The sequence below is a fragment of the Coturnix japonica genome, chromosome 1, assembly GCF_054131305.1.
Source record: "Coturnix japonica strain WE chromosome 1, WE-NBRP24, whole genome shotgun sequence".
NCBI classification, from domain to species: domain Eukaryota; kingdom Metazoa; phylum Chordata; class Aves; order Galliformes; family Phasianidae; genus Coturnix; species Coturnix japonica.
Window position 1 is genome coordinate 97,332,204 of NC_140663.1, and position 72,089 is coordinate 97,404,292.

Genomic DNA, 72,089 nt, shown 5'->3' on the forward strand with positions numbered 1-72,089 from the left:
TGAACACCACAAGACCAACCACACCTAGTAATTATTTTAATCATGCCTTCATTTTTACCTCCTGCCTGTAGTGCTCGGCTGACTTGGAACAGCTCTGGTAATTAGTGTAAAATTAAATGAGAAACAGAGCTGGAGCATGCATCATGTGGAGGCTGCAAGAAGGGCCAAGCCACCACGCTTCGGTTCATGCCACTCTCCTATCAAGCTTATACCACAAGACATGTTGACATCCCCCAAAGCCTCCACCAAAACACACCATCAGCCCAGCAACCACAAAACATAACCTGAGCAAAGCATGTTTGGACAAAGAGGTAACACTGTTTTTCCTGTTCAGTAAGGACATATTCCAAACAACATCATCATATCCTCATTTACAGCACCGGCTGCGTACTCATTGTGCTTGTTGATGAGCGAACAAGTCAAAGAGATGAAGAGAGGAGGGGACAGGGGAATGTCTAATGAACACTAAAACCATACTTTATTTATGGTAAGCCCCCACAGGTCCCCTTTAGCATCTTGGAGACTTGAGAGGAGTATAGAGTAAGCCCCAAAAGAGACACTTAAGTGCTTTCCTCCCCCTTGAGCATCAGCCGAGATTGAGAAAGGAAAAAACGGGGAGAGTAGCAATAGCCTCAGAGGAACAATGCATAAAGTGCTGGTTTCCCTCACGCAGCTGATGGGCTGTGAGGAAGGAAGAAGAGGTGAGAAGCATCATCTCAGCCTCAGAAGAAGGCAAAAGTACAATTTTCTAGTACTTAGTTCTCGAACAAAAGATGCAAGATCACCTTTTCTGTGAACTTAATGTTTGTTATATAAAGACCTGGTCCTATGAATCTTTACCCACGTATTTATCCTGAATACTGAGAGGGAGACGTCAGTTAAAAAGAGATATTCTAAAGATGGAGGGGAGAAAAAAAGTGGAATTTAGGTTTAAAATGGTACCTTGAAATTGCTTTAACTTTTTTGCCAACTTCAATTATGACCAAGGTAGTCATGAAAACAAAGAAATCATATCTGAAGGTACACAGGCCATTACAAAGATTTTCAGCCTGCAGACATGAAGTGATTGAACAACATAAGCAGAGCCAGGGATGTTAGGTTAGCACACACATCTCCCTTAGTAGGGCTGAGTGCAAATATTTGAAAAGTTCATACAAAAATACAACAGCTTTCCTTGCACAGCATGTGAAATAGAAAGAGCTGCCATGGAGTCACAAAAGTGATTCCCATCATTTGATCCCTTCTGTTGACAGAGAGAAGGAAAGGTCTTAAAAACAAAAGCACAATTAAAAGCATTACAAGGAAAATGAAAATTCTTCAACAAATGCTGTTGCTGGAACAGCTCCTGCTCCAAAAATAACTATTAACAAATTCTGGCCAACTCCTGTTTCCTTTAATCACACCTGACCATCATCTAGAGAAAGACAAGGGGTTTCTTGCAAGCTCAGGGAGGGACCTTCATTTTAAAGTAGCAGAAGGTAAAGTAGAAATCCACTTGCATTCTTTTGTTTTGTACTGTCAGAAATTTCATACACATTACTATGCACCTAGCTGCCTCTTCACACATACCAGTTTACAATATGCATAGCTCATTCAAAACCATTCCCAAGACCTCAGTATTATTTGGATGTTATACTGATTTATTCCATTTGTGTAGTTTACTAAGAAATCTGAAAATTGATCTTTTATAGAATCTCTAACAGCTAAAAATGCAGTTCTCCCTAGTATGCTACTGCTCCTTTGAATCTAAAATTTTCACTGCTATTTGGGATCTTGTCAATCACTTCCATTAGAAGAAAAGGCATTTCCTCTGCACACTTCTGCTGAGGAGATCAAGTGAACACCAGATGGATCAGACACCATTATACACACTCCCAAAGCACTCTTTCAACACCCGTGACCAGTCAGGAGCTCTGCCCTCTCTCAGCTTTCTCCTTGGGCTGCAGAACAAAGGTTTCTCTAGTGGGTCTGCTGTTTTCTGTTTGTTTCAGAGATGCTTTTAGGTGGTGTACCTCTCACAGTTGATCTGAGGCATTCAGAAGCACCAGCCTACACCCCAGTGCAGGAACCCTTAGCCAAACCTTATTTTTCCTTCTTGCTTCTCCCCTGTTTGACTCCTGCTATTAATGTCATGCATATCACCAAGGCATGGGGCAGAGCTGCAGATCCACTGAAGTTCTGGGAGTGGGGCAAGTCCTGAGCTGGGGAGCAGGATGTGTGCGCTAAAGGGGTGTGGACCTCTTCACCCTCACCAGTCAGCCCAAGCCTGCTGTAAATGGGTTTGCTGCTCTTTGATTGGCATCATTACCTCATGTAATGTTGTCTAATTATATTATTGATTTCCTCACCCCCCCCACCCTCGCCCCCCCTCCCCCTTCCCCATTCTATTTAATGGATTCCCTTTCCAGTTCACCCTCAGTAAAGACACTGGCAAGTACAGCAGATGGATCTCTGGGGAGTCTCTTCCTAACATGTGCTCTGCATGCAGCATACAGGTGTTGCACTCTGCATTTGCTTCTCAGCTAGCCAGAAGCAATATTGTTTGGGAAACAGTGGAGAGAATATGAGAAACCGTGGTCCACTAACACATTCAGGCATGATAATTACAGCATAATCATAATAACAGTCAGAATTATTACTGGGACCAGACTTTTTTTTGCTGTTTCATAATTTAGAGGAGCTGTCTGTAGAGCTAGGCAGGAAAAAGATCTCATATCCTGCAAAATTTTTAGTAATTTAAAAAATATTCTTATTGCACATTAGAAAACACTCAAGAATTTGGAACAAAAATCAGCATGACCATACCACCACACGGCGAAGCAGCAGACGGCAGTGAAGGCACTACCCTTTGTAGTGCTGATGTGTTCAGTCACATAAGTGTCAGGGAACTCTGTCAGTCCTCTAAGCTGTAGTACATGGCCTTCTATTACAAAAAGCCCTGTAGAGTCCTGTGCTACACCTAAGCTGTCAGCTCTTTCTAAGCACAGATCTGGAGACAGGAGGATCAAAGGGACAAAGCTGGGCAAGCCAGTCCCACTTACCCAGACTCACTGCCCCTGGCATGCAGCTCCTTTCCACTGAATCTGAAGGCAAATCTACTGAGCAGGAAGGCTGATCCAAGCTAAAGGCATGGCTCTGACTCAGTTGCATGCCAGGCAATTGCTGCTAACACAGTTCTACTGCCCTAGGGAAGATCATGCCTCAGGAGTGAAAGCTTGACCTTCATCTGCTGCCATTACAATGGCACAACGTCCCCAAGTAGACACAAATTCTTTTCTCTGACATGTGAGATTCCACTTTGGAATCAGCAGCATGTAAAACTCTTTTTTTTTTTTTTTTTCCTTTCTTTCTTTTTTTTTTTTTAATTTTATTTTATTTTTTCTCCCGGTGTCCAACATGGTGCACCTGCTGTGGGATAGCATGGACTTGGCTTTGACCTGATTTTTCTCAGCAAGACAAGGGCTGTATGTTCCATTCTTCTAGCAATGCTGTTGTTTTGTCCATAGACAATAAAAATTTGGGTGTGATCTTCTTGCATTCCCAGAACCTTTATTACTCCTCAGCAAAGCAATTCCACTTGTATGTTGGGTCTTATATGGGGCCAAAGCCAAGCGCTCCTCCTGATGAACTTATAAAGATGTACTTTATTGCTTTTGAGAGCAGGTGGCAGAAGAGACAGGAGAGCTGATTTCTGGTCTCAGATATTCTCAGAAGAAAAGTTTGCCTATGACTTCTGTGAAAAGAGGATGGCACCCACAAACAATGCCTAAGAGTCCTGTTCAGAGCTTTAAAATGGCCTCTACAATCACTCAGGAAAGGTAAGAAGGAGAACTTGATCTTTTTTTTCCTCCCCTCCCTATCAGTATTTGGAATGCTGTCACCTTTGTTGGGAATTCATAAAAACCCTTGTGACTTCCAGCTGTGAAGGTAATTTTATAATAACTTTAACTTCTCCAGGCTAACTCATCTGACAAGCTGATCCTCATTACAGAGTTCCTCATGGGTAATGAGCCAAGTTGCTCACTCTTAAATGGGTGAAGTGTCACATATCTCAACAAACTTGCAATTACACCTGCTCAGACCTGGAGATGACCCATCCTCATACCCACTCAGAATCACACTGGCACCTCATGACTCATTCAGGACCAGTGCTTCTGTCTACAAATAACACTGAGTTAGGAGAGGTTCTTGCCCTTAGGGATTTGAAGCCAGACATTCAGGGAGGGCAGAAATGCTAACAGAGGATTAAAAGGAAGTTATCTGAGGACATATGATGTTCAGTGGGCTCTGTTAAACTCTTGCTAAATAATTTCTCAGAAAGTGTGAGGGGTAAGTTATCCCAATTCTGCCCCATCACCCTTATGAGCTGAATTCTCTCTGCCACCCTGAAGAAAAACTCTGAGAAATAAGGGCTACATGAAAGCCTAATCAGGCTTGAAATCAGGTCATTTTACTTTACTTGGTATTAAAAATTCCTTTTGGGCCAGGAGTTTGTTGTTTAAGCATTTCCACTTGTCTAACTAGTCTCCCACTGGTCACTTGTGGTGCCTTGGAGTATCTGAGCCATCCCCATCAGTAGTTCAGATGTGAGCTAGAGAAGTCCTGCGCCTCTCGAACCAGCTGCTTGGCTCCAGGAAAACATGATGGGGCACCTGAAACAGTACCAGTCACTCGTGTATGAGTAAAGTATTCCTCCTTCACTCTCTCTGAGCTTACCAGCCTGGCATGTTTATTACCAGGCAAAAAGCTGGCCCCTGCACAGCAACATACATATTACCTTATAATATGATAATAATTCCTGCTCTTTCCAAACTAAATATTTGTGGGAACTCCTAAAAAAACAATCTTGGAAGGAATCCTTTAAAATTATTGCCAAGCTGCTTGATGCACAAGACAGTAGAAACTTATATGCAATGTCTAGCCAGATGTTCTCTACAACATTTGTGAAGCTGTAAGAAAGTCAAACCCGATTTTGCCATTGTACAACAACACAGAAAGAAGTACCTCTGCTGTTAGCTGATGCTATTTCCACATCAGACAGTTCTGACTATTGCACGTTAGGCAACAAGAGCCTTCCATCTGGGAAAAGAGTGCTTTTTAGTCAGGGATATTGTAACACTGCTTTGCCAGTATTCTGCTTCAACTCCGCTTTCTTCTGTGTCTCATGTGTCCCGAGCCAGACAGAGGTGTTGCAGTCATTAGGAGTGTTCTGGACTCTGTTACAAAGAAATTACAAATGACACATCATTGATTTATGCTTTTATTTAGTCTCAATCAGTGGAAAATAAAAATGGTGCTGATGTGTCGAACAGCACTTTTGGCACAAGTTGCTAGGAAGTCAGGATTGAGGAAAGTTTGGGTAACATCCTGTTGGGTTTCTTAATCTACAAACTGTCTCACAATTGGTACTGTAAACATTTACTGGATATTTTCAAGAAGTAAACTGGCATCTTTTCTATGAAGATGTGTGAAGTCTTCACACTAGGGTGTGGAAGAAGACTGCTGAGGAAATATTCATCTTCTTAACAGTACATCAGGGTTTTTAAAGACGTACACATTTAATATAATTTGGCGCATATTACTTAGTACCTTAGTGTATCAGTTGGCTTTGCTAACTGGAGCATGATATTAATTCTACCAAGCATTTGAGTTCGCATGATGACAATGAAGTAAATAAAATAAAAGTTTTCAGGCACATCCTTTTGACACATGCATGTCTATTTATCCACTTTTTGACCACACCATAAGATAAAAGCATTACATGAGACAGATGAGAGGCAATTAGCAAGTGCTGGAAGTTGCTCTGGCACAGGTGAGAAGCTGGTGGAGGTGAAGACTTGGTTGGACTGTTGGGTGGATCCAGTGAAAGCAGACAGAAGACTGTGTGCACCTCCAGGAAAGCAGCCCATTTACCTCTCTGAACTGAAAATAATAATAACATGAAGTCCTAGCCTGTATTTTTTCTTTACACTCACACTGAGTAAGACAAGCCCTGGAATGATCATTTGCCGGATGGAAGATGTTTGTTTACAGTCTGTTTGGTTTAAGTGGTGTTTCTTCAAATTGTTTTCACCACAGAACATCACTGCCGGTTTGACATAGACAAAATACAGGGCACAGATCTGAACATCTATTTTCTTTTTACAGCCTTGGCAATACAAGTGTAATTGATTAAACGTCTGAACTCCAAACCAACATAGACTTAGCATCATGCTGCCTCCTGAGGATGCTGGATTTACCCCAGGTTTTAAGAAGCAAGTGGGCACTGTTTTCATTTCAAAGGGTGCTGGGAAATCCCTGGAGTTGCCAACAACTCCCTGCCTCCACCTTTCCTCTCCCCTTGTCCCCCCACCCCACACTGGCAGCCCCTCACTCTCACAACATCGTTCAGTGCAGAACTGTGTGTGAGCTCAAGTCCTCGCTGTGATGTCTGCAGTCAGTGTTCATTCACTTTACTCTGTTACAGAAAAATAATTGATTTGGTCTTTGCAGAGGCAAGAGTTTCCTTCTCATTTCACAAGGGTTTGTTGCCTATATGTTTATTGCTTTTCTTAGTGCTCTGAGAGACCGTACAGCCTGACCTAGCTGTAACCCTTGTTTCCAGTTTTTGAAAAAACACTGTTAAATGACTAATAACAACAAAAAATAATATCTGATCCTTTTGATCCTTTTTGTTTGTGTAAGACAGTGAACAGCCAGCTTAGCTATGACTCTGAGACTTCAGAAAGTGCCCTCACTCCATGACATCAAGTCCCTGCTGGGTCCAAAGACAACTGTCATGATACAAGTTCCATGCACAGTCATTTTTTAGGACAGGAAAGTCCGTGCTTCCTAAACAGCTGTGCTGAGACAAACACAGGGTCTAGCAACTACTTCCAGGGCCCAGCCATTTCCACACTGCAGCACAGATGCATCAGGGGCCTGGCAATGGCATGGGTGTCCCCTGAGCAGGGGCTGAGTGCCAGCTGAGCACAGGAATGTGCCCCAAGAGCAACCCATGAATTTCATTAGTGTAGTCATGTCTCATGTTGTGGCCTGTTGAAGCACCTACACGATTCTTCCTGGTCTAAGATCCTGTTCTCTAGGATCCTCGTCCCATTATCAGCCACACTTTCCATCTAAATATTTATATATGTATGCATCTATAAATGTATATACACAACCATCTGAGCCTTGCCATGGAAGAAATGAGGGGAATCTTTCCTGCTTCTGTATATTAAAAATAATGTTGTGTTTTATATTGTTTTCTTGAAAAGCTCTAATTGTTTTAATACAGCTACACCAACACAGCTCTTATGAAAATGTAGAGAGAGTGACCACAATATTTAGACTTAAATCTCAAGCTTCCCTCAAGGGAAAGCACAAAAAAACAAACAAAACAAAACAAAAAGACCTTCCTCGTTGGCTAATTAGGTAGACAAACCTCAAGCATGAAACTTGGAGGTCGAACTCAGCACTGAGTTTTGGTACAGGAGCCTGTGTTTAGTTTAATTGCTGTTAATGCAGAGTTTCCTCCTCTTCTACCTTGCTTTTGAGTGCTGTGGGGATGCACATCAGAGCTGGACTGGGGCTGGGGGCTATTGCTGCTGCTCATCCTTGCTCACTGTCTGTGTGGGTTGCAGTTCCCTAGACTGCAGTTACCATGCAGAGATCCCAGCCCCCAGGTGTAAAACACCAACTAGGAAGAACTGTATTATTCTGAGCCAGTAACCATGTCTTCCTGTTCTGGGGAGGTTTAACTCGAGTGATTCAAGCACTATGTATGGAGTTTCAACTTTATTTTCAATATGTGTGCTTGCTTACTTTCTCAAAGACAGGTAATTTTTATTTGAAGCTGTTGAGAAACAGATAAAGAGGTACTTTACATTAAATGGTACTTCTTTTTGTCAAGTGGAAGCAATAATATGGCTTGAAATGTAAGCATCTGGATTCTTAATTTCTTAAGTTATGAAAGATTTAATTATATCCTTCAGTATCACTGCATAATTAATTATTTTCTTTGCGATAATTTGTTGCACAATCCATTCAGATGGAAATTGGGATCAAACTAAAATGCATATGGCAGCTTTTTATCTATTAGTTAATAATGTGTACTGGATGTAAATTGTGAACTTTCTTAAATATTGTGTGTTTGAATCTGCTTAAGAAGACATTTATTACTTGCAGTTGGTGCACCAAATTGTTAATGTTTACATCATTAAGTCCAGCATGTCTCACCTTGTCATGCAGTTTTTGTGTTTTATGTAGTTTGGAAGAAGAAAATGGAATTTCTGCTTTTCCAGCTGACTGTTTCCTACAGCCCTCGCCGAAGCCCAGGCAGTGCCACGAAGCAGAACTGCTTTCACTTTGAGGCGTCAGCAGCTCCCACCTCCGAGTGCTCAGCCAATGGCTCAGCTTTTCTCGTGCACACACTGCAAGCACAATCTGCTGTCTCTGTATGTGTAGTTGCTAAAGTTTACTAGATAACTCACTGTATTCAATCAATAAATGTACAGATGGACAGATGTAACTTTTCACATGCATTCAATTACACATTTAATCAATTTTGTATTTATTTAATTCTTCCTGACTCTGTACAGGGATGCTGTGCACCAGCAGCAAAGTGGTCCTGCTCCTGCACTGAAATCCAGCTGTAGGACCCAACAGTATGGTAGAGGAGCTGAGGTATCTCACCACACTCGATGGCCTTTGGCATGAACATGGCCAAAAGAGGTAACGCCTCTTTATGCACTGCAGTGAAAAACAATAGGTCAGTATCCTTAGTCACTCGTATAGTTCTTCTAATAGTTTTTGGCTGCTACTAAGACAAGTTTCAGGGGAAAAGTAAGGTTAAGAAATCTTTGAGACATCATTCTTAGATGTCACTCTGCTATTTGCCATAGTTTCTAAAAGCAAAAGTCATCGTATGGCCAGACACAGCTTTGCAAGAGGAGCTAATCTGAACTTGCTAAGAGAGAATAATTCCTACCTATTTGTTTGTAAATAATGAGTCCAATTTTTATAAATAAGAAGGAGGTAGGCAAGATTTTTTCCTGCTTTATCTGTAATTAAACCTTTGCTGAATACTAAATATTACCTGAAAATGCTATGGATGAAAAAAAATTGCTACTGACTTAATCAAAAGTTGTCATCCTTTTGTCCGAAAACAGTGGCCAAAAGAAAACAGTATGTAATCATTTCTGATAAAGCACCTGAAGTTGTGCAGCATTGCTTTCTAGAGAGCAGAAGTGGACCAAAGCAGAGGATCTGAGCTGGGGGGGGCTGTGAAAAAGAAGGGGACAGACCGTCTTTAGCAGGGTCTGTTGTGACAGGCTGGACAGGGCTCTGAGCTCTTGATCTATCTGTAGGGATTGGACCAGATGGCCTTCAAAGGTCCCTTCCAACTCACACTATTCCATGATTCAGTGATTCTATGTCCAGTCTTCCACAGTTTCACACAACCCTCTGAATTCCCATTTCAGCCACTCTTCTATTTCCAAAAGTAATAAAAGCTGGATGAGTTAAATTGAGAACAAATGTGTACACCTAGGATTAAAATATCTGGTGGTAAAAGAGTGGCAGGGTGTCAAGAATGTGCTGCTTCACCTGTATGCCTGACTTAGCTCCAATGAGACCTTGCCAATCTTTTAGGAAAGAAAACCTAAAAGAAAACATCATGGGAAACTGTGTCTGACATTTTTCTTTTTGAAGTGTTTCTCCAGAGCCAATTGAGAGTTCAGCAGTTTCCAAGCGCACATGAAGAAGCAGCAGCATGATGGATATAAGGGAGGAGGGCCGAAGGCAAGATGGCAACAGTTAAATCTGTGGTTTGAGTGAGTTCAGCGTTAATTTAAGAAATTGTGGTCATTTCAGACAGAGAGAGAAAGAAAAAGGAGTGGTGAGTGCTGCAGAGATAATTATTCTAAAAGCTAATTCATGTATTTGCTGGTATTGGAGAACAGACTCTCACACTTCCAAAGAAATATATCTGAATTGATTATTTTGTGTGCTTTTTCCAGTCTATGTGTGGCAGAGTATTAAAGCTCAGAGATTCATGATCCCATCTAAAAGATACACTGTGCTTTCCCAGAGGTGCTCTATAAGAGTACGTCTGCTGCAAGGCTCCAGCCTGGCAGGCATGTCTCGTCTGTCAGACACAGGTGGAGAAGAGCAGGTTGATCTTCCCAGTGAGAGAGCAACCTATAGAGAACAAAAGCAAAACTGTCTCATTTTGGGCTGTCATTGTGAAAGCTGCTAGGGCTGTGAGCCCCAACATGCTATCAAAGAAAACAAATGAATTCTGATTCGGGTTTGGCTGCACACTAGGTGAGCATACAGCTGTGCTGCTCTAATTATTTGAGAATTTGGCCTTTCAAAGTGCTGTATTTTATTTCTGAAGTAGAGACTTCTTCATGTTTGGCATTCTGCAAAACAGTCTATATGGTAAGGGCACTTTGATATTCATATTAATTGTGCTGTTGAAACTATGTACACAAAAATACATGGTCAATAGACATCATGTTTTAATAGCAACAGTTCATGGAAGTAGCATTGAACATAACAGAAATCCATTTAAAAGCTTCAGAGTTGCTTTTCCCTACACACACACACACAGTGTGCTGCTGCTGGGCAAATAGATAAATGCAGCCCGTTGGACCTGCAAATCAATTTCTGCATTGTTAGAGACAAGTGAAAATGAGTCTTTTGCACTATTGACCTCAGACAGGCTGGGCATCGGTAATAGCAGGTCAGCCCACTGCTTCCTTTATGGCCCAATGCTGATAACCCTGCTAAATTATCTCCAACTGAAACCTGGAGGTTGTGGGTAGCAAGGAATTAGAATCACTAGGGTTTCCCATGCTCTCCAGTCATGATGAAAGCAAAGGGAGACAAGTTCATGACAGAGTACAGCATGGTCATACCTAATGAGCACTGACAGGCAAGCTCCAACAGGTTTCAATGGTCACCTGAAGGATTTACTGCTCTCAGGTGTCCATCCTGGCCACACAAACACCCTCACTCTGGTTTTGGGTACTTACAGCTCAGTGGGTCCTGTAAGCTGGTGAGTCAGTCTCCTCTGTCTGCTGAGTTTCTCCTTTGTCTGCTGAGTTTGTTTATCTGGCAGAAGCAGCAGTAACTGGCGGGTGCTGAGGCCCTGGGGCTTTTCCTTCCATTATGAGTTTTAACCCTCTTCCCTCTGGGGTCAGATGCTTAGCAAGCAGGACACTGCTCCAGCAGAGCAGGAAAATCAGGTGGTCCCTTCTGAGATGTCAGCACCCAGACTGGAGGGTGGAAGCAGGACTCAGAAGTGGGATGACAAAGTGTACAAGTGGCCACAGAAATTTTCCAAAACTTAAAAACCTTCCCACCAGAAGATATTGTAGAATCACACAGAGCTCTCTGTCCTGGCACAGGATTCACCAGAAGCCAGCATCTGGAATGCTGAGCTGCTTTGAGGAGAAGGATCTGTTGCACAGAGCTGAAAACAGGAACATAAATTACCAATTCTGAATTTACATCACTGCTAAAAGAAGAAAATAATAGGAGGTATAAAGTAGAACAGGCTGCCAAGGGAGGTGGTGGAGTCACTGTACCTTGAGGTGTTCAAGAACCATACAGATGTGGCTCTGAGGGACATGGGCAGTGGGCATGGTGGGGGTGGGCTGATGGTTGGACTATGTGATCTTAGATTTCTTTTCCAACCTTCATCATTCTATGGTTCTAAAGCCTCTATGAGCTAGCCCCTTGTACGGGTGACCATCTCCATACTCATGGGGAACACAGCCTATGGAGGATGAGGTGAGGTTAGTGCAGCCCCTTTTGACTGCTGATGAAAATGTACAAGGCCTGAGGTTGTTTAGGCTAGAGAAGACTAGAGGGAAGGATTAGCCGCAGCAAGCATGAAGACTTCTGAAGGGAGGAGGGCAGTAATCACAGAATAGATATACTTTCCCAAGCTCTATAGACAGTGCACCACTATGAGGGCTCAACTGAGCTGGACCAGACCCATCATCTCTGAAGGCTGCTAGGAACAGACTGAAGAAATACCTGTCAAGAATAGCACAGCTGTTCTTGGTAGGCAAAACTTCTAGTCCTCCTTAGCCCCTTTTTTTCTACCATTGTAGGACATTTGCAAAACATTGCTTTGAAAACTCAGCCCTGTGACTAATTTTATGGGTTGCATATCCAGTAGGCATAGCAGGAAACAAACCCGCGCAGTGTGCATATTGCTACTGTGGGTCTGGACAGTGTTGGATATTCAAGTCCTTTCTTATTACTGTCTACAAAATTTTGAGGTGAAAGGACAAGCCAGCATGTAATACTGAGTACGCCTCTTCCAGAGAGATGAGACATTGATGGTCAACTGAGAAAATCAGCAGAAAAACAGCTGCATCATCCCAGCCATATATTAAATAGTACTTTTCTACATTTCTACATTGTGCTTTATTCTCCCTTTCCTTTATCTATCACTTTAGAATTTATTTTCTCTTCACTGAACTTAGCAATAACTCCTAAGAGGCCAAAATCAGATATTACCTTGACTAGGCTTCATGAGCCTAAAAACACCACAAAACTACTCTGTCTGTGCAGGCAGGAAGGAGCTTTTTCCTGGCTAATGTAGAACATCTCAAAGAGAAAAAAAAATTGATTTGAATAAAAAACAAATCAAAACAAAACAAAACTACAGTATGCTATTAATTGGCGCCATCCAAATGCCGATGTACATTTGTCCTTGCGGTGAAGGGCAGGCAAGTGGTGTAGTATGTTAAAATATGTCTGTATCTTTCTCTGTAAATAAATTGTTTAGGGTTCTCAGATTTCTAGCTAAATGGTTATGAAGTTTATCAGGGCTTGCAGATAGTGTTGGTTCAAAATACGATCTTGCAATTATCACTCAATTACAGTCCTTCAAAATCAGACGGCGAGGCACCATTGGCACAGCCCCAGGAAAACATTCTGTACAGAGATACTAATCAAGATGCTGCTCCTAACAGCTAACATGAAATTCATTTTAATACACTCTGTGCTGAACAGTTTGATGTTGTCAGATCAATTCGCTCCTTTGATTTTGCAAAGTCCCGGTGAATAAAATGTAAGCTAAGGCTCCACTTCATTCCAGCTATTCCATTATTTACTAGTGTGTCAGAAGATTTCACAACTGATCTTTAATGGGGGGATTAAAGCATGTTCTTTAGGTGGGAGATGGAGGGAGGACATGGAGTGAGTTGCTGAAAGGTAGTAACTCAGCCCACCAGTCATCCATGTCAGCTCCACCAAGCTCTGCCTTGGAGATTTTTACAATTTAGAAGATCATGGTTCTGGATATGGCTTGGTTGGACTTTTTAATGGAAAATGCAGCCTGTTTTCTAAAAACCAGGGATGTCTTTCACTGATACTGCCTGAGAAGTGTGGGGGGGTTACATCGGGAGTCTAAGGGAAGACACAGCAATGGAAGTGAAATGGGAGAAATGAGACAATTCATGATATAAGAGAATATTTGTACAAGTCAGACAACCTCCTCTCTTTTCATAGAAGGCCCAGAGGGTCTCACCTCAGACAGAGAGAGAGATCTAGCAAGTGCATGACTTCAAGAAATCAGTCGCATATAGAACATTGCATTAACTTGAAGCCCAACACATCAGACAAAGGGAGAGGTGTGATGCTGCTCCCCTAGAAATATTTCACTGAGGTAATATGGAATAAAGCTGTCAATAATTTCCTCATAATCTTACGGTGAAGAGAGGGACACCATATATTCCATATGAAAATCAGATTAGTGGAAACTTTGAAACAGTATCTTAACGCCTATCTACACAACTTTAATTCAAAATTGTTAATTTACTGGAATGACCTGTGATAGTGATAGAAATGTGTAATGCTTTAATACTCTAGAAAGGTATAGATGAGGTACTTAGGGACATGGTTAGTGGGCAGTGTTGGTGGTATGTGAATGATTGGACTAGATGATCTTGAAGGTCTTTTCCAACCTGAATTATTGTATGTTTCTATGATTCTAAATTCACATGCACAACAGCTGTGGTTTTGTTCAGGCATGGTTGATTTGTTTCCTTGTGTTTTGCAAGGGTTCAGGGATTAGGAATGCCAAATAGCAAAACTGTAATGCAGTTATAAGGTAACAAAACTGAAGCAAGAAAATACCTTCAAGTCACATGATCCAAAAGGTTTGGTTTGAAGACATACTTCCTAAATTATTGGCTGATATGCCTAAGTTTCTTAATTTGTATGAAAATGAATATTCCAATCATGCCAAGAGAGGAGTCTATTCAAAATAAGTCATGTTTACCAAACCTTTGTACAACAAGCACTTTCATCATCCTTACGAAAAAATTCAGCACTGTCAGCTTGCTCCCAGTGCTCTCCAACACTGCTCCATGAAACCCATAGCCAACAGAATTTGGAGAAGTTGGGACATGACACCTATCAGGAAGGAAACTGTTTCAGACAGATAACTGAACAAATCACCTAATGCTGTAATGGGATACAAGGGTCAGAGCTCCTTGATTTTTCAGGTGATGTGCTGGATATTTAGAAGAAAACATCTTTCACAGTTCTCCAAAAACCTTTTTCCACCCAGCTACCACTTTTGTCCAGGAATGTGAACCATGTGGCACTGCTGCCAGGCCTCTTTCCCAGATGCAGTGAGCACACAATAGTCAAGGGTATGGTTTTTCCATTGTTCAATTTGTCATGAGACCTCTAGAAGGAAAACTGCAGCAGACAGCGAGTGGAGTTTCCCCTCTTGCTATCTACCAGTAGTCAGTTCCTCATGCCAATGCTTCCTGAAGACTAAGCACTGATGTCTGGAACTATTTTCAGCTACTTCTGCTCAAAGATGGCTCAGATGTGTGTAATGCAAGATAAGTAAATGGCACAAAGCAAGTACCAAGCTCTCTGCTTGTGATTTCTCTCCCACCAGGAAGAAATCATCATCATTCTTTGGTCATCTTCTCTCTGTGTGTACATCAGAAATGACTAATGAAAAGCGTGGTTTACGTTACTCCAGATTGCACCCCTGCTACTACTGCCACCAGAATTGCAACTGGGCTTGACTGTGGATGAAGACTGAGAAAAAACAAATTTTTGTATAGTCTGAGTTCCTTAGGTGTTGCATCCTGGCTTGGCCTTTTGGTCAGTTTTATAAAACTGAGGTGGGGAAAAAAAGTCTTTTTTCCAGCAGACAAATTCCTCTGCTGCCAGCTGCACTGGCTTCCTTTGCTGGCTTCTGCCTCTTTCTTGTAAGTGAAAAAAAAAAAACAAACTTAAAAATCCCCTGGCTCCTTTAAGGGAAATTTTAGCCTCAGTTCAACAGATTTCTTTTCAGAACATGGCTCATATGCATTCCCAGTCTCACTTATCAACAGCTGGAAGAGAATGTAAGGGGCTGTGTACAGAGTGGGATGAGAAAAACAAGTGAACATGGGAGAGGGAATGGCTGGGCTCAAGCACAGCCCCATTCTCTGCAAAGGAGACTAGAAGAGTTAGTATAAATTGTGCTCTGTCTTCTCTCTCTGGAGCCTGGGAAGAAAAGTAGAAACTGAGTCATCTAGAGCCGTAAGGTGGCTGTCTTATCCTTACACAGAGCTCAAAGAAGACCCAACCTACAGAAGTACTAACAAGGCAGTTTATAACTTAGAATGTATTTATTGATAAACACAGAAAACAAAGTGACCAAGGAAGAAATTAAGTGTTTATACTTATCACCTCAGCTGCCCGCTATGTCTTCACAGATGGGTTTTTCATCTCAATGGCTTTCTGAATTGCATCAACTACTGTACAGCTATTTCTGGCTTCTAGGAAAATCTTCTTTCAGTTCTTTCTGAGACCTCAGACAATGTTTGGGCATTGCTTCCCCTAGCAACCAGTCAATCTCTTTACCTTGAGAAACTGGCTTGCATCACTTGCCAGTGTCCACTGCTCTAACTTCCCTTCTCTTTGGAAGCCCTGTTTCTTTCACTTTCTTCAAGGAAAAGAAATGGGAAGACAGTAGGTAAGAGGAAGACAGAAAAACACCACCACAGAATAAAAAAAAAAAAAAAGGTATTTGATTCAAGCTTAAGCTACATGTCATGTTACAGGATAAATGGAGGAAAGTAGCTTTGGCACGAATCTCACTCTACAGTCAGTGTGGTGCAACTTATTGTTCTCCAGATACCTCCTCTGGTTATCAATCAGGCCTCCTAGAAAGATATTCTATCTTGCTTATTGACATTTAGGTAAAAGGAAGAATGAAAACAGAAGAGGAAAGCAGTGTCAGAAGGTGACATTTTTATTTACTTGCTGTTTCCAGAACTCTTTGCATTAAGTGTAATTCTGAAAGCGGTTATTGCTATATTTTTTTTTTTCATCAAACCATTAAACTGCTTTGAATATATTTTAGAATTCATCTGACTTCCTGGAAAACATCTATATTTATCAGGAAATCAGTCTCCCAGATGCTTAAGTCAAAAAACTTTGGCTTTATTTGCTGAACACCAAAAAGACTTAGATTTTACAAATGTTATGTGAGAAATTTCCACAGGAAAAGAAAAAAAATCTTGTCTTCAGATGGACGCAGATTTATAGTCAGATGAATCATAAAGTGTCACGCTCAGAAGGAACTCTGCCCAGAGAGTTCCTTTTCCTGCTAATGTCATGCTTCTGCCTTTGTGGTTCACTGCTTGCATACGTCCCTGACTGACATCCCCTTAGAAAGATTGGTGAGATTGCAGAGATATTTCCCTACACCATGTGCATGTCATTTATGTTCTATGACACTCTCAGCTGTTTTTTACTTTTCACGTAGGAAAATGCATTACTGCAGTTATTGTTCTTGGCCCAAATATATATGTGTGTATAAATATTTACACATTTATGTATACACACACACACACACACATATATGCCTATACATGTGTGTTTATGTATACGTAAACACACATATATTTATATATGTATAATTAAGAACATATAGATGAATGGATGGATAGACGGATGAATGGATAGACCCTTACAGGCCATCTAGTCCAATCCCCTGTGCTCATATCCTCATCCAGCCTGACCTTGATTATCTCCAGGTCCAGGGCATCCACCACCTTTCTAGGCAAGCCATTCCATTGCCTCACTACCCTTATGGTAAAACACTTTTTCCTTATATCCAGTTTAAGTCTCCCCTCTTTTATTTTGAAAATATTTCCCCTTGTCCTGTTGCAACAGACTCTGTTGAAGAGTATGTCTACTACTTTCTCATAGTCCCCCTTTAGATAATACACAGGTATATGGATGGATAGATACATAGAATAACAGAGCATTTTTACAAGTAAGCACAGGGAAAGCATCATGTAGGAATTTTTTTTAACTATTTTTTTTTTTAGTAACAATCACTGGTTATGCAAAAATATTTCATACTGTAATGGAATATTCTGAGTGGGAGTTGCTGTCTGTCTCCTGTTAATTTGGCCATACAAGGGTAGTGATGTCTGCAGGAGTGAGCCCCCCCTCAGCAAGCCCCCAGGTCCAGAGCTGGTGCATGAATGGCTGGTCGGGACAGGGACACTCCATCCTACCGGCAGCATCAGTTCAGGCTGAGTGCCCGCTGTCAAGCCACAGTGGTGGCTATCCCCCAGTGAGGCACAGCGAGCATTGCTCGGGGCCTCAGCCCTGTCATCCTGTCTCCCACTTGGGCTCATTTATTAAGAGAGTCAGCAGGAAGCAGCCATGGGGAAAAGGGGATCTGGCAGTGACAAACCCACGGCTTAACAAGCTCTTCACAGCAGGGCTTGTCAGAGCCTCCCTCCCCTTCCTGCACTGACAGAAGATGCTTGAGCCCCGAGACCAAGCACAATCTCATGAGAGTTCCTCTGGGGGCTTCATTTTGCCTGGGCCATGGGCTGACTTTTGTGCTGTTATGAGTCTGAGCCTGGGCATGAGTTGGGATTGCTTGGGTTAAGTGAGTCTCCAGCGGTCAAGTGCTCACAGCAAAGGGCAGACCACAAAAATCAGGATGATAGTTATTTACCATAACCATATACAAAACCACAAGCAGTAGAAGTTCCATGAAACACATCAGAGACTGCACATCTCTTTATTAAAGATCATCTGTGTTTGTTACACTTCAGCTCACCTTCAAATCATAAATAAAACCAGAGAACTCTAAGTCAACAGCTAACAAGCCAAAAGACAAAAATAGTATATGAAGAAACAAAACAGCATTATGAAAATGTTTCCCTCTTCTCAATTTTTTTTTTTATCTTTGCTTTAACTTTGGATTGATTTTAGTCTGGTCCAGCAGTGGAGATTAGTTATAAGCCATTATAAAATTCTTTTATTCATAAATAAAATATCTGCACTGTTTGAGAGTTATCTACTGCTTTTGACAGTAATGAACTTGTCATACATTTTAGTAATCCATTATAATCAATCTGAAGTCCTTAAGGCTAAAGGAAGCAGTTCTTTGGTTAGAAATCAACTCTCTGGCTCCATGTCAGTGATACTAATGTTCCAGTTTGTATAATTCTTATTTCTATTTATCTACACACTCATTCCAATCAGACACCCCTTTTGTTCTGAGATGATTTCCAAAGTGTTTTATTTTTTTCACTCCTAAGAATCTTTTCCATCAGTTCCAATCAAGAAATTAAGTCTGGCACTTAAACTGTCAATTTTGCACCCAAACAGATGAAAATACTGAGGTTGCCTTTGTTTTTTGTTTCCTTTTTTCCCGCCCTTCTCAACCACAGCCTTTTTCCTTAACCTTTCCTCCTCCCAGGTCGTTGGCCCAAGATATGTTCTTTCCTATAATGTTTCCATAAAGCCTCTCAAGTCAGGCCCTGGGGTTTGCTCTGTCCAGTTGCTGACTCCAAGACTTACAGCAAGTGGGTTTTCCCATTTTCCTACTAAAAAAAAAAAAAAAATAAATGCAGACACTGAGGCAAACTGACATTTCCAACTTACTGTAATGTCAGAAAATAACAAGGTTTGTGAATGCTACTGGACCAGCAAGGGAGCAACCAATTTGCAAGCTGCAGAAGGTTGAAAGCTCTCAGACAAAAATGGGCAGACACAGTGCAAGAGATGTCCGTCCGTCCGTCCATCCATCCATCCATCCTTCCATTCCATTCCATTCCATTCCATTCCATTCCATTCCATTCCATTCCATTCCATTCCATTCCATCCATCTACCTATCCATCTACTCATTCATCCTTCCCAGCCCTCTGTGAACCATCTGAGCTGCTACTTTCTTCCTTTTCAGTCAGGCATAGATAAAACAATCTGAGCTTCTGTGGAATTAAACTGAAGAGGGATTAATGGCTTTACTTACTACTCTTAGAAAGTTTTGTCATTATGGATTAGTCTGTCAATAAGAGGAGTTGTAAAAGCACAAATATGAGTGAGGTGCTCAGCCACCATCTGTGCCTCTGAGACGCTGTCTTTGTAGAACAACATAGAATATATATCCTACACTTATATGTAGGCCTGATGAGCTTTTCAGGAAAATAATGCAGTTTCACTTGGCCTAAAAGTGTCTGCAAGTTGGAGTCAATCTCTGCAAATCATGTAAAACAATAAATAAATAAAGGAAAAAAAATGTTGTGAATGTGAACTGCCCTATTTTAAAGCTAAGAATTTGGATATATTGAATCTTTGCAAGGATTTTAGACAGCAGGCATATCTTCATGGGTACATGGCTTTGTATAGCTTATGTACTGATATGAATAAGGAGAAGGGAATATCAGTTGCAGTATGCAGCAGCTCATTTCAGTGCTATAACCAAAAGCTTTGTCCTTTTTAAAGTAGTCACTAATTTTTAGGTATTATATTAGAATTTGGCCCCAACTGTCACATTCTTTGTTTTCCTCAGAAAAATAATACAAATTGATTATTTACACAGTTTAAATTCTATAAACGTCCTATTATCAACATGAAATCTATTTTTTTTTAATAAGAAGTGCAGAAGTAGGAAAAGAAATGGTGGCTAATGATAAGATAAATTTAGAGAAAGAACTGAGTCCTCAAGCAAACAATAGAGGACTGGTCAGACCGTATCTACGAGACCCCAGGCAGATTAACAGACCCATTTTTCTAAATGTAAAGACAACAACCAGAGTCCAGTGCCAAAACCTCCAGCCTCAGAAGGTCAAGGGAGGGAGAGTCAGCTGCTACTGGGGAAATGGAGCAACAAGCAATGGGGTTAGGAGGGCAACTCATATCTCCCAATCCAGAAGTGGAGGATATGCCTGGTTTCTGAATTTGCAAAGTTTAGGTAAGATTGGGGATGCATAAATGTCTGTTGTTTTAACTACTTCCTCTGTGTAAGTATATTTCTGGGTGAATGAACAACACACTGGTTTTCGTAAGCTGTTTTGAGTCACATCTGTCACAGTCATAGAAGCCTGAAAAGGAAGTCTCTTTCAGGTGCTCTGTACAGTTAAGTTCCACACTTTCAGCCATGCTGATAAATGAGATAAAGGTAGGACTAAAACCCCAAGATCCACTCTCTTCAGAGAGATGGGGGACAGAGAACCTCTCATCCAACAATGAAATAAAATGCCTGTTCAAGAGGCAACTATTACAGGATTTTACAAAGGTGATGTATACAGTGGTCACGCTATGTGTTTTTGGCTTTTATAACAAACAATTTCGCATTTAAAGAGAGAGCTATGTCTAGCATTTCCTAAGCAGGTACAAAAGTAAATGTGATCAGTCATCAAGTCTGTATTTTTAGTGGTATGTCTTAATATTATATAATCTATGCACACCCCAAGCTAACACTTCCTATGTGGCTCAGACTGGTATTTGCTGAGAAGGGTTGTACAGGCTGATTGTCATTTCCTCCAGAAAACGACAAACTTGCTTTCTAAATTTGCAAAATCCAAGCTTAACAGGTATCTTCCTTCTCCTCCTCCTTCATTAAAGACTGGAAATGGGAAATACATGTGGCTACCTGTAAACGCAGTCTCTTTCAGGGTGCAGCAAGCAGAAGACAGGCCTTGCATAGCAAAGGGAGCTACCTTCCTTTCTCATGATTCACTAAAGGGCTGACAAAGCTTACTCCTGCAATACGCTGGTTTGATATCAGGGAAAACTTCTTTACAGAAAGGGTTCTTAAGCACTGGAATGGGCTCTCCAGGGAGGTGGTTGTCACCATCCCTGGATGTGTTTAAAAACTGTTTGGATGTGGTGCTCAGGAACATGATTTAGCTGAGGGTTTTTGGAGTTAGGGTAGTATGGTCAGGTTGTGGTTGGACTTAATGATCCTTAAGATCTTCTCCAACCTGAGCAATTCTGTAATTCAATGAAAGAGACATTAAAACCTGTCAGCCTCTCCAGAAATGGTGAGGGATTTCTAAGATCAACATCTGCACCCAGCATAAACATCTCTGCCCAGCTACAACCAGCCCAGTAGCAGGAGAGTACCACTGGTTTCGAACCTTTTGCCCCAGCTGAGAATCCGACTGTCTAGTACGATGATTAAACCAGAGGAAAGCATCAGCCCACATTCAGACTAGCTCAGATTTCTTCTCAAATCTAATTTTAGATCTCCTCTGCTATTATTTATTCAACAATTTGATACAGATTGCTTTCACTGGTTGCCTTCTTTTGGTTCTTCATAATTTGCCTGCTCTTTCTTGAATATCCCCCTCTACTCTTCCCTGGTGAGGCCTCATCTGGAATATTGTGTCCAGTTCTGGGCTCCCCAGTACAAAAAAGACAGGGATCTCTTGGAAAGAGTCCAGCAGAGGGCCACTAAGATGGTGAAGGGCCTGGAGCATCTCCCCTATGAGGAGAGACTTAGGGAACTGGGTCTGTTTAGCCTTGAGAAAAGAAGGCTGAGAGGGGACTTGATCCAGGTTTATAAATACCTGAGGTGTGGGAGCCATAGCGGTGAGGCTGGTCTCTTTTCAGTAGTGCGTGGGGACAGGACTAGGGGTAATGGTATGAAACTTCAGCATAGGAAGTTCTGCACGAATGTGCGCAAGAACTTCTTTACAGTGAGGGTGACGGAGCACTGGAACAGGCTGCCCAGGGAGGTGGTGGAGTCTCCTTCTCTGGAGATATTCAAGACCCGCCTGGACGCCTACCTGTGTGACGTGGTGTAGGGAGCCTGCTTTGGCAGGGGGGTTGGACTCGATGATCTCTAGAGGTCCCTTCCAACCCCTACAATTCTGTGATTCTGTGATCTCAGAAGCATATTACTGAATTTTGCTAAGACTGGGAGAAAGAAACTCAATTAAATAAAAAACTTAAAAAAAAAAAACAACAACACACACACACACAACAATCAACAGGGTTACTTTCTAAACTACATTCATCCTGAATTTCTTCCTGTCAGTTCTGCTGGGATTTCTAGTTTCCTGTCTGTATGACTAGTTGCAACTGTGCTGTTGCAACTTACAACAAACTACTTTTACAAGAACAGAAAAATGTGGCTTGAAAGTGATGTTGGGTCGTCTTCAGCAGAATCTTACATTCCACTGTAGCAAAAGCTTTCCATCATTTTTGGCCTGACACCTGTACAATGTTTCTGACTCCCTTTATTTTACTTTATGCAATATACCATTAATTTGGCAGCAAAATAAGTGATATGCTGCACACAGTATGTGTGTTCCATAAATCCCAGGCAACTGAAGTAAGGAATATTAATAGCTTATTAGCCTAACCTTAATTAAGACAGGAAGATAACTGGCAGCTTCCTTAACTCAGAGGGTTTGGGTAAAGGACGCCATTCAGAGAAAGAAAAATAAATCCATAGACAGAAAGACTGAGGAAAAAATACATGTGGAGAGCTTTCCCTATGAGTAGTATCTGTTCTAAACCAGCAGCCTCCATCTGGGTCAACGGTACAGTCTTCAGTTCTCTCCAGGACGTGACTGTGTATGCAGTTTCTTCTCCTGTCCATTATTTCCCATTTCTCATCTCTGCCATTTGCATGCAGGCAGTAAACAAGAGAAAAAACATGCAAATAGCTTATGTTCTTATGTTGTATCAGGACAAAAACCAAAGACATGAACCCCTCAGAAGCCATACATGCTGTGAAAATGAAAGCAGCCTTTGAAACACTGGGCAGATGAACATTTTATCTTCGTGTACTGGAGCCTCACACCCTCAGGGCCTCATTTTGCAACTTGCTGCAACAACTACAAGATGAAGGGATAAAGCAGAACATAAGCACTCCATGTAATTAGTTTGCACAGGGTACATTGGGACATAAAATGTTAATCATCAGTGCTGGATGAGGAGCTGTGTCGCAGATTGCAGAAAGTTTCCTCCCATTCTCCTCACAAAAATGACACCAGATCCAATAGGCGTATTTCAGCAAATGGGACATTCTCTCCAAAAATCAGATTTTATACAAGTCTAGTACTTTTTCCACTTTTTCTTCATACTACAAGACTATATCAAGTGATTCTGTTGCTGGGCGCTCTGTTTCAGAAGAGGCAGCTTGTGTCAAGTCCAGACAACTGGACATGTTCCAGCTACTTCTGGCTGAGTAAAAACAAGCTAAATGTCCTCTTTCAGGTAGAATGTTTCAAAGCTTAAGACTTAACCTTATGGTTTTGTTTTTTTTTTCAGGGAAAGCTAATTACAGGAACTTAAACCTAGGCCCAGAACATCTTGAATTTTGGACATCAGTACACTCAAAGAAAAGGAAAATTCTATCATACATAGAAAACTCTCTGTGTTTGTTTGCCAAGGAAAACCAGTGAGAACTGGGATTCTGACCCCAAGTTAAGTAGGTTAATCATACCCCTGTCACAAGGCATCTGTGAGACAGGGAGGATGCTGATGTGTTTGCTACAACACATGGCAGATGAGGCAGAGGCATGTTTACAGAGCAGTTTTGGGAGGAGGAACAGTCAGTGTCACTGTAGTCAAATCAGAGTGACTCACACCGGCTGTATATAAAAACTGTTCTCAGATTTCTTTTCTATTCCATTTATTATTGATATGGAACACAGCACCAAAAGTAGACCACTTATTTTCTTATGTTCAGACAGACTTCTACAAGCAACAGATATCCAGGAAAGGAATTTATTTTTAGAAGTGATGGGACATATTACACAAAAGCTCAAAAGCTCATGTTCTCTGATGCATGGGCTTCCCTTACCTGATGTTCGTGGATAAGACACCCATATGTAGGGACTGATAGACACTTTTAGTTCCAAGAGAAGTCTACCCTCAGGAAGGATGTATATCTGTCACCATAGAGGAGTCCGCAATTATGTGGTGGGGGCTGAATAGGGGTTGGGGGGAAAACAGTAGCTTCAACATAATAAGAAGAATGACTTTGCTATTTCTCAGTCTGGCTTTGCAAGTGAATTCCTCTAGCATCTGAGTTACTCAAAGCCCACTTTCTTTCTGCAAAAGCTAGAAAAAGAGACAACGTATTTTTTGTAAGGATGTGGAATAGCTGTCAAGCTTCCTCTGGTTTTCTGGAAAGGGTTGGGAAGCCAAGTAGTGCAATGTTTCCCAGAGGTGATGTAATTGGATGTGTCGTTAACTGAGGGCAGTTCTTAGATGACACAATTCATCTGTTAGCAAGAAAAACAAGGGTAGTTCATACTGCACCTGGCGCAATAACTTGATGTTGCTGAAGATATGCAATTTTGGAGGTCACTGAACTTAGTGCATTTGATTTTGTAATTTAACGGAGCACCAAAATCCTAAGGACAGGGATTTCTGTAACTTCAATCTCTTCATTTTTTAAAGGAAACAAATTTTTAATTTTAAAACATTTCAGTACAGTGCCAAGATTTGAAGGTTATTATGATAGTGCAATGTCAACCAAACTATGACATACTGTTGACACAGGCCTGATTAATTCCAATGCCTTCTCACACAACTAATTCAGTTAAACACATCTGGGAACTAAGATGCATGTCTGAGAACATTTATAATTATGTTAGGTAAAGCATAAAGAATGTCAGTATCAGTGAAATCTGAAAAGGTTCTCCATGGAGGTATCTTCAATGGACAAGTCCTTAGTCAGAGAAGGTGTAACTTCTGCATAAACCAGGATTTTTGTTTAGATATATATACTAGGAGTCATTAACTCAGTGAATGGTTCAGTGGCAATGTACACAGTGTCAGTACACAGAATCCTGCTAGAGCACTGAGACAGTCTCCTTCAGGGCACAACTCTTCTCATGCTTGTAATAGATCCTTCAATGAGATGGACTGTTTGCTATAAAGGGCCTCTTTTTTGCCACTCACTATAAAGACAGATTGGGCAACACTCAAATTCAGGCAGTCCAGCATCTGAGATCAGATGAAACACACTCCAACTAGGCATATTGAGGCATTGCTAAGACTGGGCAGGGCAAACTGTGCCATTGCTGAGTTAAGTGTACAACTGTGAGAAGCAGAGGAACTCTCTTGTGGGAGCTACAGAAAAGGGAGCTACAAGAAAGAAAGGGACAGACTCTTTAGCAGGGTCTGTGTTGATAGGACAAGGGGAAATGGTTTTAAAATAAAAGAGGGGAGATTTAGGTTGGATATAATGAAAAAGTCTTTTACTGTGAGGGTAGTGAGGCAGTGGAACAGGTTGCTTAATGAGGTGGTTGATGCCTCATTCACCTCCAGGTCAGGCAGTATGGAACTCTGAGTGACCTGATCTAGCTGTAAGTGTCCCTGTTTATTGCAGGGGGGTTGGACTAGGTGACTTTCTGGAGTCCCTTATGAGTCTTAAGGATTCTGTGATTCTGTGACATCTACCTGGCTGCTGTCTCAAATATAATGTATGGCAGCTTCCCCAGGAGCAGAGAGCTGTTTGACCAATGCTTAGCAATGTCACATGAGCAGGCTTTTCACCTATTTTAGTTTGAGAGGAGCAGCACAGACACTTTGTTTTATATTCACTTAGTAAGAGGAATCATCACTTCTGTGAAAGGGCTGATGCATTTAGTGTTCCATCATATCCTTCCTGTATATTGCTAACCTTCTGGAAATTCCCTTGCTGTTGTAGCATCTCCACTGTGAAAGCAACACAGAGGATCCAGTTTCAGGGTTCACTGTGGAGCCATCCCCACACTGTTTCTCATAGCCTCTCCTCTACCCAGGAAGAGATGCAAGCATATGCTCACTCTGTGGTGAAGATACAGAGCAGACTAGATCCAGTCTTAACTCAATTGCAGAAATCCCTCCTATTGGAACAGGGAGCATATAGGCCCTGATCCTATTGCTCTGCCCCTTCTCTCACCGTTCAAATACTCTGTGTGAGATGTGTACAATTCAAATCCCATCTAAGTCCTGGAGTTCAAAGGAATTGAACCACATGCATGAAACAAGGAATTCTCAGCAGGACCATTCTCACTCAGGAAACCTTGCTCCCTGAAGACTGAACTTGACTGAAGTGTTTTCTTGCATCAAGGCACTTCCATGCAGAAAATCCAGAAGCTGCACTGTGATGCCAGCTCTAAGACTGGCAGAGGATTTAGAGCACCAATTTAACTATTTACCTAGTTCAGGGCATCTTGAATTGGAAAAATATTGTAAGGGAATGCTTTGTTTATAAACATATTGCACACTGAAGAGCTGCTCTCCAGTTGCTTGAGTCAGCCGTTATCTATGTAAAATATCAACCAACTGACAGACATAATTACTGAGTTGGTATAACACAGAGGATAAGTTATATTCCCGTGTGAATCCTGAAATGACAGTTTGTCTTTATTCAGCCTGTGGTTTTCCTCACTGGGCTTACCCTGTGAAGTGGTTACATGTGCAGGATGACAGACACAGAGGTGCCTCACTGCAGTGGGTGAAGCAGAGGGTACCTGAGGTCTAACCACAGAGATTCGATACATCTTAGTGGTTGCATTTTAAGCTCTCTTTGCCCAGTTCCTCAAGGGGCATACAAAGTGCCACTCCCACTACTGCCATCAAACCAGTGATGGACAGCTGCTATGGAGGCTTGCAACCCTCCCTGCCATGGCCTTGATTTGAGTAGGATAAAACTAGAGTGCACATCAAGCCAATATGTTACTCCCACAGCAAATCCAAGGCAGGCAGTCTGGAGAGGTTTATAAACAAGTAGAATTGCAGATGTCCTCAGACAAATTAAAGTATGCAATTTTTAGCACCTTAGTATGAGTTTGATGAGAAATAACATCTAGATACCTCAGTGACTACTGAAATAAAATGCAGAGTGTTTTCCATCTCTGAAAACTGTAACTTGATTGCTGCACCAAGGAGGTACCCATGGGCAATGACACCACGCACATTCTTTTTTGCTCGTCTCTTCTCTCAGCATGGGTTGCTGGCCACTGCCAGAAACAAAGCACTGCCTCCTCCATATTTGCTTATGGCCAACTGCCAATTTTAGCATAGCCTTTTTCTATGAGGCAATTACAAAACTGAAGGTGTTTTAACTTGTGCAGTCTATTGTGCACTGTCAAAGTGTATACCAGGAAAGAGTCTGGCAGAACAGTGCAGCTAATATTCAGATTCTTTCCTCTTTATAATAATTTTCTTACCACCTTACAGTACATAAGAATGGCCTAGTGTTCTGTGGGTCTCCTGATCTTCTCCATTCACTGATATGTGTCTACACAGCTAATTAGACAGATAAAGTTGTTTGCAACATATTCTATGAGGAGAGACAATCAAATAACGAAGCCTATCATAGTACTTGCATCTGATACAATAAAAAGATACTGAAAGATGCACAAGATAAACATGCCTTAATGATGTCAACTTTTCTGAGCTAAAATTAGGGTATTTACTTATTTGCTCCACTCTAAGCTAAACAACAGCATCCCAATACTACTCTGCAAACTGAACTTCAAAGTAGCATCTCTTTAAAACAGACATTGCTGAAAACTGGAAGGATGTACACTTGTTGGCAGTGCACTGAATACTTGTTGGGGTTGTTTATTTTTTTGTGACTGCTATTAGTCACAATTAAGACCTAGGCAAAACTGACTTTTGGTCTTACAGTGGCTCAGATTTTATTACTGTTTTCTTCAAATTGAATACAACATCCTGAAATTTAGAAAGAGTTTGATTGCTGCTCTCCCTACCCCCAGATTTTCATTATATTTTCTCCTACAGATCTAGATTTCTGAATTTCACATGGGTATAGATGTGAGAGTGCTGGTAACTCCATAGGTAGTTCCAACCTGGCAAAATACTATCCAAGGTCTACCTGTAGATTCCTTTCTATCTTGCCTGTTTTAGGAATTTGCCTTCTCTAGTAAGTCATACCTCTGCTGAGGACAATGTTGCTATGTAGTCAGTTAGTTAAGCACATCCCAGAAGAGCAAACTTGATCCCTCTAGAGGGGCAAGGCCTGCACATTTGTAGCATCTTCAGAAACTTCAATTTTAGTGCATCTTACAGAGCTCTAAACTTTGTTTCTTAAAATTAAGGACCACTCTGTGCTCTGACTCAGTCTCCAGATTCTGTAGGTAAGCACAGGTCCATCAAGTTTAATAGTGACAGCAAGACGAGGACTGTCTGCTTCACTCACAGAAGCAAAGGGTCACGGTCATGATCAACCACTGTATGTTGTATGAGTTCACTGAGAAGCTTGCAGCCTTCACTATTTCCTTGACAAACTATTCAGCATGATCAGAATTTGTCATCCTTGGTAACTCTCTGACTTTCAGCATTGTTGCAACTAATTCCTCAGAAAGTACAAGAACCACATCTACCTGCCAAGAAGGAAGGGAGAAGAGCATTTCCAAAGGAGCTGCAGCTGTTCAGCCCTCTCAGCTGCAAGATCCTCATTGGGAAACAAGGAGCAGGAGTTGGCTGGAGCATGGTTAAGGACATAATTCCCGACATAAGGCCAGAAGAGCAAGGAAGAAGACAGACCTGGCATTTTAACCTCAGCCAGTTGAATGAAGAGCATGTCTTTTTCCTCTCTTTGAAAAGTACAGATGCTCTCTTGGTGTCAGCTGTTCTCTCGGGTTAACATCCAGCCTCTCTTACTACACTGTTCTACCACTACCGACGTGCTCCTGAGAGGAGACTTTGCCAAAACCTGAAGCCAGAGACAAGGCTTCTGCATTTTCCTGGCCAAGCTCATTCTGGGAAATCAAGCCAGAGCAGTGTGTCCTGTCCGCGTGGGTGGGGAGAAACTAGAGCTCGGAAATAATCTGCCCCAGCCAAGCACTGACAGGAACAGCCCCCACTGTACCCCACCACCCGCCCCCACCACCCCCAGGCAGTTCAGATCAACGGGATTTAAGAACGGGTGACTGCTAGCAGGGAAAAAACTGCTGAAAGTGGCCAGGGAAGAGGAAAATAGGGAGCTAGAAATGAAGCAAAGACCATGCTGGCAGAAAGATATGTCTGCGTGGCTTCAAACAAAGAACAAACAAGAAACTTTTACACACAGAAATACAAGCTCAGCTTCATCACAAGCATGTTGCCAAAAACATTAATACATGGTAGGAAATCAGCAAAACTGGCAACTCCCTGTCCAGTCAAAGGGTGTCGTTTCATGTTACTGAAACAACTGCTGCCTCTTTTAAAACAGTGTCCTCTGAATCACTGCACTCAGTGGAACAACGGTTTAGTTTAAGACATTCTACTGGAAATTCTCATCATCATAATACTCCACCAACTCACTTTTTCTGAAACATGATACATATTTAAGTATCTTCTGCCAAAAAGAGGTGCTTCCAGAGAGGAAGCTTTCACCTTGGAGCTGAAGCTGGCACATCACTGAAGTGACAAAGCTTGGCTCTCAAATGGGCAGAAGGACTGGGACCCAAGCATTCCCACAAGGTCCTACTCAATGGCCTATTGAGCAGGAATTCCTGACTACAATTCCAGGTTTTGTATGAGTATCAAAAGGGAGGAATTAGGAATTTATACAAATGCAATGCCAGATAGGTCCCAAAACCTCTATGGGAATGAAGCTCTTCGTGTCTCCTGGAGCACAGACATGGATGCCACATACACAAAATATTTTTCTAGACTGCTCTACCTTACAAATATGAACACTGAAAAAGAGTTTGCCCAAAGAGCACTCTGAATCTGGAGTGATCAGGCTGAAACTGTCCTAAAACTTCTCTTTTCTTTGTGCTTATTGCTATGAGTAATAGAGACAATGAATCCCTGTCTTTGTCTGACTGAGTATTTTCCAGCAGTGCAGCCACCTATTTTGCACAATTCAAGGCACTTGGGGACAAAGAATTTGGGATCCATCTGGCACTGGGCAGATCTTTCCAAAGGTGTAGTTACCCCCATACTCTAGCTCTTCCCTGTATTCCCAAAAGATGGAGGGTGGTGATGAGAACACACACTTCAAGAGGCTGTACTGGGCTTTGCAGAGATATGAAGTCACATTACCCCAACAGTGGGATGACACAGGTATCTTTACTCACATACAACCTCTTTTTCCTGTTAGCCTGGGCAAAGACACCCCAGACACCCCCACAGTGTTGGTAGATTTCAGATTTCACAGGGTCACCAAGATAATAAAGCTGATGCAATAGAGAGAGTGAACATTTTTGTTGGAATGTGAGAATGGACAGCACCTGGTTATTTAACAAAGTAATTTTAAGCTGAACAAGAGGAGGATCCTCTAGCCCTTTGTTATTGTTTTCTTTGGAAAAGCTTAGGGTTTCATTGTCAAGAGCAATTTAATGTGATAAGTTACAGTGTTAAAAATCATGCACAGGAACAGATGAATAACTGTATACTGCCTGCTCAACCATGATGAGACTGAAGTCAAATATTTGAGGTTTGCCACAAACCAAGATGAAGCTTATTTACACTAACAAAGGGCACCCAAGGAACACTGGTGGCCTTAAGTATGCACAGTGTTAGTAAGTATGCACAATGTTTTTATCAACACCAGATATTTACCTTAACTTTTATACTTGGAGAGTGGCTTCCCACATGCTCAGAGTCATGACCTACGTGGTTAGCTTTGTCTTGTCTCGCTTCTGTACAGCACATGCTGAGTACTGTAGGAAGAGACCAAGCTCAGAAAAAAACCATGCACAGCACAAAATAATACCCCAGAGTATTCATGGAAACCATCCTCCTTTATTATATCCCAGACCATAAGACTCCAGAGCTTTCTGCCCTCGCTAAGTTCTCACAAAACCTTCCAGCTATTAACTATAAATTAGACTCTTTCTCAAGGACATTTTTATTCAGAAAAAAAGATATTTTTCTGCCAACAAAATGGAGTGAATTTCCCTCATACCAAATCCTCTGGCAGCTCCCACAGGCCCCCATGAGCATGAGTTGCTGTGGGGGAGGACTTCCTCACCCTCCATGCTAAGCCAAGCACTGGAAACACACACAACAACACAGGCTTAGGGCAAGAGTAACTTCTGTTTGCACCAAGGCCTGAGGAACTACACAGGAGAAGGGAAGTGACAGCATCCACTGAGAATCTGCCAGCACAGAGATAAAGATGCATTGATTCTCACCTGGATCTCCTACTAGATTTGGCATGAACTGCTTCCTAGGGGTAACTCTTATACCAGGAACTTGTTTTTACCCACCCCAATGAATGCTCCATGTCTTTCTGCCTTGCTTCATGTTTGCTAAGTCACTACTTATACATGTTGTTCTTTTCCTAGACTCTTTCCAGGTTCCCTGAATCAACAAGGAGGATGTGAATGCTGCTCTGATGATTCATAAGGACCAAAATCAAACATCTTGGCAAAGGACAGTAAGTCTGCAGAGAAGGATGCTCATCTAGCTGTTACTGAGGGGTAAAAATTCATCTTGTTTCACCAGTACAGGGGAACATCCCAGGAAAGAGAAACTGAGATATCCTCAGACCAGTTTGCAAACTATATCTTGTTCAATAACTCAATTGATGAAGGCCTCCACGGCTGCTTAGAATTAAAATAATAGAATGGCTTGGGTTGGAAAGGACTTTTAAGATCATTTAGTTCCAATCCTTCAAAACTCCATCCAGCCTGGTCTTGAATGCCTCCAGGGAGGAGGCATCTACAACTTCTCTAGGCAATGTGATCCAATGCCTCTTTACCTTCACAGTAAATAATTTCTTCCTAATATTTAGTATAAATATACTCTCTTCCAGTTTAAAGCTATTTCCTCTCATCCTGTTGCTACATGCCCTTACAAAAAAGTCCCTCCCCAGCTTTCCTGTAGGGACTCTTCAGGTACTGAAAGGACATTATAAGGTCCCCACAGAGCCTTCTTTTCTGCAGGCTGAAGAGCCCTATCTCTCTCAGCCTGTCTTCATAGGGGAGGTGCTCCAGCCCTCTGATCATCTTCATGGCCCAACTCTGGACCTACTTAAACAGTTCAAAATCCTTCTTGTGTTGAGGGCCCCAGAACTGGATACAGTACTCCAGATGGGGTCTCACAAGAGCAGAGTAGAGTTGCAGGATCACCTCCATTGACCTGCTGGCCATGCTCCTCTTGATGCAACCTAGGATATGGTTGGTTTTCTGAGCTGCAAGCACACGTTGCCAGATCATGTTGAGTCCTTCATCAACAGACACCCCTAAATCCTTCTCCTCAGGACTGCTCTCCAGTCATTCTACATTCATCCTGTATTTGTGTTTGGAGTTGCCCCAAAACCAGGAGCAAGACCTTACACTTGGCCTTGTTGAACTTCAGGAGGTTGGCATGGCTCTATCTCTCAAGCCTGTCCAGGTCTTTCTGGATGGCATTCCTTCCCTGTAGTGTATCAACTGCACCACTCATCTTGTTGTCATCTGCAAACCTGCACTCAATTCCACTGTCCACATCACCTACAAAGATGTTAAATCTGGTCCTAGCACCAATCCCAGCACCAATCCCATCACAGGTCTCCATCTGGACACTGAGCGGTTGACCACAACTCTCTGAATGCAAACATCCAGCCAATTCCTTATTCAGAAAGTGGCCCATCCATCAAATCTTATTTTTCTCCAATTTAGTTACCAAGGTGTTGCATGGGACAGTGTCAAATGCTCTGTACAAGTCCAGGTCGATGACATCACTTGCTCTTCTTTTATCCACTGACACTGTAACTCCATCATAAAAGACCACCAAGTTTGTCAAACACAAGTTGACCTTGGTGAAGCTATGTTGATTACCGTCAATCATCTCATCCTTATTTTCAGGAGGATCTGCTCCATGATCTTGCCAGGTGTAGACGTAAGACTGAATGACTTGTAGTTTCCTGGATCTCCTCTTTTTACTTTCTCAAAAATTTAGGTTATGTTTACCCCTTTCTAGTCAGTGGGAACTTCATCAGACTGCTATGACCTTTTAAATATGATGGATAGCAGCTTGGCAGCTTCATCTGCCAGTTGATGGATGGATCTCATTGGGTCCCATGATTCTTCAGGTTCTTTAGATGGTCTCAAATCTGATCTTCACTTACAGCAGGCAGATCTTTCTTCTCCAGGTTCTTACTTTTGCTTTCTGCAGCTTGGGTAGTGTGGCTAGAGCCCTTGCCAGTGAAGACGGAGGTAAAAATGTCATTGAGCACCTCAGCTTTCTTCCTATCTTTTGTGACCAGGTTCCTAGTTTCCTTCTGGAAAAGACCCACATCTTCCCTGATCTTCCTTTTATTACTGATATACCTGTAGAATTTCTCCTTGTTCTCCTTTCTGTCCCTGGCTAGATTTAATTTCATCTGGATTTTAGCTTTCCTGGCCTGATCCCTGACTGCTCAAAAAACTTCTCTGTAGTCCTCCCAAGAACCTGTTCTTGAGGAAAAAAATAAAAAAAGAAAAGGACATAAAATCTAGTTTCTGGCAACCTACTACTAATTCCCTTTAAAAACTCTATCAAACCACTCTTTTTGGTCCTGTTGTTCTTAGGCAAGTGTCTGTTTTCAGTTGTATTGGGTTCCTGTAGTTCCTGGGTCATTCTGTACAGAGTGGGTTGTTAAAACAGAGAAGCAATCAGCTGCTTTTTGTCAATATTTATGCAGCTTATGTTCATCTAGTCCAAACCCCTGTACTAAAGCAAGGTTAAATTTAACAAGGCATCTCTGGCAGAAAATTATTTTGCTGAGTCTTGAAAACGTTTTGAGAAGTTCCATGATTTTTATATACAAGCTGCTCTACCACTTAAGTAACCTGCTTTTTTAAAAAAGAGAAACATCAGTAACACAAGATTTTGCTAGTAAGTAAGGTATATCATCTTTCCTGTAGGTTGCTTAGGTATGAGCAGATTTATACTTCCCTAGATGGACTTGAAGAAAATTGATTGCCACCCTATAGATTCTCCTAAATATTCAGATTTTATATATCCGTCACAAAGCTTTGCCCCTGACTAAGCCCCAAACCTCCTTTAATCTTTCCTAACATACCACATTTTTAAAATTTCTTATTGTTCTTTCAGCTCTCATCTGGCCTCTCCCTAATTTGTCTACATCCCCAGGCACTGAGAGCATTCACATTATCCACTCTGATCTCCTGAAGAGCAGTTCTTCTTCTCTTGTAGATTGATCATTAAAAGCATTTTTCTGCATTATGTTATCTTCGAAACTCAATGTGAAATTTCAAAATGAGAATAACAAACACTGCCAATAATGCTTCTGACTAATGGACTTGCACACACAAAAAAAGTCAAAGAATCCCAAAGCAGTCCTACCCCTGCCCATAGTTTCCCCTGTGACAAGTCCAACTGGAATGAAAACATAGCTCCAAGGCACTGAGCATCAGAGAAATTCATGCATAGAAAACAGAAACTTGGTTAAGGCTTTTTCATCCCCCTGTGTGGGTAGCATGGATTTCAGGTACCTCAGACCTTCTGATTTTGTGCAGATCAGTTATCTGATTTCATTTGTTTAGGATGAAATTCAAATAACAGTAAAAAAGAATATGATGTCCAAATTGCAGTTATAGCAATTTGACCCAGTAAAAGTGCCCTAAATCACTCCCGTGTAACCTGGGACTGAGAGGGATCACCAAGATGAGACGGACACCACCAACAGCTCTGTGCTCTGTCTGAGGAGGTCTGCATGGAAAACCTTCATTACCTCATCACTGGTTTCTCTGCCTTTTTTCTCCTGCCAGTGTACAATTGCTGCTGGGCCCCTTCTGCCACCCAGGAAGAAGTGAGCTGCTGCTCACTGTTTGTTTTGTTGGGCTGTTTTGTGTGTGGGGTTGTGTTTTGTTCGGGTTTTTTTTGGGTTTTTTTTTTTTTTTTTTTTTTTTTTTTGGACAGAAACATGCAGTTCCATAGGGAAATGTCTTTCTACATAGGATGTCAACCCTGGGACATGTCTTCTCTTTATCAGAGGCCAGAGGAGGTTTCCCTTTCTATTCATCCATGAGAAAATGTTTGATGTGAAATAATGTGAGGTTTTGCTTTAATCTGCAAAATCGGATGCTGTTTATTTTCCAAAGAATTCTTGGACATGAAAAGAAATGGGAATACAAAAAGGATGCCAAAATTAATTTAATGGAAAGCTCAGCTGCTGAATACTGCACAGTTAAACTTCCTGGATAGCCTCAGAGACCTGCAAGCCAAACGTGGGCCATCATTGCTCCAGACACATTAAACAATCATTAACTTCCCTGTGTGAGGGAAAATGATTAGGTGTTGCTCAGTGTGCTGTGTAAGAAATCACTTGTACAACCCAAGGTTTGTTGTGAAAAGTAAAATCTTGCAATTTGGATAGGCAGCAGGTCCTATCCGTAAGTAGGTAACACAAACAAAAGTGCATGGCATAGCCATAGTTCTCTCACCCCACCATCCCTCCGATTCCAGCCTTCCCAGGCCTGCTCTCCTTCTCCTAACACCATACATCACTGCCTGCTGCCCTTCATGCTTTGTAATTTGTCCTGTGCAAGATCTCTCAGAGTACAAGCTATCTCATCATTTCTTTTTGCAGTGTGCTTTTACAGGAGGGAAAGTTGACTGACATGGGCAGGACGTGTGTGAAACTTTAGTATATTACCTGTGGTTCGGTTTATTTCCAGTCTGCTGCACTGGTGTAAAATATGAAACTTCCAGGCATGCTGATGAATTCTGGCTTCTACTGAAGTCAAAGGTAGAAGTCGATTGATTTTACTAATGGTTGGGTGATGCCAACAGGTTTGGAAGGTGTGTGGGAAGAGAAAAAAATTCTTATCCCTGACTGTGGGTTGTAGGAGGAAAACAAGCAGCAATTTTAATCTTGTCTAAAGATTGTACTGATTTACTACACTGCAGGGCATGAGGAACTGAGGGCACAAGACACAGAATAAGCTACACTTCCTGGCTGCACATTCTCATTGCATTTACAGACAACTGAAGAAAAGAAAAAAAAAGATTATTACTTCAGCCTGGATTTTGATATTGTTTTTGGAAAATAATTTGCTAAAAGTTACTTTTGCCAGACAAATCATTGGCTTCCATTGAAATCCATTTGTACCACCAGAGTGGAGTTGAAGCGTCTTCCACAGCCAACTGTAATGTCTGATTAAGGCCAAATTTTCTCAACCCATCCTCCTCATGGAGGAGCACATCAGGAGTAAGAAAACAAAAACAAAGCAAAGCGCACCTGGGACAATGCTAGGCCTTGCCTTGCTATGGGTCATATGGGACTTTCCCAGCTGATAAATAAGCTGGCACAGCAGGCCTATGGCTGCACTGACTTGTAGGGGCAGTTGGTTCAGACCTCAGGACCAGCACTGACTGAGTCAGTGGGGCAGGGTACAGCTGCTCACAACCGAGGAGCTTCTGAGTTCAGAAGATCTGCCAAGCATTCCTGTTCCTCTGAAAAGTGCTTTACTGTCAGCGGAGTTTGAATGCAGTCTTGTCTCATCCTGGATTTGAGGTACCCTGGAGAAATGGCACGAATATTACATGTTCAAAAATATATTACATAACATATTTATTATTTACCTAGTTTTCAGTTAATTGTTTTCTGTTTTGTTTTGTTTTGTTTTGTTTTACATGGGCTAGAAAGCACTGCAGACTTTCAGATACTGACATTGTCTCGCACACTGTATTAAACCCCCAGGGCAGGTCTAATTGGCTTGTGGTTGCAGATATGTTGTAACTGACTTGGCTTGAAGTTTTGCTGGCCACTTCATCTATATTCATCCTTATTTGCTCCTTTAGAGCAGGAAGAAGGCATCCAGATTTCTTCGGTGAGGTCAGTATGAGGTTTCTTTCCAGACACAGGGGCCATTTTCTCCTCAAATCCTTCAAAACGAATTGAAACACTAAAAGCATTTCAGACCATGAAGCACTAATTCATGAGCTTGTTCTCTTGAACTGTCTATTTAAACAGTGAATAATTTTGGTGTTTTATCTCTTAGACCAAATTTACACATCTTGCTGCTTGTAGCTGCTGTCAGGATTGCCTTACCACAACACAGAGAAGCCTCAGAAGGATAGGAAACTGCAGAAAATAAGTTGTGTTTCTCCATAAGCCTTGTCTACACAGTTCCTGTGTATTTCAGTCAGCAATATGACTTCCTTCTCACACAGTGCTGGGTCTGTGCTGCCACAGATGGGAGTGCTGCATCAAGATGTGTTTAGGACATATACAGTAGCTCTGTGTATGCATCTGCTCCTGTATATCAGTATGCTGATTCTGGCAACTACTTCTGCGTAAAATTAGCCCTAATTAAGTAAGCATCAGGCTTGGTGAAGATGCAGTTACAGTGAAATAAAAATGTCTTGTTGTGATAAAACACATTCTGCTTTCTCAGTTGTAACTTAGGCTTGTATAAATATCTTTACAGTTGGGTGATTGAATCCACACCAAGGAGGAGTGGGGGAAAGGGAGAGATTGTTTTACTCCAATTATGCCAATAAGTCTAGAGCAGTACAGCCTTTATGTATAGGCAAGGCCTTAAGGTCAGCATATAAATGTCCAATAAGTGGTGACCTCTGAGAGCTGGTAGATGAATTATGACTTTTGATAACGGAGCTTTTCACTCAACATAGTACTCAGGGCATAGCCGTGTAGGAATGCGGAAAAAAATGGCAGTGGGAATATAATTTAGCAAAATGACTCAGGAAAGCACACATAATGGGAAAACCTTATTTTTTCCACAGTATTCAGGGTGTTCTCGGGAACTGGGAAGAGGATTGTGCATTGGCAAGTCAACCTCCTCACTACCTCAGGCAATATATCCCATAACTTTTCTCGTAACTGACCGGGATGTATCCTGAAACCACTTACCTAAGGAGGGGGGGGAACGGTACTCTCCATTTCACCTCCTGGGAGGCTGACAGTTACTTGCATTGACATTTCATTCTGGCAGCACAAAAGCTGAGTAATATGCACCAGAGTACAGCAGCAGTGCCAGGAGTCTAAAACGCTCAGCTGGAAAGCTAGTAACAAAAAAGGCAGGCATTCTTTTTATTTAAAAAAAAAAAAAAAAAAAAAAAAAAAAAAAAAAAAAAGAAAAAGAAGAAAAAGAAAAAAAGAAAAAAACATACCATCATTTGGCTCCCAGAAAAAATGTGTTCCTAATTCTCTTAGGAAAACCCTGGTGCTAAGCATACATGTATGTCTGTGGCCTGGCACCTTAGTAATTCAGCAAACATTCCCCGTCTCATGCAGACACCGTGAGAGGTTAAGTGTACCTGGCAGCTAATGAAAGAGCTGAGCCATAGATGATGACCACGGTGACCAAGTGTGGGAAACCCAGAGGTTTCCACAGCTTGCCAACCTGTAATTGCATTTCCCAAAATGTTGATTAACACCCACTGTGTAAAGAAGGAAATTCCTCTGTCTGGGCTCTACGTGCAGAACCCACCCAGGGATGGAGTGAGGCATAGAGGGGAGCATGATACACTGCCAAAGCTATGCCCACACAGAGAGCTCCGCTCCCGTGACTCATCCAGGCAAGAAACTGCACATGGGTGTCCATGCACATGCACTGAAGAGGACAGCAGAGGACAGTCTTTTCCCCAGACTCACTACTTCCCCTGAGCCAGTCTTCTTTCTTGGGTGTGGTGGGGGGCAGGTGTCTGGTATCCCTTCTCACATGCTTCACTGTCACAGAGCCAAGGGGAAATTCAGAGAGACCACTCACCCCACATGCTTCATCCTGCACAAGCCACAGAAAACCTGGCACTCAGAGTGTTCAGAATAAAAGCCACACTGAATATCTAAATTAGGTCCTCACTGAAACGATGGGGAACCTAACAAGTCAGGTATAGTGCAGAAGCTTTGCACAGTGTTATACAGGGATGCAGGTCTTTTTTGACCTAATATTGTTGAGAGCAGCTTGCAAGAGGCACTAGGGTTATAGTCAGACCTTGAGTTCTGCCCCTTTCTCTGACTCTGCAGAACCAGTCTGACTCTGTCACTAGAAAGCCCCTTGTTAGTAACAGGGCGAAAAGCCATCAGAAAGCCTCAGAAACCTTCAGATGCCTTCTTCTGTATTCTGGCACTAGATTCTGCTATATTTAAGGACCATAGATGTGCAGCCAACAAAAACAAACGTTGCTAGGTGCTTTCACTGTACACACTTCACAGGGATGTTTTTGTCAGGACAGCCCAATATTAGGCACAAGCCTCTGCTCTACCAGACTTCAATTGCTTCCTTTCCCGTGCTCTCCCATCATCACCTTTCCCAGAGAAGACCCAGAGGGAGTAATAATCTCTGCAATGACTTGGATAATTTATTCAAACTTCCCCTCTTCCAGAGATAGCCAAACTTGCTTGGCTTAGAACCAAAGATCACAACCATTGCAAGTTTTCTTTTTCATCCTCCATCTTGAGCACCCTCGATCTGCACTGGGGGCAACTAATCTGAAAGTCAGCACCCAGAGCTGGTCAGAACCTACTAAAGCCAACAGGAGCTCATCAGAAGTCAGGTCCCACCATCTGTTCAAAGGTAAACACATAGCTGGACTTTTTGCCAGGCTAGTCTTCTTGCATGTCAGCAGAAGATCTGCCAACAAATCGCAGATGGTTGGGCAAGTCCCCAAAAGGGCCTGGCAGCAGGGATAAGCAGCTTTCCAGTTCCCAGCTGAACTTACCTGGCTGAAAATTAGACATGAGAATATTCACTGGGCTATACTATCATGTGGAAATCCAAAGGTAGGAGGTGAAGGAGTGAGGGAGTAGGGGTAATATTAGGTAAATATTATGATATCAGATAAGGTTACTCAAATCCTAAACCCAAACAGAACAGCAGCTCTTATTTTAGTTCAGATCACTTAATGCCACAATTCACAGGATCAACATCCCCTGGTTTCTCTGCACGTGTGTTCACCTCCTCATGCTCTGTCCCACATATCTAAATAGCTGTAGCAGTACAAACATGAGAGCTGAGGTGGTAAGGAAGAAGTCTTGTAAGTGGTGACCTATTTAAAATTATTTCAAATTTCGAACTCTCAGATTCTGACTCAGCCTGAGCCCATCTCTACAACTCAGACCAGTCTCTTAATTGCCTTTGGTAACCAGTTAGAATAGCGAACCACAACCTCTTCTGCAAGGACGATTTGGGAAATCAAGCTCCCTATGGATGGAGACAAAATACCCACTGGGACCTCATCATTGTGTTTGGTTTCATATTCTTGATGTATCATCACATTTTAGACAGAGAGTTGGGTAAGAAACTAGCATTGCACAATACCAAAAGGGCAAAAATGCCTTTCCCTTCACCTTGGTGCCATGTACCATTTCCTACCTGTCAAAATAACCCAGTCTCCCTGTCACAAATCTTTATTTCTCTGTGGCCCAGCCTGCACTGTGAACTGCCATCTCGTCAAGCCCTGTGTTCAGCAGGCCTTCCCACACTGGTTCCTGCTGCACTTCTGAAGCCTGCAGCAAGATCTGCAGGGGCAAGATTCCATTACAGCCTAGAGCAAGCTGCAACTGTATGCTTAAAAACAACTAAATTTTCTTCAACTCTCACACAGTACATCATCGGTGACCACCTATAAAAACAGAAAAAGAAAGGAGCTGAGTGTCTTCAGGGTAATCTGGTTAAATAACAGAAAGTCTACAGACTTTCTTGGCATCGCACTGCTCAACCCCACTCTTTACTCTGTAAGGGCCAGAAGAATAGTACAGATGAGCCAGAGCAGTTAATCATGAACAGGTAAAGCTGACAGGAGATTGAGTGTCCTTTCAAAGCTGATTGAAGTCAGTGGAAAGACTTTACACTCACTAAACATCTTTGGAACAGGCTGTAAGAGAAGCTGTTCTGTGGGGGATATTTATATAGTTTTAAATTAAAGATTATAACAGATCATAGGCAATTTAGTGTCCTGGATCTAAAAAATATTGTGTTTTTCTTTTTTTTAATTATCTTAAAACTCATATTTTTAGATTAATAATATCTATTTAGGATAATTCATAAATATATACTTAATTGCTAAACCACTGATGTCTCTATAGCTATAAACACTCTGGCAGTTTAATAACATAGATTTTAAAAGCTTCCTATCATCAGTATTTACACTGCAGGGTCAATAATTATGTGTAATTCATGCCTTTCATTGCAGAATTTTTTTTCAAAACAAGTACCAGCAAGTTTGTTTTGCTAAATTTTTACATATTAAATTCTGCTACAGAGATTTCTTACCTAATAACTGGATAAGATTGCCTAAAAAACTAGGCATCTGTAAGGCTAGACTCAATAGGTTAAAACAGAGTCTTAGCAAGCTAGGTCAACCTTTTTGTTGTATCCAGTTAGGGTAAGGATCTCCTGGCCACAGGGAGTCATTGAAGTCAAGAGCTTTGTATGGAGGAGAAATGCATTAACAGGTTTGGATTAATAACAGAAGTACACAGCATTGTAATAGCGATAACTACAAAAAGTAACAACAGACAGATAAGGTATTGGAATACAGACCTGTAGGGAATGCCCAGCTATCCAATGAAATGAAATTTAAAGGGTGGAGAAAATTGTTATATTTACCTGATGTGAATCTGTCTGGAGCTTCTTCTTAAGGACTGCTACTTGCTCTCCCTCAGAGTAGCTTGACTAGCAAGACCAAGGGCTGACCAATTACTGTACATCCAATTTTTTTTCAGTCTAAACACTGCAGGAATTTTTTATACAAAATCTATTTTTCATCTACTTCCATCTCCCACTGTCATGTGTGTTTTCTCTCAATGACTTTCTGAGCCTTTTCCAAGCCTTTCTCCCCCAGTGTCACTAGCCTTACACATAGCATCAGGTCAGCGTGCCTAGCAATTAAACTCCCAGTTCCATAGGCATTTGATCTAAAACTTAGATAATTCCACTCATGAAAACATTTCTTTATTTATGCAAACAACATATAGTTGTGATTCAGTCTTGCTTGGAAGTAAGCACTCAACAAAGAGTCTTACTTCTCATGATAAGAATCAATGTGTCTTCAAATCAACCAGAAAAAAATCCCACCTAAAGCACTAACCTCATAAAGAGGAGTTAGTAAGAGAGTCATTCTGCATTTTCTTAGCATGAGTGTCAGAGTCTGAAATAAAAGACCCCCTCATGTTGGGTTACTCACCCAACAGACTTGTCTCTCTACTTTGCCCAAGACTTATGTGAAAGCATGAACACTTTTTAGTGATATAATAGAAATCAGAGGAAACAGAAATCAGCCTGTCACTTCTGAGGGGCATAATTACATCTGGACTATGGAGTGGTGGATGCTGTATGGTGTACCATAAAACAACAGAAAACTGGGCCAAAGCCCAGAGATCATTGTAGGGTGCAGGGGGCTGAAGTCACAGATCCAAAAACAGGAATACATCCTTTTGCCACCACCTCTATGTGACTCACCTGGAAAAACCTTGTCTGCCATTTGGACTTGGCAGAGTTTCTACTTTCAGAGAGAAAAACAGGCTTTGGGGCATCACAGCTGCATGGGAGACCCTCTGCAGGGGCTCTCTTCCATTCTAGAAGCATTTTGGGGTTGTGAACAGCCACAACCTGGAAAGATTGGAATAAGAACCAAAATTCCTGCTGTCCATCCCTTCTGCCAGCTACTAGATCCAGTCCAATGAAACTCTAAAAAAAGGATTCGGTTTTAAACATGTTAGTAATCTTAGCAAAGCCAGGGTGTCCAGCCATCACACCCAAAGAAATCTGCTAATTCAGGGATTTTAAAAGATCAAAGCTTTAATAACTCAACCAATGCTAGTCTGGAAAAGACTTCTCTTGAAACACATACTCCCCCCAAAAAAACCAAACCAAACCAAAACAAAACAGCAGCAACAACAAATGTAAATCATGGACTGTTATAAATGAATATTTCTTCTTACAGCTTTTGTAAGAGTGATTCAGAACTTTAACTTTCTTAAGTAGGTTATTCTCTTGATGTATTCACTCCTAGATTTTGAGCTGACTTTGCTTAGGAAATTCTGGATGTTTCTTCTTGTTATTCCCTTAGTAACTGCAACCCTTCCACCATCGATTAGTGTGTTGCAATATAGGGTGTTAATCGACTTTAAACATTTAATTATGGTTTGTTTGAGCACAGCATTTTACAAGCACAGTGGCTCATCACATTGCTGGAACAAGTACAATACAGCATCTTTAAAATTATGCACAAATAATAGATTAGTTACAGCAATACTTTTTCAGCAGCATTAATAAAATCTCTCAAGCATGCAGAGAGCCAATGGCCAGGAGGATTCTCAGGAGGTCTTTCATACAGGATGCACATCTTTGTTACGAAATTCCTCAATGCCTTTTTTCTGTCTCCCTAATGACCAGTTAAATAGACTCCCTTGAGAATGCCTGAGTCAGAGCCAGCTTGAAAACTGCTGAGGAAACATCCTCTCTTACTGGAAATGATTTCCATCAAACTGCCATGTACCATATTTAGACTAACGGATCAGTAACGCCAAACAGAGGGAGCTAAGTTCACAGGGCTTGGGATTCTGCTCTGTGTGAAAGAGATTGCCTTTGTCTGGCCACAGTTGCTTTAGGGCACACAATTGAAGAGCTCTGTAATGCTAAGAAACAAATTCCAGCAGCAAGCTGTTGCCACCAGGCACAGTCAAAGTGAGGCAAACAGTATTTCAGAAGCCGCAGCTGACCTGGTGAGGTCTAATTTGACTTGCCAATGGGATATCAGGCACAGCTGATAATACCTAATTGTGGGAGAATTAGCCCCATCAGCCAACTACCACGCTACCTATGTGGTTACAATCTGAGGCACTATTTTCCTTTCTTAGGTTACCATGAAAAACTTATTTTCAGCCATAAGCTTCCCTCCCAGCAGTGGATGCATACACCAAAACATCAATTACCAGAGCACAGGGATTTCTAAGGTCACTGAAGGAAACAAAATGTCTGTTCTGCCTTATGCAAGATGTCTAATATAAATCTGATTTTTTTAATATGCTTTTCTTGCTTAGCTTAGTGTCTGTTAAGTAGATAATGATAGCTGAAAGAAAACCACAGAAAGTTTTCTTTATTTTTGTATAATAAAAATATTTGTTGAGTCTGGAGTGCTTAGGTAGCCTTCCAAAGCATTTTTATTTTTAGAACTAGTGAAAAATGCTTACCAAGGAGTGAAGGGAAATGGGCCTCTCTGTATTTATTCTTCCTATTTAGAGGATGTTTTTACCACAAGGCTCCAAGTTTACCCAGTTGTGTTCCCATGAGTGCCTGTACTAGCTTGGACTATCAAAGCACAGTTTTGGATACTCCTGAGTTCAGAGAACAGGGCATCAGAGGTGGTTGGAGGTGCACACTCAGGGCTCATAAGACCCCACTTCCTTCAGCTGCCTGGAAGAGCCTCAGCCTATTTCCTTGCTGTACAGAAATATCTCTGTGTGCTTCAGTGTATGTTACCTCTTGTCATGTGCTGGTCCTGCTAGGGGTTGTTACCTAGTGTTGTTAACAGACACTGCAATAACCCCAGGGCTCTCTTCATCAGCTCTAGAAACTCCATTCCCGATCTCAAAGCACAGAAATATCAGTAAGGTTCCAGTCCACAGAGATCCTGCTCCTCAGTGCTACCCAAGAAAAGACTAGAAATTATCCTTTTTTGTACTCTCAAGCAGTCTGAAATCAGTGAGTGTTGGAATTAAGAAAATTTATCTTTGATTATGTAAGAGATGTCCAAGTTTCACATTGAAGGTCATGAAATTACAGTCCACAATATTCAGTTTCCAAGAGGTGGGGAAGATGGCTATGTGTATACCTCCTTATTGACAGGTCTAACGAGGAAAACCCAGGTTTGGATTTAGGTTAGGGTCCACTTAGATCAGGCGTGTTCATTCTGTAACCACACAATCTTTTCCATAGCAACTGTGCTTTGCAGACTGACCAGGGGAGACCTGCACTGGAAGTAAACCAAGACTGTGCGGTAAAATAGCATGAAGTCTGATGTACATCTGTGTTTTTTGCTGTAGAGGCTGGAAAGTATGAAGCCAATGAGTCAAGGGACTGGAGGAATAGAAAACCCTGATTGCCTTCTTGGGGGAGCTGACTTCTGCTCTTGCCTCCACCACAGTGTGCCTGAATGATGTCAGGTCTGAAAATTTATCACAAAAAGTCATGCATTCCTCATTTTCTGCATGTCAGACCTAAGGCTGTATGGTCTGCTTTGCTGCAATGTTGAAATTCGTAACAATCAAAGTCAAATGGCATCTGTTCTTGGATGTTGGTGTTAAAGTTAAGTAGAATGTAAAATAAAATTTTTCAGGGTCTTAGAGATGAAATGCACAAACTACTAAATGTGACTGCAAGAATACAATAAAACAAAACAAAACAAAATAAAATAAATAGGATGTTCTATTTCCTCCTCCTCTCAGCAAGGGCACTAGGACCTAAAAGTTACTCTTGTTGGCAAAGTCCATGCACAGGCAACTCATGTCTGCTACAGGAAAGGCAGTGAGGAAGCTGATAGTCATATCTGCTGAGCAGGACTTGAACACTGTGCAACAAGTTAAGCCTGGAATCACACATCAAGCAGAGGACAGTACACTGAAGGAAACAGAAGCTAATAGAAAAAAAAATCATGCAGACAGTGACTGAGGACTGTCATAATGCAGGCACACATAGGCTACAAATAAAGGCTAGAAAGAAGCTTGTATGTGCATGTCATCTCAAGCAGTGGGCAATTTCTGAGAGCTTGACTATGCAGCCTTATTTATGTCCTTTTTCTTTGGAGTTTTTGTTTGTTTGAGGGGGACAATTGCTTTCAGTCCTGCATGCAGATTACTAATTCATTCTTTGCTGAACACATTTAAAGAAATGGTCTGATTCCATCTGCCTACAATTGTACTAATAAAGGAAACAAAAATGATGGCACATCTCTGGCCCAGTGGCCCAGTAAGCTGATACATCCATATGGCTAAATCTTCTCCCCCTCCATGTTCTCATCACCTGATGAGAGTGGTTACAGGAAGACTGGAAAGAAACTGTTAACATACGTTATCTCCAAACGTTGCTCTGGAAAAACAGGAATTGGCACAGGCACAAACATGACCAGGGAGTGTGATAGCAGTTAGTATGCAGCAACAAATCACAGGCTAGCACTTGAACATGGACTTTGGGTCTCTCTTGTTTGTTGGTATACTTACAGCTGCAGTACACGTCTGTGCTGCTAGAAAACATCAGGACCACAAGCATTTCCAACTTCCCATACCACCTAGGTTTTAGCATGCTCCCAGACTCTCTGCTGAAGCTGCCACTCAAGCTCCTCTGAAACAGCGCCTGGGCATGCTGCTTCCATCAACCATTTCTTGTAGATGGATGGGATCAGATGGACAAGATTGATTTGCACAATTGCGAATGACTCCAGCACCCTCCCAGCAGGCTCTGCATCCCCCCATCCCTTCCCCACACACCAAAGAATGGCATGCATTCCCTCACTGTTCTATTTCTTCAACGGGCCTCTCAGCAGCTGCAGACAACTTTTTCACCTGAGTGGCTCAAAGTCACCCTGTCAGTTGTAGAGAACAGAAGAACACACAATGCTGAAGTCCCATGGCTGCCAGGGGGATTCAAAGAAGTCACTCGTGACTCAACTGAGATGCAGAAAACAGGAGATGTTGCTGGTGTCAACTCATTCCTGGGTGGCCTAGATTGCTGCTTCTGGGGGCGGACCTACAGCAGCTGTTCCAAGGGAAGTCTAAGGAACAGAACCATCATTATAGGGAGGCAAGAATGCCAAGACACATGCTAGAGAGCCCTGGCACACCGAAAGGTGCTGTAATGAGCAGCACCAGATGTTTGGCTTAGTGAAGGAACTGTGCTTTGGAAATGTGCAACTCAAAACTCCTGACAGGTATCAGGCAGCCATGAGGACCCTGAGACCCCACACAGACAGGGCAATGGCTAGGAGATGTGGGAAGTCACATCCAGGTGTCTGTCTTCTCCACATTTTTTAGGCAGGCCCCCAGCACAATAGCACAGCAGAGTCATTCCATCACGTCTTCATGGTGCTGAGGCAAGGAGGGCCTTGTTTCAAAGAGAGATGGCATATGGCACTTGGCAGCTCACACAGCCATAGTAAATAGGCAGCAGGAACCTCTAAAACTGGCAGCCTCTTACAATAAACAGCAGCAGACAAAGCTGCATCAGCAAGAGATGATTTCCTTGTCAGCTATGTCAGCATCTCCATTGCTGATTGCATACCCTGCTCACTGGCAGAGTAGCACATGATGAGAGCAGGCACAACAGATAAGTGGTCATGTACCCTCCTCCTGGCACACCTCTGGGATGGGGTTGAGGATGCTGCACTACATCCAAAAATGTCCCTGCCCACCACAGCCCTGCTCTGGCACACTGAGGTAGGCAAACTCAGTCAACAGTGCAGTGGTTTTTTGCCTGTCACAGCACTGCAGGGCTGCCTTGCTGGGCTCCAGTTCCCAAGTAGCAGAAGGTAGACTCACCTGGCTTGGTGATCCAGGAGCCTTAGCTGAGACACAGTCACTCAGCAGCTCCACACTGCGCAGGCATGGATAGTAGGAACACAAAACAGACCCCAGGTAGACCTGGCCCCCATTTTGTCCCACAGTACTTGTGGGGTAGGTATTGCCTCTTGCTGTTAGACAGTGTAGGCATAGCCCTAAGTGTATTGGTGAACATGAGCCTTCCATGGGCACAAGAAGAGCCTGCCACAACCATTCATGCTCACTAAAGTTCAGTGGGGAAGGAGCTGGTCAAGCTTTCTTTTTACTACTGTGAATTTCTTTTCCCATCCACATGCTAAGGGGTAATCCCACAGATCTCCAGAAATCACAGAATCACAGAATCGCAGGGCTTAGAAGGGATCTCTAGAGATTACTGAATTCTAACCCCCAGTTGCTCCAGGACCCTTTTTCTCCTCACTAAGTGGCAGAATTAGTACCAGGGGCATCCTTGGTAACTGGGCTAAAATGCACATGTGAGAATCAGAACTAGGGCAGGTCATTTGCCACCAGGTTAGTAAGTATTTCTTGGCAGTCCCAGAGGTCTAGAGACCCTACTTTTAAAAGATCCAGTTAAGAAATAGCCACATCTTCCTCAGCTCCTAAGTATGGGCCAAAAAATCACATGCACGTACACACAGAGCACAGGAAAAGCACGTGCAAAGATACCAGTGCTGGATCCAAATGGCTACCAGAAGCAACACAGCTGCATTAATGAGGCCATCCTCATGGGATCCTCAGCTCACCTAAGAATCACAGTAATAGGCTGGGCAAATTATAACAGTGCTATTTTCTTTCTCCAGTGCCCAGGCAATGACAGGCTTTTTGTTCCATGTAGAATTATCCCATGTCTAGGCTTTAATTGACCCTACCCTCATAGTCATATAAATGTGTATTTCCCTTTCTCTTCAAAGCACCTCCCTCTTTCCAAGAGCAGATTTTCTTCCTGCCCCCATTGTCTTGCCCAAAATCAAGATGTCAAGGTCAATCATTGCTCAGCTGCAGCAAGAAAAGCAGATTATATTACCTGGTGGAACTAGGTTACCACCAGGTATGGGCTGGGGTCCTTTCTTTTTTTCAGAGCTGGAAATTATCCATTACTGCATACTAAAAAGGAAATTGAAAGCAGTTCATTTTTCCTTTGCTTCTGCTAAAACAGATGAATTGGTATTTCAGCTCCACAGAGAAATTCACAGAACCAATCAAAAAGCAAGGGCACAACTTTTATATAATTAAATTGTAGGCAGTTATATTTTCCAGCAGCAGGTATGTTACTTGAAATGAACCTCCATGCTGTGTATCTGAGCAGTTCCAATTAAGAAAGTTCTGCTTTGAGATCTTGCAAGCCAAAACACACAGTATGGCATTGTGCCCTCAGCTATTAAACTGGAAATACAAACCACTTTTTTGTGGTTCAAATAATCTCCAGGAGATAGTTTTACTGGAAGTTTTAAGCCATATTCTTCACATCGTATTCATCTAAATTGATGATTTCCATGACCTTTTCGTATAATTACAAGAGTGTTGTGTGTCCATTTTGATTAAATGGTTCCATACGCCATTATACCGCCGTTGTTTTTAACGCTGCTGAAGTAATTAGCTACTCTTTCCTAGCACAGGAGACTATGGAGGACACACTGATTTCTTAAAATCAGTATCTACTTTTTATTGCATTGCATTATCTGATATTTCCACTCAGCTGATGTAATAAATTGGTTCATAAATTTCATGGATGATAAGAAAGAACTGATCATAATCACAGACAGAAATTTATAAGAAGACCATTAAGAAAAGTAAGCCATACACTCCTGTACTTGGGCTTCCTTGCCATGTAATATTACAGATGAATGGCATGCTTTAATGACTAGTAAATTAAAATTTAATGGACTTTCCATTGCTGCTGAATGTCTGTGCTCAATGAACTCAAGGTAGAGAACCTCTATTTTCATTTAATTCAGCTGTCTTGTTGGATGTTTTGCACTGAGTTCAATGACCTAGAACATATTTGCTGGCACTGCTGATAATAATACATTGATAAATCAGAAACACAGGCCCTCCAATTCTTTCCTTGTATTTGTTGTTGTTGTTGTTGTTGTTGTTATTCTTACCTACATTTTCCCTCCTCTTAGTTCTTCGAAGTTGACAAAATCTTCCTGTAGTGAGGGGAGGCATTTGCTTTAACGCTCCCCAACACACTACTGTGGGTGCTGTGCAAGTGATTAGGTAGGCTTGCAAAATATTAATAGTACTTGCATTACTAAATTCATTAGCCCTTGCATTATCATTATGTATTAATTATTATAGTTATGTCATTGAGTGCTAATATCAAATACTGACAGCACCAATTCCCTGAATGCATCTTGTGGTTGCTGAACGTGATTGCTGCTCAGCAAACTGCTGCTTTTTGACAGCTGCAAGGTAACTAATACTGCTGTTTGTATTTAGTAATCACCATACACCACTGAAATCTTTCCAAGAGAAATTTGGTATGGAATTTAGAGTTTAAAGTGAAGTGAAAGCCAAGTCGTCAAATCACAGCAAGAAGTCTCTGTTCACCACAGGACCAGGAACTGTATACAAAGCTGGAATCAAATACTCTTTCTTTGTTGGTAGCATAAGCCATACCTCAGAAAAGCAAAAGTCTCCCTAGAAAACTAATTTGTCTCTTATCCATCACTCTTCAACCTTGGGCACTTCTGGATGGCCAAGCCAAGCACAGCAAAGAACATCCCCATTGCCTCCAGCAAGAGAGGGATCAAGGGGACATGGGGGCAGCATCAATTTCCTTGCCTCCAGTTGTGCAAGAAGTAAGGGAACAACTTGGCTGTCCTGCTGTTTATGCTCCACAATCCCCAAATCAAACTAACCCAAAGAACTTACTGGCTTTTTAGGCAAGCAGTGCTATATCCCCTCAGCCCAGCTGACCCGCACTGCATGGACAGTGAAGCAGACTGAAGACCACACATGCTGTAACAGCGCTGGCCTTTGTCATGGCTGAAAGTGTGGAACAGACCTGAGGTTTCCTCCTTTCCCTCATACCCTTCATAACAACTTTATTATGTTTTGTTTGTTTGTTTGTTTGTTTTGTTTTTGTTTTCCCTCCTGTTCCTTTTCTGTTTTTCTTGTTAGGTCTTGCCTTTGGTTGTATCCATACACAGTGTTTCTATGCAAGCTGGAGCTGGAGATAAAACATCCTGCTTTGTATGAGGCTCACAACTTCTAGCTGGTTAGAAAACCCATGGTGACTTTCAAATTAAATGTGTGTAAACTAAGCATTTAGATAAGATTCACGTGTGCTACCAGTTTCTCACATCATGTACAACGTGTCTGATAACAGTGGAACACTGGTCCTAGTGGAAGCCTCTGAGTTACTACGGGAAAAAAATAACTATATTGAATATTAAATAATCATTTGCATTGAACCTGTGTTATTTTCCAGATTGTTTTAATAGTATACAACAACATTCTTCTTCTCTTTTATTCTTTTTACTTCTGCTTTATATACAATAAATAGAATCATTCAAAGCACAGCAAAAGCATGTTACATCTGTCAGTCAGCCTGATCTGTAGCATCCATAGAAAGATGTTTTCCAGTCATAAAACAAACAGTAATTCATTCATTCATTGCAAATTCCAAGCAAACACTTTAGAGGTCTCTTTGCTATCCATTCACTGCTTTATTGACCCAGAATCCTCCAGGGAATGTCATAAATCCATATAATGTGTACTACCATTTGTGTCTGGATCCTTGATTTAACTGGAAGATATGTTTAAAAATCACACAGAAGCCATACAGTTCTCTTTGGGTCACATACATAAAAAGTAGTTCAGATAGATTAATTAATTCTACAAAGGCCGCTCAGTTTTGCCACAATTCAATAAACTTCTCAACTTTAAGCACAAGCTTAGATTTCTTTAGCATGAATAGGACTTAACAACATATTTAAATTTAAGCACACACCTAAATGCATTGCCTTGCTAGTCAGGAAACCAACCTAATTCAGAGTATTTAAGCATATATTTCAGACCACGTAGCATCGCTGGATAACAGCTCCTGTTCTTCATTGCCTCGCAGGCACGTTGGCAAATGCAAATACTCTGTGCAACAAAAGTGATTTTTTTTGATAAGACCAGACAAGTTATGCATAAAATTCCAATTCTATTTATTGTGTTTGAAGAATGAGAGGGCAAAAAATCCCGAAAAGAGGTAAGCAGGTCAATGGGTGCAAAGGCACACAAGCCAGTGCCACACAGAGGCATGGACCAGACTGACTTCTGTAGGACTGCCATGGTCAACTCTCTAAGGCATGTCATTGTGTCATGGCAACTCAGTGCTAAACATAATCTTAAGAGCTGAAATCTCCTACAAATTGATCCTACATGATGGTAAACTGCTCAAACCAGACTGGTCTGCTTGGAGCTCTGCCCTAACATGCACAAACATCACAAAGATTTGGAAACCCAAATTTTTTTTAAGGATGGCAGAATGTCATGCTTTTCCAGTTAAGAGCAGACACGTTTAAGAGTCTGGCACATTGGACTAGAGAATTTGGCTTTAACGAAGAAGCTTATACCAAGCCAAATACAACAACAAAACTAAAAATAAGCCCTCTCTGTGGTACTTTTCTCCCATAGGTAGCAGCCAGTTACTTGTGGTATGATCCTTTGAATATTACCACGCTTTGGGTATAGTGGTGAAGTCGCTGAGTTCAAGAAGGCTCCCATTTGTGGCTCTACTTAATGCAGGATCTCACTCACAGAGCTGTAACTAAAATTACATTTACTGTTCTTTCTGTCTTCTTCCCAGCAGACAATCATTACTGATATCATGTGAACCTCTCCAGCAAATGAAGGAGCCATCCACATCTCCAGCATCTTCATTCTCAGAGCATGCATTTTTCCAGCACCTTGAGGAATAAGTTTGCAGATATGAAAGGACATGAGCTCAAGCAGTGATGTCCCAGCCTGCAGCAGCGGTGTACTCCAGCCTAAAGTCAATAATTTCAGCCTTTCTATCCCAGGTTTCTACAGTTTCTCATAAATTTGTTAACTATACACTAGTGTCTGCATGGTGGACTGGCACAGGAGAGGCACCTCTGCCTTTGATAGAGTTGGAATGTCAGACTTTCTTAGGCCTGTCTACATCCAGGCATAGCAACTCACCCTGTGAGAAATTAATAACAGCGACAAAGGACAGCTCTTTCTCCAGAGCTAGCAGGGGGATTATTTCATTTACTCTGAATCAAATGGTACGTTAACAGTACTACAGGAACTGGCAAGGAACTGGTGAGGAAATGTCCATTAATTTAACATCTGAATGATCACTGCCTAACACTACATAAATGTAATAAATCACTTCACTTAATCTTGAACAGAAGTGACTGTTCTGAAAAGAGCCTTTTGTTCAAGGCCCAGTGGTTTTGAGATGTGAATAAAGGACTAATAAAAAAGGAGGAGGCTGGGAGAAAATATTCTTTAAACGGGAGTTTTGATTTGACCCTCTGAGAACTGCAGTCTGGTGAAATATCTGAAGTTATTGTTTTTTATTGAGCAATAAACTACAGTGAGGCTTGAGTCTGTGGTGTCTCAGAGAAATTGTTAAGCCTGGAAATCACATGGCTGAGTGACTGGCATGGCAGAAATATTTGGCACTTCAAACAACTCGCAAGACAAATGAGCAAGAAAGAAGAATTTCTTACACAAGTGTAACCCAATTAATGTCAACAAAAACTTGTAAAATTTATGGTTCAATTTGTCTCGGGGAAAGTACAGAACTGACCCTTTCCTGTACCTTCTGGGCAAGTTCATTAGCAAATTCACTGGTGTCTTGTTAACTCTGTGGTCCAGTTATACAGTCAGGGGCAGGTTCACAATCCTGCATCCCTACAAGTCAAGGTTAGAGGTGGAGTGTCATAATGCTGCTAAAAACACACAACATCTTGGATCATGTGCACTTCTCCATAGGTGTAGATAAAATGTAGTGAACTAACTAAAACTGAAAGCTGGTCTGGAAAACTAAAAGGGGCGAAGTCCCTGGAGCAAACCCACCGAAGTCCACAGAAAATAAAACATGTCTCAGCAGCCCTTAGGTCAATGACTCGTTCAGGTAATTTTTTTATTATTATTTATTTTTTCTCAGTTGGACAAGGTGGGCAACACAACAGAACTCCCCCAAAAGCAACTAAAGAGACCTCTGTCCTTTTGCTGCCACACAAGTGCTTCCATCCCAAAGTGCCTCTCTGCACCTCTCCCCATTAAATCAATCATGGAAGCACCTGCCGCCTTCTCCTCCAGTATAAAGGGATCGATGCAGAAGCTTCAACAATATTTCAAGCTGGGGAGAAAGCCAGACTTCATCATCATGACATCAAACTTAAAACAGTCAGTTACACTAAAAGCAACTGAAAGGAAATAACGAATATGTTTTGGACATTTTTGCAGCTCATTATCCTCTTGAACAATTTTGTATTGCATACAGGCAGAACTTGTTGTCACCTTAGTGCCAAGAGATAGCTTAATATCTCTTACTGTTTTACACTATACATACACTAGTTAGTTTACAATACAGTTTTGCTTACATTTGGACAATCTCATCTAAGATGGAAAATTAAGTTAATGAACAAAAAAGCTGCAGAAACCACAAGAGAGATATCTGCATATTTTCTCAAGAATGATTTTCTGAAGACATTGTGAATCTTTTACTCGAAAATGTAAAAACCTTTTGTGAAAAGAAATTTAAACACAGCTCAATTTCTTGCTTTATACAAAGGCTGCCTAAGGGTCTAAATCAGAAAATCCCTCAAACAAAATGAAGGTAGGTAAATAACCCAGCATTGCCACATCAACTTACCTATTTCAATTTTCTGCAAGACTATTGAACATGTTGTGCATTACTACTATTGTAAAACTCAGCTGGTAGTTTAACTTTTTACTTTTAGGAGGATGATAGTTTTTCTTTAACTATAATTGCTGGAAGAGCTTATATTTGGTCACTTTTCAAGACTTTCTTCTCCTTACATTTTTGTAAAAGCTCCTTGTAATGTTTTATGGACTCTTTCTTTTAATTCTCCCTGATTTGTTGATTCTTTTCTTTCCAGTTTGGGAATGTTGCCTTTTTGTTGGTTTATTTGTTGTTTCTGTTTGTTTATTTTGTTTATTTGTCTGTTTGTTTTTGTGATGCTGTCTTTGAGGGACTGAATTATTCTGTTTCAGGCTTTGATTCTCAAAACTGTGCATTTCACACAGCGTCTGCAGCTATACAATACTTTTACATGCTTTTCCACTCAACTGAAATTACAAACCCATGATGAATTCCTTCACAGCTCACCCTTTTCTACAAGGAGTAGGTCACGCCTTAAGATGCAATCCCAAAAGTGAGTTCAGCTAGGAGACCTGAGGAGTCACGCTGGAACTCCACAGAGAGCCACCTGTTTTATGTTAACATTAGTCAGACACTTGTGCAGCCTTTTTACCAAGCTTGTTCAAGATGCTTTGTAAAATACATCTGATTCAAATGGCTTCACTGGTAGCATCTTTTAGAAAGAAAGGAATGCAATGTCCTGTCTTGGAAATGCCCAACTTAAGCTGCAGAGTTTGGATCCTCACTGCTTTATTTCTGGATCATACTGACAACAAGCATAAGACTTCACTGTGATTGATGGCTTGAAGAGACAAGGGCCCAGTCGCAAAATCATTAACGGCAATAAAGAATCTTATCAAAACATCTGTAAACACCCTGGCATCCTTGTTAAGGAAAGCACAATTTTTTTTATCAGGCCCTGAGTGTTACATCCATAGCCCAGTGAAGGCAGGTGCTCTGGAAGGAGTTCAGTTTCTTCCTCCACATGCCGCCTCCCCTGGAGGAGGAACCAACAGGAGAACCAAACACGAATTAGGTTTGAGGACACGTGTGTTTTCCCTCAGGAACTGTTCGTGAAGCAGCAGTTTGCTTCACCAGAAGGCCAGAGCCAGAGAAATCTGTATTTCCTGCCAGATTTAGCAATCCCTTCCTATGAATTATGTTGCTTCAAGGTCAAGGATGGATAGCAGTCACAAGGACACGACAGTTTTAAGATCCGGTTTATTATTCTTGCCACTTTATTAGAGCTAGAATTAGAGAGCTGTATATCATTAGTAAGGGAGATATTTCTATATATCTGACTGCCAGGGTACTCCCTAATAGACCTGGCAAGTTTTAAGGTGTCAGGCTTTGAAAATCCATTATGTGCAAGTTTAGGAGTTATTTTTAGAACTTTCTTAAAATTTGTGCAAGATTTACATTTCCTGTTTTCCTTTCAGATCTGTAGTGTTGGCTCAGACTCCTGCCCTGAGTCGGAAAGCAGATGCATGATGTCAGTCCTGTGAACAGCCCTGAGAAAGTCACTGGTAGCAATGGGAAGGCTGCTGACAACCTGAATCATCTGACTTTACAGACAGCTGGATCTGCAGACATACTTTGAAAAACACATGCTCTTCTGCAAGACACGGATTTTGTATATCCATCCATTCTGTGTTAGAACAGACCACTCCTTGGGGACAACCTGCACCACATACTTTTATCCGTAATACTGGGAGCAACAACACCAGCACATGTTCTAAAGAGCATGATGGCTCATGTTATGAAATGTTAAGCACCACCGTGATGGATTCTCAGTGTAGCTGATTCAACCTATTATATACCAGTAGAGGGTATCTGGCAGACCTACACAAGACCTGAATTAGGTTTCTAGTTAGAAAATGAAGATGGGCATTTACAAATGCCAGCAAATTTCTTCACGGCAGATGGTTTACATCCTGATAAAATCAGAGGGTCATGGTAAATTCTGCACTTGGTTTCATGTTAGTTACTTCATGTGACAGAAAACGAAGGGCTCATTTAACTTCTTTTTTGACTCTGAATCAGAATTAAGCCATTGTAGGAAAAGAACAGTACTGTACTGTGAACTGAACAGCCAGAGTTTTGGTGTTAAAACCACACTGCAATTCCCCTGAATACAATTCATACAGAAGTCATAAAATACTGCATGATGTTATTTGTTTATTGTAAAATGCCAGGAAAAATAGGTTCACCTTTGGGCATTCTTAAAGGTAAGGAACCATAAGGTGTGAAAGCATGTTGTCAGAAGTCTCATTAAGACATTATTTACTAGTTCAAAATGAATTTACATTGATCTTTTGAAACTATTGCTAACCACAAATGCATTAAAACTAAACAGTCCTCATTTACTGAGAAATAAATGTGTCAGCATAACCTTGACTTTTGTCCAACGCTGTTCTGGCTTTTAATTCACAGGGGCTCAGTGTTAAGCAGTTTATTACTTGTTGTGCTAAAACATGCTAATTTAATTGCTAATATGTTTCCTTCCTGCAATCATTTTCTAAATTGTTATCTTGAAAAAATATATAATTTTAAAGAAAGTGCCTCAAAATATTATCAGTGCTGGGACATACTCACTGAACTTGCTACATATTAGGTATCACTTAAAACAGGTGGTAAAGCATAGAAAGAAGTCTGACTCTGTCCCTCTAGTCTGGAAGTTTTGGAGTTTTGTTAAATGCACATGCACTCTTCAGCATTTACATCAATAATTCAGTGTTTACATTAAAGAAAATGACAACTTAGTCAATAGTTCTAGGCCACCGTCTGAAAATAAGTGATTGGTTTTCATTTGAAAACTATGACACACTTAAAATATCACTAACCACGCTTGATTCAAACCCAGACAGAGCTTAAAGGTTCACACTACTGTGATCTTTGGACTGTTTTTGTTGCAACAAGAAATCTGAGTGGAGAAGGCAACACTGCGTTCCTGCCAGTACCCAGTCTGGATTTCTCATTGACCCCAGTTCTCAGGGAACAAGAGCAAATTAAACTAACAGCTTATCCTTTTTTTGTGCCCGGTGCTGGCCAACACTTGGAGGAAGCCCTGGATTCTCTGTTTTTAATGAAGAACTCCAGTTCATCTTTGTACATTGTTTTCCAAAGGCAAAAGTCATCATTTGCAGATCTTGCAATATCCTTCTTTTTACTGTTAAATCTGTTTCACTCTCTTCACTACTGCTTTTCCTCTAATACCTTGTAAGCTAGATTCTTCCCTGTTGCCAAGGGATGAGGAAAATGACTTTACTGATGTGCACTGAAGGAAAAGTTGCTCTCTTCTTTAAGCCAGAGAAAAGCAACCTGAACCAATGGCATTGAAGAAAGGCCTGGCTGTAGTGAAGTGGGCTATTCAGAGCTGCATCTGCCAGCTGGGTAATCTCAAAAACATAAAGAGCCCTACCACCTTTAGAAGCAATTTTTTTCAATCTTTATCCTACACACAGATTTAGAATGTTCTTTATACAAGGAAGGGTAAGGATACTAGTGTAGCCCAAGGAGAGGTGGAAAGTATACAGCTGAAGATTCAAAATTTGCATAGCAACTGCTTTGAGTCAGGAACTTGAGACCCTCGAAACTGCATCTTCAAATAAAATTATTAGTGACAGAAGTTCAGCACTCAATTATTTCCTATTCATATTTTCTAGACCTCACAAGTAAGCACAACATGTTTAGTATATGAATGAAATAATACCGTGTATGGTAGACCTTTTGCATTAGCACTGTTCTGTGGCCAAAAAAAAAAATGGTAAGCATGTATTGGGAAAGGCTGTGGAGAGTGCATCATAATTTAGTAAATTTTCTATGCAGTCTCAAATAGAATGGAAGAACCAGGCTGAAGCATAGCACTTAGAAAGGTCCAGAACAGAGTTCAGAGAATAGTATCACGAGTGATCTCTTGATGAAAATGATTACCTCAAGATCATGGGGGGAAAAAAAAAAATAATGTAGGAAAGATCAGGCAACTGCTTACCCTAGAGGAACTGATTGATAGAACACACAGTAGTTGTCTCTGAGTCCATCAAAACGCTGTTGGAAAGAATTCCTGTACTCTTTTTTTGTCAGAGCACACTGAAAAGTAAGCACAGAAGGAAAGATTTCTCCTAGATACTATTAGACAGAAGCAAAGGCTGCCTGGATAAGCTTGGAAATCTTATCACTAGAGATCTTCACTATGAGGTTGAGACCATCTCTCAGGAAGTGGCAGTTTTTCCCCTTTGAGTCTGGAAGGCGGGTTAGATGTCTTCCAAAGGGTCCTCCCAGTGTCATGAACCTGTCCCTCCATCTTCAATCATTTTGTGAAATATAAAGTATGTCATTAGGGACTTCTGACCTTTCATCAGAATCTTCCATCAAGCAGCCTGTTTTCCGTCAGTCTTTTTTACTTAGTGCTTGTTGTAAAATCACTACAACCATATAATTTTTCTGCCTGATTAGGTAATGAGCCCAGAACCTATAGCTAGCTGGAGAGGTAAGCCTGAGAGAAGTGAGCTATCTGAGAGCTTTTATTTTCAGAAGTTCCTGCCCAGAGAGCACAGGGCCTCAGTGAAGTCAGTTCCTGGTGGGTCTACTTGGAAACAGAAAAGGTAGCCCTGTGGAGACAGAAGTGCAGTCACCGGAGCAGAACAGCTAAGTTCTCTGGGCTGAGCTCTCTACAGAAACCAGGTCTGTTCTGACAGCTTTGGTGCCTCACCAAATTTAAGCAAGAGGAGCCTTCTCATGAGAAATAATAGCCTTTATCAGTCTTTTATAATTCCCTGCTCTGGTCAGGGTAGCTATATATTACTGGACACATTCAGACTATTAAATGGCCTGCAAACAGATCTATGTCTGGAAAGCCAGCCCAGCAATGAAGAGCTGTTCTGTGAAGTCTCCAGACATCTAGGACTCCAGGCACTTGCATTATGTGAGGAGCTTTGGCTTAAATAGGCTAGGTCTTCTTTTGAGTTACTCCTCTTACCTGTATACTATAGACCCCATTAAGGTCCACAGAATGGGGAAGAAATAATCAAGAAGCAGAATAACTAGTAAAAGTAATTATAAGAATAAATTATTTATGTTCTGTATCACAGATCTGTAGCCTGGGTCTGCCTATTAACAAGAGGTAACACTTTAGGATCAGTCAATATTGCGCACTACATGATAATAAAATATTATTATTTACTCTTGTCTAGCCCTCGTGTCAATCAACCATGTTTTCCCATCCCTCCCCTTCATTCCATTTTCTAACTCAGCTGTAGCTGGCAGCATTGCTTCTATAATTCTATGTCACTGAAAAATGCTTGCAGCTGTCAGAAAAGTGCTAAAAATCTTCTCTTGTTAGCATATGATCATTCAATTAAGAGAATAAATAGTGACCCAGAGGTTGATTGGAACTGGCTTTGCTTCCCACATTTCCACAGTTTAAGATGGAAGTAATAGAGGAAATGTTTTGTAGAGAATGCTCACATATTCCCTGCTAATGGTGGAAATGCTTAAGTATTGTCTGCTCAGAGCTAATATAAACCAAAGTGGTTTATTACCACTGTTTTATGATTTATGATTCACATTATGACTTTATTTTGAAATGGTTTCATTAAAAATTAATGTGTGGTGAAGGAAGAATGCACAACAAGTTACAGCGATCAGGGTCTATCGGGGACAAGGCCACTCAGTGATTTATTTCCTATAATCCAGTGAAACAGGCATTTCTGTACTGTGACTGTTTGGATGCAGAAAGATGCAGAATATCATATTGGTACTTTGCAGGTGAGGCAGTCACACTTTAGCATCCAGCTGACTGCACTGCAGACTCTTAGGTTTTGTGTCTTTCTTATATCTGAGTAGTTTATAACCAAATCTGAATAATTTATAACCAATGTTCTCAGTATTGATTAGTGTGCTTTTGTAACAGAATGTCTTTTTCATAATGCTTCATTCCTTTAATGTCTTGAGAAAACTCAAGGAACTGCCTATTGTATAGCTTAATGGAAAAATCAGCCTTCATTTTAATCAGATATGTAATCAAGGATACGTATCAATATTATTTTCCTCTGTGAGGTATATGTAGCATTAACACCAAGACATAAGAGGACCGATCCAGAGATGAGTTAACAGTGCTAAGGAACTGCTTTCCCTACCAGGCTCCTGGAAGCACTTCCTGAGCACTGCCTTGCCAGCATCACTCTCTGGGACTATGTCCCCCCCATCTACCATCAGAAACATCCCCCAAGCCTGTTCTCACCTCCCCGGGGAAATCATGTTTGGCTACTTCCATGGCACTCTTCCCATCATCAGCATCATTAAGTGACTCACCATCACTTCATAAATTAAAAGGCCCACTTGGGAAAATGGAGGGAAAGAGTAGTTGTTGAGAGCAATAAAGAGCGCCAATGGCTGGGAGAAGAGAATTGAACCCAGGAGGCCAGGCATCCACAAACATTGTCCCTTTTCAGGGGCTGCAGCGCGATCCAGCTTTGACAGGTTCTACCTTTTTAAGAGGTTTGATCTACTCAGCAAAATATACATATATATGTATAGTTTTAAAAGCAAGTGTTTCAGTGCAAGTGATAGGAACACAAGTATTCCTCTTCATTTCTGAACTTTATGTAGACTGACATAAGAATGCATAAGTAAAGGGAGAATATTTTTCTATTGGTGATATAGATGAGATGCTGCCCATCACAAATGTCTTTATAAAGAGCAGTTTATACTAATAATGTTAGAATCTAGTTTTAAAATAGAGTAAGTCATTATCAGCCCTGGATTTGAATGTAAAAAATTTCAAGCAATTAGATACTAGACTTCTTTATTGTATTTTCTGTTTGGTTTTGAGTTCATTATTAAGTGCTGTCAGGGTCATATGCAATATTCAGGGCTTCAGCCAGAGTCAGAATCCAGACAGTCATTTATTTCAGGAGTGTATTCACCTAATTTAAGCACATTCAGAGCTTCTCTTTCTTGTTCTGTAGTGTAAAACAGCAGTTTCACTGAAACAAGGCCACTATGTTCCTAGTAGGAATATGCCCTTTGTGATTTAGTGTATATTTTTTGTGTTGTCTGATTTCAGCCCTATAGGTAATTCATCCTAACTTTCTTGTTTGTCCTTATTCAACTGAAAACCCTCAAAAACACCATGTTAAGAACAATGAGATTGTTTTCTTTGTACGGAACTTACTGTTCTGTGAATGATGGGTTTCCAGAGGCTCTGAGATTATTGCATAAACACAGAAAGTTTCCTTACAAAATCAACAACATTCAAAGAAACTCTGTCCTTTATTGCTATCCACGTAGTCAGAGCTGGTTATCATATATGGGGGCAAATGCTTTGCACATACAACTGGGGGAGGTAAGTAAGGTACAGACAGAGGTAAGGAAACATTTCCTCTATCATTTTTCCAAGAAATATTCTGACAAATGAAACCATAAGAAACCTTCTTGTGAGTGCCTTGCAATGAAAACTTCTCTCTGACAGGTTCAAGGACTGCTGAGGAAAAACGGCACTTAAGTGAAATGATTCATCAGATTTGATCTTTTGGGAAACAAGATGCTTTCTGTTTTGCCTCTGCACATACTTAGCTTGATGGAGCACTGGTCTGCTGTAACTTCATTATCATTATTAATAATGTTGCAAAGCTATGGAGGGAACTTCTGCTTTCTCAGGCAAGTTACACATAGGGCATAGGGCACAGGACCTGGGGTTTTACCAGATCTCCAGCCATCTGGAGAATTCCAAGGGATGATCAAGATACACACCCACCAGCCCATATGAGTGAGTCCATTCCATCTGCACATCCTGCATCTGTGCACCTCCAAGAAGGGGGAGTGACCATACAATCCTCATTGTAGAATCATCATTTGAGTTGAAAGGGACCCTTGAAGGTCACTTAGTCCAACTCCCCTGCAACAAACAGGGACACCTACAGCTAGATCAAAGTGCTGGGTCCTGCTTAGACTGACCTTGAACATCTCCAGGGACAAAGCATCTTTCTTTCTAGGCAAACTGCTCCAGTGTTTCAGAACACTTACTTCATAAAAACTTCCTTCTGTCCAGTCTAGAACACCCCTCTTTCAGTTTGTAACCATTTCCACTTGTTCTGTCATAGCAGATCCTGCTAAAGGGTCTGTCCCTTTCTCTGTTATACCCACCCCCGCTGACTCCAAGTCCTCTGCTTCCCAAGACAATCCACAGGCTCTTTAATATCTCTGTTTCACTCTGTGCTGAGCCAGGAATCACTGTGGGGGCTAGAGACAGATCGCTGTGTACCACCAGCCAGTGCCCTACTGCCAAGCAGGCAGTGGCTGGCGGTTGGCACCACATTTCCAGGGCTAATTCCAGAGTACTTTAGCACTCATAGGAAATTCTTTGTAACATTCCCTTTGCTCTAATATTCAATTAGCTTTCAAACAAGCGAAGAGCCTGGATGAGCTGAGATGGCCATTTTACCAAGTACTGTACCATCATGAAGAGTTCACAGACAGCTGTTTCAAAGTAATTGAAGTCATAATGCGCAGAAAAATGACTTTTCTAATGGTTGCCTTGAAGATTTATTTTTTTTTAATGTAATTAAAAAGTAGATTTAGAAATATGCTCGGCAACCCAAAAGATTAAATATTAATATGGTGCATAATTAATAAATGATACATCTCTTGATTACTAATGGGTTATCGACTCTAAAAGCCTAACATTATGGAATATTAGGGCAAACAAAGGCTTTGGGGGAATATCTCTAAGTTTCCAGGATGAAGCTGCATCTTTCTCCCTGTGAAAAGTTGTACATTTCCTTCAGTGTTCTCCAAATCACTGAAAAATAGCATTAGAAAGTTAAGTGATACATCATGATGATTATAACCACTTTACGAAGTTGCATTCTTATAATTTATTCTACGATGGAGTCCTGACCTTCAGGTCTATCTGCACATTATTCTATCAAAGAAAATTCTGCCTAAAATGGTATTTTGTCTTAGAAAAAAAAATTAATAACATTACCATTGTTGTTGTCAGCTTTAATTCTTTCAGAAATATGACGGTGATTTGCTAGAGTCAGTTGTCTATGCTAACTGTACCTTCGTAATAAAGAGAAATTGAGAAGGCTGTAGAACATCACCAGAACTCTCAATGTTTGTCAAACACTCAAGACAAATATTTAGCAATTTTGAAAGATTATATTTGCTTGTGCAAGAAATAGCTACAATAAAAGGAGCATTGATGTTCACATATTGTAAAGTTGCAGAGAATTGAGAGAAAACAAAATATGAATTTTATGATGACAGTGTTTATTTGCCTTGTCTGTTTCAAACAGCAAACTCATGACAAGCTGATCACCGAGACGTTGCTGCCAGCTGGCCTTTCTTGTACCCCTAAGGTTGAGGAGGTACAGACTGAGCAAGGAAGGGGTCGAGAATTAATGAGAGTATAACCCAGTGTTTTAACCTAACAATTGTATCCCATTTGTGCTCAGGAAAAGGGTACAGCTGAAGATAATGATGTCTTCCAGCTCAGCAGTAGGTTTCACTTAGAAGAATAAAACAGCTGTGTTTCATGACAATTAACAGTGCTCAGAAGGATGCTTGGACCCAAGAAGCACTTTGAAACCCACATGCTGCCCCAAGTTTCCTGCCTGTTCTTATGCAAGAGATCCATACCCAAAGGCTGCTTTGCTGAAGCCCACCAGCTCCATTGCAGACATGTAGGACTGCCTGAGCACAAGATGCTGAGCCTCCCCTGCATTCATTTCAGGGGTGGCACCAACCACCCAGATGCAATCAGCCCAGCTGCTGACTAGCCCATCCATGGAACTGGCTGCTCTTATTGCAGCTTCCTTCAGCTCTATCAGATGAAAGCCCTTTTCTTTTTTTCCCAGATTATTTGTTTTATTTATCAAGATCATGTTCACTTTTAATCCTGGCTTTCAAGTATGCTTGTAGCCTCTCCCATCTTATCAGCTACAAATTTAATCCTTGTTAAGGATGATTACTTACTCATGCCTATTTAGGGCCTATTAACCTTAATTAGGTTAAGAACATTTTTATTCTTTTTTTTTTTTTTTTTTTTAATATTACATCTTACCTGCTTCAGACTTAAAGAGCATGCCAAGAAAAATATAAAGCTCTCTTCTGATAATCCATGGGATTCTTTGATGGATTTTCAAACACTGTTATTGTTATGGGAATACACGTAATTCTTCATGTGTAAATAAAATAATTTAACAAGGCATCTAAATACAAGAAAGGGGAATAAAGATTAAAAGGAAATTCTCCTTTCCAATGGATAACAATGATACACAGTATTCCTGGCTGAGGAGGTTTGTAGGAAAAGCTCCTAACCATATCAATAAGCTATTAATATTCACTTTAACCCACAACTAAAACATTCACTGTTCTTTACATGTTTGATATATACTGCACTATCATCACTGCAAGAAGCAACATCCAAAAAACCAGCCCTTTCAGTCCATCCTTGCCTCTGATAGGCTCCAGGCTTTTGTGCAAAATTCTGAGGCTCCACTTGAGGTCTGTGCTACTCACAGACAGCAAAAAAGCCCCTTGGAAGTTGGGATGGGTGACATCAATAAATAAGTTCTCAGTGCAGGTACATCATGGTTGGATTTTTTCTGCTTACCCACTAAAGGATCATTGCTGAAAGAACATGCTGCCTACCTGCCAGGCAAATACATGGCACAATGTGCACCATATGTATTATGAGCAGCATTAATTTGTAACTGATAGCAAATGCCTAGGTTCAGCTTGCATGTGGAATGTACTGCACCACAGTCTCTGTTGGATCTTTCAATTATCAGGTCTTGACAAAGTTAAAATATGAAGGTAATTATGAACTAGCTTATGGACTCTTTAAAGAATAAAGTGCAGTTTTAAACTATTCCTATGTAGATATAACAGATCTAATGGCAAATCAGAACTAAGGCTTTATATATTAGGTTGCATTAAATTTATGCTTCAGAGGTGCTGTACAAACTAAGCAAAAAATATGTGTACCTTGGCTTAGGAGTACACAGAGCTAAATCTGTTTCTATGACCATATGACTTCCATCACTTCCAAGATGATTTTGATCAATAGAACACTATTTCTGGAAGATTTTGATAATTACATAAAAATTCTACTTTAATAAATAGAGCAAAAATGGTTATTTTTGAGTATGTATGTGAAATATCTCACATCATGTGTTTGGAGAGAGACTTGATATGAATTTAATCTTGGGGTAAGATTTTTTGGCTTTCATAATATTAACTTGCAAATTGCAGAAGTGAAGTCATTTTTGTGACTGTTTCTTTTCATACTTAATCCTCAAATCAATGTTGTAGTATCAGGTAGTAGACACTAAAGCTACATGCTGCATATAAATCACATTAAGACCAAACACATAAAGCCAAAATGACTCTATGAGGGCCTGTGTATAGATTTTTCTGAGTGAAATACCCATCATGCCTAACAGGAGCTGCTTACAAGTTTTGAATACTTGTAGAAATAAGACAACTTGATTGAGTCACCATCACAGAATAATTTGAGTTGGAAGGGACCTTTAAAGACCATGTGGTCCAACTCCCCTTCAACGAACAGGGACACCTACAGCTCCATCAGGTTTCTAAGAGCCCCTTCCAGCCTGACATTGAGTGTCTCCAGGAACGGGGCATCCACTGCCTCTCTGGGCAATCTGTTTCAGTGCCTCACAACACTTACTGTAAAAAACAATCTTCCTTATATCCGATCTAAATCTGCCCTCTTTCAGTTTGAGTATGTCATATCATTAAACCACTATGTAGCACAGCTGTATTTTTTTTTTTCCCCTGAATAACAGCTCTGAGGGAGCTGGAGCTGTACTTGGAACAGCTTCTGCTTTTCTACCGTGGAGGGAAAACTGAGCGCAGTGAATTGGCTCTAGCTCCCAAGCTGGCAGACAAGGAATACTTCCCATCTCAAGGGAGGGGTCTGGCTATTTTTCTTTTTCAAAGTTCCCCTGGCATCATGGCGATAGGATAGTGCAGCCCTATCTGCTCCAGTGAGACCACTTTCGTTTGCTCTGTCTGCAAGGTAGCATCACCACAAGAATATGTCAGTCAAACAGCGAAGAGTGTGAGCAGAAAAGGGTAGGCTATGTAGAAAAGTGCTACAAATGTAATAATAAGGAAATAATCCCTTGGAACTCTTAGGGTCTACAGCGATAAAACAAAACAAGCATGTGCTGGAAATTAAATATCCCAGCCGTATTGATTGCTAATGGCCTTTTTTAAATTTCAACCTTATTTACTATGTAGAGATAAGAGCTGACTCTGAGCACTTTGTCTGATTCAGAACCTCATATAAGAAATCTAAAGATCACTCAAATTAAGAGGAGATGGCTAACTGCTCCCCTGGGTTATGCAGAAGAATATTTCATTTGCCCCCATTAGAGCAAAAGAATAGCACAGAACAGATTCAGACCAATCAGAAATACTGTTCAACAACAACAAAAAAAGTGGCAGCTGCTTTTGTTTTTCTTAAGGAACATGGAAAAATACATCTGTTTCCATTAGCTCTACACTTTCCTCTGTTGGTTTTTCCGATGTTTTAGTGTTGTCATTCTGCAAGATCTAGAGATATGTGAAAATCTTTTAAAGGTATTATCATGTTACCTGTTTTAAAAAATAGCTATGAATTTGTTCACATAGGAGAAAAGCAAGTTTCTGGCAGAAAAGGTGTGTCCTGAGCGGTAAAACATAAAGAAATATTCTGAGCAAAAGAATTAAAAATACACAAGTTTTTTTCTAATCGGGCTGAATATTTTATGTGAGATCAAGAGCACTAAAATCGTGATAGAATGTATTGACAAAACATTTGAGTAACTGATTGAAGACATGTATTAACCATCTTCTAGTTTTGCACTCCCTGTCTGAGTTGGCATCACATTATATATGCTGTCATAGGCAGCAACAGAGCAAGAAGTGGCTGTTCTTTCATTATTTTGAACTTTCCCAGCAGGATTCACCACTGGTTTTTTTGAGCAACTTGTGGTTTGGAGCGGGCAGGCAGTGTGCATTATGAACTAGCTTGCATATTTCTACCTTAAATAGGTGGTGTAACTCTAGGAGACTGAGGAGACCTGTTTGCAAATTGTGAGTCGCTCCAAACCTCAGCATGAAACCTCAGACCAAACTCCATACTCCAAGATCAGAACTGGTTCAGAAAAGTACTGCTGTCTCCCATCTCTCTGGAGAATAGGGTTTAGGGAACGAGGCCAGCACCTTGCTAGAGGATTTTAAAAAGGCATTTTTTCCTTCCTGCAACATGACTGAACATCACTCAAATACAGGCTAAAGAAGCACAAAAAACCTCTTCCATAGGACACCAAATGTGGATGTGCTATTAGCATGGAGGGGTCTGAAGGGATGTAGGAAAGGCCTCAGATGAAAGACTTCAGAGAAGTTTCATTTAGGAAGAGCCATCAAAGCCTCTATCCTGAGCCACCTGCATTTCCTAGAGCTGGAGAGCCAGCAGGCAGTGGGCAGAGTCATGTATGTTCTTCCCAAAGCACACCCACCCACCAAACTGTAGTCTACTCTCTGTAGCATCTCACAGGGCCAAGCAACCTCTGCAGGACTGATGTGAGCCCAGACACAGACAAGAAGCGTGGTGCAAGGTGATGGTACCAGCCCGAATGACTGCAGCCAATTCTGAAATCATGGAAGTTAATGAGAGCCCTGACATTGCCTTAAATGGGCCAGAGAGTTTAGGCTTGCTCAGTGCTGTGCCTGTGAAAAAATCCAGTGGTTTTCAAACCTCACTGCCATTGTTATGAAGTAGGGAAGACTGAAAATAGCTGCAAGTATATTCTGGAGCATACCAAGAGCTTTTTATATTGTCGATCCATCTACTCAGACTCTGTATTTGGGTGATGAAGTACTCTGGAATCAGAATCCATACTTATTCTTCAGCATCTTGGCTGTGGCAGAGGACATGACAATGTCATGTCTTTCCAGTACACTAAAAGAATTCTTCCCAGGTCATCCACTGAAGGATAAAACCTTGGTCTATAAAGCACTAAATATGTATTTTTCACCGCACTGGGAGTTTCAAGACAAGCAGAATATAAACCAGCAAAACTGTGAAATAAAAGCAGCAAAAATGTTCCTTAAAGATTTTTTTTTTTAATTTTTATTTTTTTAAATTTATTTTTAATTGGATGTGCTGCAGAATTGAATGACTGTACCTATTCCTAGAGAAAGACTTACTCAAAAGGGGAAAAGGGAAAAAGAAAGGAAATAGACCCCTTTCATTGTATTTTCAGAAGTTCTAGAAGTATTTAGAATCATAGGATCATTAAGTTTTGGAACACTTCTACAATCACCTAGTCCAACAATCAGCCCATCCACACCATACCCACTAACAGTGTACTTCAGTGCCACATCCATACAGTTCTTGAACATCTCCAGGGACAGTAAATCCAGCATCTCCCTGGGCAGCCTGTTCCAGTGCCTCACCACACTTTCTGAGAAGAAATTTTTCCTAATATCCAACATGAACCTCCCCTGGCTTACCTTGAAGCCATTCTCTCTTGTCACTGCTATCTGGGAGAAGAGGCTGACCTCCATCTTGCCACAACCTCCTTTCACGTTGCTGTAAAGAGCGATGATGTAATCCCTGAGCCTCCTTTTCTCCAGAACAATTTCATCTCCCTCAGCCAGTCCTCATAAGAGTTGTACCAAACATCTAAAGGAAAATGAAGTTATTTCTGGTATTACTTATAATACAAATTCAAGCACAGCCAACACCAGTGGCTATAAATACAGGTTTGTACTCAAAGAAAGCAAAACTACTTTTTGGAGAAAGTTTATTAGAAAAAAGGAAAACATGTTTTTACCCTCTACCACAAGTGCAAAGCTTTTCTCCATGCCTTTAGCTGGTGGAGAAGGCCTCAGTAAGACAGTAAACTGAATTGTCCTCATCAGTATAGCTCCACAGAAAAGATATTATTTCCTCCAGATTGGCCAGCAAAATTGCATTATCACATCTCAAGTGCCTCCCAACTTTATAGATCCTGAAACAGTTATTAGACATTTCAACCTAACATACTCAAGCATTGAGTAATTCCTCCGCATGCACAAAATGGAGTTCAGTCTGAGTTTGCAGAGACTGATTGGTTGAGTCTATCTTTGCACCCATTATGTACTTGCTCCAGCACTTTCAATATATGAATTTTATTCCCTTAAATAAATCTGAATACATATATATATGTATTTCAACGAAGGAAGTAAAACTGTGCAAAACTTTAGTTTGAGGCAGGAATGACATCACAGCCCCTGTCAGTAATATCATAGAGAAATCTAGGAAGCCTTGTGTGGCTGAGACAGAGTCACCCCAAAAAACACAGGAACAAAATACAGCAGACACAGTTGGCTGTCAGCAGCTCTCTGTTGCCTCTCTGGTCAAGCAAAGGGATGGGGAAGATTCTCCTGTAAAACAGGAGGAACAGTCACCCTGTGTGAAAGAAGACAGGGCTCACTCAGCTTTCAGAGCAGACATGAAGCATTCTGCAGAGAATATTCAGGACTCTCAGTCTCTTTTGTTTAAGGAGGCAGAAGCTCTATGAATGAGCAGCCATCCACACAAGAAAAGACACTGAAGTACTTATTACATGAATATGGATTTTGTAAGCGATAAATGAGATGCAGCTCTTTTTAAAAACTCCATTATGCTCCCACACACAAGCATACACCTCTAAGTGCTGAAGTATTTTCTTTTAGATCAAAGGACATGGTAGATATGCCTTTTTTTGTTGTTGATTTTTAATTGTTAGGAAAACTTCCTATTAACTCATTTCTCTCCAGCTACTTTCATTATGCTACTGCCCCTCGTTTGCTGATCACACAGTACCTTACACTGATCATCTCATTTCTTCAATTTCAGCTTCTGAGTTTTCCTTTTTAGTGGCAGAACTCCTACAATTTTTCCCCTGTATTTCCAACATTTGCATCCACCTCCCTGTATCCAGTTTACACCATGTGTTAATTGTTGCCATGTGTCTGACCAACATTATCTTCAGAATATGTTCTCTAGCATATGGCAGGGCTGTGTAGGAGTCTCCTTCGCATTTCAACCCATCTCATTTATAGCTGAGCATTATGGACCTAAACACAAAGTTATCTTACTGACACAAATAGATGGGTACACCTTTCTTCATGCCCTCTGGGACCTGGACCCATTATGTAGGTTTAGCTCCATCTTTAACCTTCAAGAGATTCACTGTGTTCGATGACATTTTAGCAGATATCATCATTTGCTACAAACTCTGCTTTGCTCTGGAACGAGTGGAGAAGCAATTATGTGGCTCTTCACTCTCCTTGTTAATCACAGAATGACACCAAAAGGCCAAGAGAAGAAATGCAGGCAGAGACTGTGTGTTAAACTCCAGGCTAGTGCACAAGCACTTCGATGCAGCTCTGCTACCTTAGCAAGCATCAGCCCAGACCTCTCTGCAGACTGTGGTTTGCAGGTGACCAAAGAGGAGAATAAACCATTCCTTGTTTGTGTGTGGGAAAGAAGTCTGGCTTAACCATTCCTGAAAGTTTGAGTCAAAATGTCCTGAGTTTTGGAGGTTTTCTAGCTTTAGTGTTTTTGGATGTATAAACCTCTCACAACAGAATCGAAGGCAAAAGTCAAGATGAGGGTGGGCTGAGCAAAATAAATATTGTTGAGACAACAGCCAAAAGGAAGAAAGGCAGAAAATACTGTGGGAAGTATAAACTCCCCTTTAGAAAACCAGAACTTCTCAAATCCTTTTTTGAATGTGGTATAAAATAATGATAATAATAACAAACCCTCTATATATTTAAATGTAAAAAAAAAAAAAAAAAAAAAAAAGTAAAATCCACATGATTGATAGGAACTGACCATCAAAATAGCTTGCAGGCTCCACAAACAAAAGCCAGCAGTGTGAAGATGCCAAGCTATTTCAGGCTCCATAGCTTGAAAAAAACCTCAAATTCCTCAAAACGCGCTCATCCCAGGAAACTGATCCTGGCAGCTGCTGCCCTGAAATGGCTTCTGGGTTTGGATGCTTTGTGGTTCCACAAACATGGATGGAGAAAGGATATGTAAGGGGGATGTGCCAGTAGCCAGACTGAGTCTATCTAGTCTGGAAGTGTAGTGCTGCTGTGGCATGGCAGTGCAGCACTGCATGGGGATGAATGAAGAACATCCAGTCACCCACTGGGTCCACACCATGAACCTTTCCCACTCAAGGGAAAGCCGACAAGGTCCCAGGCACCCATCCCTGGGGGAGAAATGTTTCTATTCAGTCATTCTATATTTTTCTATGAGTGATGCAGTTTTTAAATCAAAGAATGCAAAAAGAGCAAGTGATGTTTGTTGGCACTGATCGTAGCACATGGTAGCTGTAGCCTGGCCTAAGAAAGTGTGTATTCCTGGGGTATTTCCTGAGAAGTGAGAAAGAAACCAAATAAATATTTACTGGTGTAATACCAGTAAAGGTATTAGAGGATTTATTTAGGAAGAAATGAACAGAAAAAATGCATAGAATCATTGAATTAAAAAT

At 41.2% G+C, this 72,089-nt stretch overlaps 1 long non-coding RNA gene across 1 annotated transcript; it reads right to left on the minus strand.

The window, feature by feature from the left end:
* Window positions 1-3,480: 3,480 nt before the first annotated feature.
* Window positions 3,481-42,479, minus strand: LOC146762594 (uncharacterized). Its single transcript, XR_014946185.1, has 3 exons — window positions 41,743-42,479; window positions 11,019-11,458; window positions 3,481-10,179 (listed from the first exon to the last, which is right to left on the minus strand). It is a non-coding gene; the product is annotated as an uncharacterized LOC146762594 (long non-coding RNA).
* Window positions 42,480-72,089: the final 29,610 nt, after the last annotated feature.